At 32.2% G+C, this 72,089-nt stretch overlaps 2 protein-coding genes and 1 long non-coding RNA gene across 3 annotated transcripts; 2 read left to right on the top strand and 1 right to left on the bottom strand.

Moving 5' to 3' along the window:
- The first annotated feature begins 31,787 nt into the window (after nt 1-31,787).
- Nucleotides 31,788-34,277, top strand: LOC103579259 (uncharacterized). Its single transcript, XR_008404269.1, has 4 exons — nt 31,788-31,866; nt 32,309-32,466; nt 32,771-33,204; nt 34,134-34,277. It is a non-coding gene; the product is annotated as an uncharacterized LOC103579259 (long non-coding RNA).
- Nucleotides 34,278-50,101: 15,824 nt separating this feature from the next.
- On the bottom strand, nt 50,102-51,456 carry LOC128668517 (uncharacterized). The gene is made up of 2 exons (XM_053741666.1): nt 51,377-51,456; nt 50,102-51,197 (listed from the first exon to the last, which is right to left on the bottom strand). Exons 1-2 carry the CDS (start codon nt 51,454-51,456, stop codon nt 50,102-50,104), a joined length of 1,176 nt encoding a protein of 391 aa, XP_053597641.1.
- A 1,613-nt stretch (nt 51,457-53,069) lies between these two features.
- LOC106694000 (uncharacterized protein F54H12.2-like) lies at nt 53,070-53,594 on the top strand. The gene has a single exon (XM_014443813.1). The coding sequence runs from the start codon at nt 53,070-53,072 to the stop codon at nt 53,592-53,594; it is 525 nt and encodes a 174-aa protein (XP_014299299.1).
- The last annotated feature ends 18,495 nt before the right edge of the window (nt 53,595-72,089 follow it).

Raw genomic sequence — 72,089 nt, 5'->3', positions numbered from 1 at the left:
CTAACGGCCTGGTATCAATAATAGTTAATACAATTATCGCTTGGTTCCACAAAGAATCCAAGTCTGAAATTAATTAATTACCTGACTGATGAAGAGCGTCTTGGTTGTTCGGTGTCTTGTCCGGTTGTGTCTCAACCTGGATTGTCTCTTCACTTATAATTGTACACCCACTCCACCGAATTCGGCAACTTCCGGAAACTTAGCTACCCCTACTTACCTAAGTGGGACTGACAGACAAGCCCCTACGATTTCCGCGCGGGACGACAATCGCACTCTACCCCGGATAACCCTGGGGCAGTAATATATTATATCGACCGCGCACATGATAGAAAATCATGGCAACTGAGCGCGGAAAATTCAAAATTCCCTGTTACAAGAGGTCCGTGGCCTAAGTCGTTGGTAAATTAAATAAGAAAATTTAAGTAATTAAAAAAATTATAATTAATTAAGTAAAAGACGTAAATAAAATAAGAATAATTATCGCGGTGATAAAAGTACCTGAAGTAACGCGTTGTTAAATTACTGAGTGAAGGTTGTGATATTAAAATAAGTGTTAAGCAATGAATGAAAAGAAATAATGATCAATGAAGAGATAAAAGAAAAATCAATTAATAAATTAATTAATAATTATATAATTCTCTAAATTAATTAAATTATTAATTGCGGGAAAATAAATTAAAATTAAGTGTGTGTAAAATAAGTCCAGGGAACAGAGTGAGTGTGTGAGTGAAATAGATAAGGATTTTAGTGGCTAATTTAGTAATTAAGTATCGCGAAGGTTAAACGATTTTTAATCAGAGTGTGTGTGAGTGTGTGGAAATGCCAAAGGTAGTTGGCTAATTTAGAAATTAAGTATCGCGAAGGTTAAGCGATTTTTAACTATTGTGTCTTGGGAATGTGTGAAAGTGCCAAAGGTAGTTGGCCAATTTTAATAAAGTTTTTATTGCGGGTTAATAAAATAAGGTTTTAATAAAGGTTATAAGGTTATAAGGTTAATTAGGGTTTAAGGTTTAAAAGGTTTAATGTTATAAAGGTTCTGAGGTTAATTAAGGTTTAATGTTATAAGGTTTATAAAAGTTATAAAATATAAGGTTTATAAAAGGTCATAAGTGAAGTTAAATTATAAAGGTCAATTAGGTCATTGGAAAATAAAAGGTTTAATTTGTGAATTGGAGAAGTAAATTATTCATAAGTTATCCTTCCTCATCCTTCTCTTACAATTAAATAAAATTACACCGACCCTGAAGATTTAAGATCCGGTTCTGGGAGGCCGTTATCACTTCCAGTGGCGCCCTTAAAAGGTAATTTAAGGATGACCAGAGTAACAGCATAGCCCTGTTATATTTGGCGCCGAACTTTTGAAAAACCCCGTAATTAATTGTAAGAGAGGTTGAGGAGTTAATTTATAAATTAAAATCGTGAAAAAATAAATTCAAAGTAGTGTGTCGTGGAAAAAGAGAATTAAAAATAGTGTGGCGTGGCATTGGGACAAAATTCATGAAATTTATTTTGGAAAGAGAAAAAAATGAGTTTAAAGTTAAAATTTGAAGACTTTGAATTTTGTGATAAATAATTTGGTAGAAAAAGTAATTGATAAAATTCGGTAGTAAAATTATTGAAATTAAAATTTACAAAATACTGAAAATATTAAGACTGAAATAATTGTGATATAAATAATTTTAATAATCTAGAGTGATAATAATTAAAATATTACTTGAAATAATTAGTAAACCGATTTCGATAATTATTCTATAAATTAATCAAGTCATAAAATTTACTTATAGTTTTTAGTATAAAATAATTAAAACAAAATTACAAGTAAAATAATTATCGACTTAAAATAATACCGGACGTGTCACGATTCTATATTTAGAATAATCCTCAAACTCGAAAACAAAAAGATCAAAATTATTTGGACATAAAACCGTAAATAAACGATTAAGTTTCTGTCTAGAATAAAACTTAAAATAAATCCGCCAGTAATTTGTTTTGTGTTAAATTAGTAATAAATAAAATATTTATACAAGTGAAATTATAAATGGTGATTATGTTCAACCAAGAAGAAGATTCGGAAATGGCTGGAGGACGCAGGTTGTCTGCAGGTAGGGGAATTAACCGCTCGACAATCACGTCAAATCCTGGTGCATCAGTAAGATTAACCACAGTCACAACAGTCACTACATGTACCAGAACAAAGCCAACAATTACAACTACAACTAGTACGGTTACAAATTCATTGCCATGAAATTCACTGACATTGGATCCACCACCGCCATATCCAATACTTACAAACACACCGCTAGGAAATCACGGGACGATCGGAGCCGCAGATGGATGGAATTTTCCACCCAGAACGCAGGTGGGTGATCCCCATAGGCAGGTACTCGAACAAGAGAGAATAGTTGATAATCAAATGGATTTTGCTGGAAGTCTCAATCATCTTCAGGACAATATTTCATCAGATATGAGACGTATATTTAATCGTATGGACAACAGCACACAGCAAATACGTCGAATGTCAAATAATCAACGTAATATAAATGAAGAAAATGCTGTAACGATTAATCAACTGTCCCAAATGATGAGAGAGCATATAGACCAACAACGGGAAATTAACAACAGACTAAATTCACGTGATAATTCATGGCGATCAAATTCACCAGTGGATTGGAGAGCAGCTGAGTTCCAGCTTAGTGGTGCAAACATTTCCCCGATGGGTCAACGTTTGGCGAGGGGGGAGTGCCCAGCTGCTTATAGACCTCAGAGCTTGGGCCCCCAACAACACCAGCATCAGCCACAAGCTCAGCAAAATAATCATCGTGATCCATCAGTGGCAGATCGTATCAATTATCTGCAAGATCAATTACGTCAACTACAAATGGGACAACAAGGCCAGATTCCAGTGCCAAATAACGACCAGGGAGGTCGAGCAGGGAGTCAACCCCAGGTAGACGGTCAATTCCACGACCTACCGGGAATACCCGCTCAGAATCCAGTCTTCCAACAAAACCAAGGCAGGAATTTCGATGACAGAAGGTGGAAGGATATTTTGCAGAGTCTGAAAATGGGAAATTTACATTTTCCTCAGGAGAACATGACTGTAAATGATTTTCTGTATGCTGCTGAAGCCAGAGCACACCGAGAAGGATGGTCCGAGTGGGATTTGCTCAAGGCGATAAGTTATATACTCCAAGGAGCTGCAGCTCGGTGGTTTGACGCAAACTATCTTCGCTGGGAAAATTACATGCAATTTCAGACGGAATTTAGAAAAGCTTTCGGCAGCTCAGCCACAGACTATCAGATTATTATGGAAATCATTAAGATGCGGATGAAACCTGGGGATAACGTGACTGAGTTCGTATTAAAAATTCAGCAGAAATATCAGTCAATGCAGATACCTCCACCAGTATCGGAACAAGTCGCCTCTATCCGTAATCATCTGACAGATGAGTTACGTACTCTGGTATTCGCCAGATCAGTTTATACGTATGAAGACCTATTAAATGCATTACATGAAGCTACTAGGTGCATAGAGGAGGCACAACAACCGACTGCTGTCGTGAATAAAACTATAAAATTCCAAGATAAAACAAGATTTAATTTGATACGATCTCCATCTGATGAGGCAGTCTATGAGGAAGACGAATTGGAACCTTCGAGATGTAATCTGATGGTTGCACTACCACCAGCAACTTACAATAACAGATATGGCGTGCAAATGAGGAATAATACTAATTATTATCGACCTCAAAATTACCAATACAACAACAGACAACAACAAGTTAGACCTCGTCTGATTCAGGAGCCAGGAAGGTTATCCGGCTTCAATCAGAATCCAGTAGTTCCTCCAAGATACAACAGACCGTGTTTCAACTGTGGAGTTCCAGGTCACGTTTTCGAGGTATGTCAAAACCCCAGACAGGAAGTCTGTAATATTTGTTTTGAAGTTGGTCATACCCGCAATAATTGTAACTTAGCGGTATATAGTAATGACAATAGACCAAATGCTTCAACTTCACCTGACAATCCACCTCCAGTACGTCAGGAGAACAATAACGTACCTGAAGACAATCGAAAAAACGATTAATACCTGGACCGAACTTCCCGTCGGCTCAGGATAATTCTGAAGTAACTGAAGGGTTAAATAAATCAAAACCAGACAATAAAAATAACCGGCAAGGGGTTTTGCAGGTAGTTTCACCGCACTATTCTCAACCAGGTAGTGTATCTCAACTCGATAGCCGGAATGAGATGTCGCAGGTAGGTTCGCCGCGATATTCCATTCCAGGTAGTGACTTACAATTGGCTACCATGTCCGTGAACACAATATACGTAGAAGATATAATTTCATTAACTCAAGCAGACCTGTCAAGTAATTCTACAGAAAGTATTAATCAATTAATTCAATTTTCAGAAGATCCAAATTGCATCGTTGAAGATCTTAATCAAGCAGACGAAAATATTAATCTTAATTCAATTACATCTACAGAAGAACCAGATGATGATGAACCTGAAACCCTGTGGGAGGATGAATTTCAACCTGGATTGGAACCGGTTGATCTTGATTTCAATATATCGTCACCGCGTCCTCTGGAACTAGGTAGTTCTTTTAACCAGTCTCCAGACTCGCAGGTAGCAGATACATTCACAACATCTACATCTCGAGAAGCTTTAATTCCTGGAATTCTTTAAAATAAATCATTGTAAGCGGCTCAAAAATATCGTCTAGCTGAAAGAAAAATTTTTATTCCTGGTTCAGGTCCGAAGCCACCAGAATATACAGCAAGAATACCAGTATCACTTTGGATTTTTGGTATAAAACTCAATGGTATCCTGGACACTGGCAGTGAGAGATCCTACATCAATGCAAAAGTATATGAAGACATCAAGGAGTACGCGTCAGGTGAATTAAGACCTGATGATACACAAAAGCGAGGTGTTTTACTGGCTAATCATACTTTGTGTAAAAGCCTTGGCGGTGCTCCGTTTATGATACAGATAGGATCGGTCGCTGGTGAACAATACTTAAGTGTACTTGAAGATCTTGGACATTCTGTGGTCCTGGGAATGGATTTTGCAATACAATTTGGAGTCATTATAAACAGCAAAGAGAAAACTTGGCAGTTCAGTGGTCATCCTGAAATACATCAATTTGAACTTATATCGTGTAAAAAAAATTCGTCGAGGTGCTTATCAATGACAGCTGATGAAGAATCAGACTTCAAAAATTTCATTAAAACTGAAATGGAAAGATTTGAAGCTATGCCGAATCAAGGACTAACTAACATCATCGAGCACGAAATTGTCTTGAAACCTGACGCTAGACCAGTCAGGATTAAACCATATAGACGCAGTCCTGTGATCAACGAGGAATTAAATCGGCAAATCGACGAGTTACTTGAAAAGAAATTTATAAGACCAAGCTACAGTGTTTGGTCGTGTTCACCGGTCATGGTAGCTAAACCCAACAACACCTGGAGATTTTGTGTAGACTATCGGCCTATTAATCGAGTGACAATACCACCAGCTCACCCGTTACCTAATATGTTACGCATATTGAGCGCATTACACGGTGCAGTTTATATAAGTACTATGGATTTAAAAGAAGCTTTCCATCAAATCCGCATGGCAATTGCGTCGATTCCTCTCACCGCTTTTTCTGTGAAAGGACGAGGCCAATTCGAGTGGTTACGGATGCCGTATGGACTAGTAGGTGCTCCAAGTACTTTTCAAAAAGCTATGAATGACTTGAAAGAAAGATTCCATAAAATTCTAGTTGACCGAGAATTATCGACGAAATGGGCCGAACGATTCTTTGCATATTTAGATGGCTGGATAGTCACACACTATATACCTGACTCAAAAATACCTCGTCGTCGTAGTCATTTAGCCAATAAGAATTCTAATTAAGACTAAAATTGATCTCGACCAGACGAGGACATAAACCTATGAGAGTTGTATCGTCCGAGAATAGAATCCTATTTTCTATTTTGTTTAAGAATCGTTGGAATCATTCATCCTAAATTGTTGTTCCTGTATCCTTGGACGACGAGCATCTGCAATTTCCAGCCCAGGCGACAGTTTGGCAGGGGGGAGTGTAACGGGGTAAATTCGAATTTACCGCGTTCAAATAAGTCCAAAATAAAAGCCATTATGTGTACTGTCGGTCATGTGACATTACCACTCAGGGTATTCTGGGTAGGTAGCGACTATTCGTCCGGAAGTGGAAATTTCAATTGCTCGATCGTCAACCCCACTTAGTAGGAGAGAAAAGACAACCAAAGTCAAGAAGGGAGCGAGCAATTATAAACTGGGACCGAAACGAGAATCGGACATTAGTGACCGGAACGTCCAGACCGAACGGACCTTGTCCAGTCGAGGAAAAGTTCAACAGCTGAGGAGACGCTACGATAGGACTCCATTATAACCGCCGATATTTAGACGCTGCGAGTTTATATTAGGTAAAATTATTTAATTGAGAGCTTGTGTTTTACTGTGGAACCGAGCGATAAATTATTCAAATCTTTTATCAGATACCAGGCGGTTAGCCGGTATCTATTATAAATATTACTGATTGCGTCTGATTAAGCAGGTTGAAGGAGAGAACGGGTAGAGGAGAGTTTAGAGATAGAGAAAGAGGAGAGACAAGGGACAAATACTGGAACGAGACGGAAAATTTACAATCACCAGATCAAACCAGGACGAGACCAAGACAAACACAACGACGAGAAAGGAACCAAAGAGTTAAATTGTTGTAAAGGTATTTATTTAAAATTTTTCCAGACAGGAAGCCGGAAAATTTTAATTAATACATCGTCGTACGTCTGGTAGCGTCGAGTCTTGGCGTTCAAAAATTTATTACTCGTAATTCGAATAATTAAATACATAAAGCGAAAATTAATAATTTTAACCCGGAATTAACTATGTAAAATAATTAATTAATAAACTCCAGGCAGGTAGCCGGAGCCATTACGTTAGTAAAATATTTCCAGGCAGGTAACCGGAATTGTTCTAGAAGTTTCCAGGTAGGTCGAGTGACTCGCACACCAGAACTGTTAAATTTAATAAAAATAATAAAATAATTAAAATCAAATAAAAAAAAATTGTCTCGAAAAAGCTAAGAGAGGTCCGTGGCCTAAGTCGTTGGTAAATTAAATAAGAAAATTTAAGTAATTAAAGAAATTATAATTAATTAAGTAAAAGGCGTAAATAAAATAAGAATAATTATCGCGATGATAAAAGTACCTGAAGTAACGCGTTGTTAAATTACTGAGTGAAGGTTGTGATATTAAAATAAGTGTTGAGCAATGAATGAAAAGAAATAATGATCAATGAAGAGATAAAAGAAAAATCAATTAATAAATTAATGATTATTTAAATTAATGATTATTAATAAATTAATAAAAATTTTGTCTGAAAAATAATTATTAATAATAAATTTATTAATAATAAAGATAAAGAAATATGAAATGAAATAATGGAATATTTATAAAAAAATAATAATTATTAATAAACAAGTTAATAATAATTAAAATGAAATAAATTATAAAATGTTTAAATAATAAAATGAATTTATTGCATTAAAGAAAAAATAAGAAGAATCAATAAATATTGATTTGTGAATTCGACTCCAATGCTTTATGCGTATGTTGCTAACTGCATTGGAAGTCATGAAATATATATATATATATATATATTGTGACGTTATTTTTCGTATGGGGGTCAAATCAAAGTGAACGTCACAAACACCAACTGATTTTTACTGTATTTACGAGCATGGTAACTCAAGACTTAGAATTTAGCGTACAGGTATTAACGATTTTGATACAGATTTTTGATTTAAGTTATAGTTTAAGAATTAAATATGGAGTAACGTTTAGCTACAGTTATGGGTTTTGTTAAGAAAAATTATAGCAAAGACTTAGAATCAGAATGATGGGAATTTAGTATGGAATATTGTTTGAGATTTAAAGTTTGAGATAATGATAAAGTTTGAGTTTTAGTTTACAGTTTTGGAATTTTGAGTATGTGGAGAAGTCAGTGTTACCGTGGAGCGGGACTTGAATTAGTCACCCGGTATCATCTGATGATAGAACCTAGTTCTATCCCTATGAGACTTCTTGGTAGATTGCAGAGGTCTAGCTGAAATGCTAGCGCTCCAGTATAAAAGGAATCTGATGGATGCAGATTGGGATCAGTTTTAAGTTTTGGTTTGGCAGGCCTCAACAGTAATATTGTGACCGTTGCTGTTGTGGAAGCCGTTTGGTCATTTTTAATTGCTTTTGTCTGACAGGCCTCAGAGAACAAGTCATGACCACTTGTACCGCTGAGGAAGTCATAGGTCACTTAGTTTTAAGTTTACGATCCCAGCTGAAGTCTGTTCCAGGAGAGCAACTACCAAGGATATCCATACTCAAAGTCAGGTTTAGTGAGTACGTTTGGTGAGGTATAAGCCTCCAGTTATCGATATGGTAGAGTTTGGGAATTGATTTATGGATTTAGAATATAGAGGTCAGTTATAAATAATGATAAGATTTAGTTTCGGATTTTTGGATTGAAAAAAAAGGAGTCGAAGGGAGACCTTCGAAGAGTACGGACGTGAGCATTCAGCTCTGGTCGCTCGAAGCGAGCAGACGTGTCCAGAAACGGCGTTACAGTTCATGGCATTGCGGAAAGCTACAGATTAAGAGTATTGTTACAGAAGTATTATTTTAAACAGTGTAAGACGTTACTCGATATTTCATTCATCCGTAATCAGGTATGAAGTAATTATTATAATTATCAATAATTAATTGAGTTCGAGTCAGAGTCTTGAGATATGATGCTACTGTTTTAATTAAAGAAAATATTTAAGAACTGAGAGAATTATGGGGATATTGTTACAGTTTAGAGTCATGTTCACGATTTATTGTTAATATTATTTTATAAAATAATTATACGAAATATGTTTAATTATTAAACCAATTGCCGTCTAATTGACGTCAATACTAGACACATGTACGTTAGTTTTACTAGTTTTGTGGAAGAGAATGTTCTAGAATATCGTTTTTTTATAATTTATTGTTCTAGGTTACTGAATATTAGTTAATTGTGGATTAGCTCTAGTAATTAATTAATTTATTTTTAATGTATCGATAAATATCCTTTAGATGCCAATTTACCTGTTTGTCAGTATTAATTTCATTATTATTAGATTCAGTGTTTTGTTATAAAGAAGAATTGTTCGTACGAAGCTACAGTATTTTGTTAATTGTTAAATGGAGACTTTAGATTATTTGTTGTTTAATAAAAAAATTGCAAATTCACTGATAATCTACATGAATTTGGAATGATGTAACCCGGACCACTCCCTCTCTCCATAAACCTACACACTGAGCGACACCATGGCATACCGTAACTCTGTTTTTAGTTTTCCAGTCTCTGTTTTTGTTTTGCTTATAAGTTCTGAGCATTTTGTTAAGCTTTAGTTTTTATTTAGTTGCGTGGTTTTGGTGATAATTCCACAGATCAAAAATTATCCGGTTTTTATTTATGCGTGGTTTTGAGATAGTTCCACAGATCAAAAATTTTATCTAATTCTTAAGATTTACTGGTTTGGTGATTTCAGTGATAAAAATTACCTGGCGCCCTGATAGTATTGAGACTGGAGGCTAAGGATAGAGAACGAAGTTTGTAGCGCGGAATTAATAATTTAATTTTTGTCGTTATAATATATATATACACAGAAAAAAAAGTTATCTTGAGTCAAGAAAATATTTTTGAAGACAAACGTTTTCGGGAACCAAGTCAAGATTTTCTTGAGCCAAGAGAATTTGTCTTGGTTAAAAAAAATTCGTCTTGGTCGGAGAAGATTTCTACTTTATCTGAGAAAGTTTAGGTTTCCAAAAAAATTGTCTTGAATCAAGATTATTTACCTTCAGTTGAGAATTTTTTTTGTTCTGTGTATATATATATATATTATAACGACAAAAATTAAATTATTAATTCCGCGCTACAAACTTCGTTCTCTATCCTTAGCCTCCAGTCTCAATATTATCAGGGCGCCAGGTAATTTTTATCACTGGAATCACCAAACCAGTAAATCTTAAGAATTAGATAAAATTTTTGATCTGTGGAACTATCTCAAAACCATGCATAAATAAAAACCGGATAATTTTTGATCTGTGGAATTATCACCAAAACCACGCAACTAAATAAAAACTAAAGCTTAACAAAATGCTCAGAACTTATAAGCAAAACAAAAACAGAGACTGGAAAACTAAAAACAGAGTTACGGTATGCCATGGTGTCGCTCAGTGTGTAGGTTTATGGAGAGAGGGAGTGGTCCGGGTTACATCATTCCAAATTCATGTAGATTATCAGTGAATTTGCAATTTTTTTATTAAACAACAAATAATCTAAAGTCTCCATTTAACAATTAACAAAATACTGTAGCTTCGTACGAACAATTCTTCTTTATAACAAAACACTGAATCTAATAATAATGAAATTAATACTGACAAACAGGTAAATTGGCATCTAAAGGATATTTATCGATACATTAAAAATAAATTAATTAATTACTAGAGCTAATCCACAATTAACTAATATTCAGTAACCTAGAACAATAAATTATAAAAAAACGATATTCTAGAACATTCTCTTCCACAAAACTAGTAAAACTAACGTACATGTGTCTAGTATTGACGTCAATTAGACGGCAATTGGTTTAATAATTAAACATATTTCGTATAATTATTTTATAAAATAATATTAACAATAAATCGTGAACATGACTCTAAACTGTAACAATATCCCCATAATTCTCTCAGTTCTTAAATATTTTCTTTAATTAAAACAGTAGTTATAGTTATTTATAGTTTATAGTCATAGTTTATATTTATTTATATAGTTTATAGTTATTTATACATATATATATATATATGTATAAATAATATAAAAATAATATAAAAAAATTTTATAAAAAAAATATTGATTTAATTATAGCCAATAAAATAATTGGTATAATTAAATAATTATTGGAAGGGATGTTACTACCTGGTAACAGCTCTTCTGGAAATCAAAAAAACGATTTCAGTTTTCTAAGTGAGCTCATTCGTCATTGACGAAATTTTAATTATTTAAAGGCAAGGTCCTTAATTTTATTGAATCATTGTAATATGATTTAAATATTTATAAACTAAATTATAAAAATATAATTCAGAATATTTTTAAATAATTATTGAATTATTAAAAGTAATAAATCATTTTAATAAAAAAATAATTTTGATAAATATTCCATCAATTATCAAGTTCAAGTTGAATTATTTAAATATAATTGATTCAACAAATAAAATTTAAGATTGATAAAATTCTATCAATTATCAAGAGTTAAGAAGGAAGAATAACACATAAAAAAAAATCAAATAAATAATTATTGATAACAATAATAATCATCAAATAAATCAAGGTAACAATTTAATTGGATATTTAATTAAATATCAAATTTAAATAATCAATGATTGATTTCAAATAAATTAAATAACAAGTGAAATCGAGAGTTAAACCATTTTATAAAAGTGTAAAATTTTAAATTGCATTTAATTGTCTAATGTAAACTAAATTTTGTTTTGTAATAATTTTCAAATAATTGTTTTAATGTAAATAAATTTCGAAGTTGTTTTAATTTTGCTTTTATTATTTTACTTAATTAATTAAATTTTATTTTACTTAATTTTCATTATTTTAATTTATCTCTTAGACAACAAAACATTTTTATTTTTATTTTCTTTTAATTTCAAACAAACAGTCATCCTTATAGGTCCGTCCCACTTATTTCGCTGGGCGAAAACTAAACAGGAGCGCTACTCTTAATATGTGTTATTTTGACGTAACATATATTAAAAATTTTTGGGGGCTCAGCCGGGATTCATAAGGATGCTGTTCATTTTAAGTTAAAATAATAAATTTAACATCAATAATGATCAAAGTAATTAATTTATAAAAAGAAAAGAAAATATTTAAAAAACAAAATAAATTAAATTTAAAATCTATTTGAATTAAATAAATAATTGAAATGACTTCATTCAAAGAAAAAATGATTCTCTATGTTCGATAGAATAGTTACTCGGAAATTTGCAAAAGAAAATAATATAGATATCAATCTGGATCCTCCGAAAGAAAATCCAGGTTCATCCACTGAAAAGCAAAGAAATCCTTATCGACCTAGTGGAAGACGTTTTCTTAAAGATACCTCGATTCCACTTAGTTATTCAAATTTTGTTCAAAATAATAATTTACATAGTACTAACCAACTAACTAATGAAAGTATTGAAGAAAATCCTAATCAAAATAATTCTGAATCTAATCGTTATTCTAATATTGAAAATGTTACTGAACCACTTGAAAAATTAACCTTAAATCTAATGGAAAATGACGAAGTAAATATACATAATAACACAACAAATAATTCTGCACAATATTCTGCAGCTGATTCTACAAATAATAATCGACACAATGCACCGTTAAATGATGAGCAAGTTTTAAATAACGATAATAATAACGATAATAACAACAATAATAATAACGATAATAATAACAATAACAATAATAATCAAATCAATAACGAACAACCAGTAAGAATGGCTCTTTCAGCAAATAAATTTATTTCCTTACGTGACGCGTTAGAATTTGTACCCGAATATGACGGTGAAAATATGACACTTACAGAATTTATATGCGCTTGTAATGAAGCTTTTGGTTCTTTACCAAGAGATGCTCAACCTAATTTGGTTAAATTATTGCGAAAAAAATTAAGAGGTGATTTAAGGAAATCTATAAACTGTGCAACAATAAATACAAAACAAGAATTTTATGACTTTTTAAGGGGAAAAGCAGCCCCAAATAAAACAGAAATGCAATTATTGGGTGAATTAGGTCGCGTTTTTCAAAAAGACAGGGAATCTGTTCTAAAATATTCTAATCGAATTTGTGATATTGCAACACAATTAGTTGAAGTACACAAAAGAACACATACACAAGCAAAAAATAATGCTTATGCAATGCACCCTCGCGGTTTTGGAAATACCAAAATAATACCGGAATTGTACGGTATAAATACCGCATTAATATGGTATTACTCGAGTTATTTTTGCCAGTTTTTTTGCCGTATTATTGCCAAAAATTTACGAAATAAATTCAGAATATTTACGGCAATAAATCAGAAAAAATACGGTATTTCCACAGCATTAAAACCGTAATTATACAGCATATTTATAGTATATTTTCGGCATTTCTGCAGTATCTAACCGTTCTAACCAGAAAAAAATTTATATATAATCGTATAAAATTTTATGTAGTTATATCTAATTTTATATAATTATATATAACCTTATAAAGTTATATGCAACAACTGTCATGAAAAAAAAAAAAAAAAAAAAAAAACCCGTCTACTCGTGGACTCGATCCCGAGACTTAATTATTCAAATTCTGATCTGGTAGCCATTATGCCAAATCACTTACTTGAAAGATGTTACTAATTGTATTCAGATGGATACAAACGAACTTTAAAAAATTGAAAACATCAATTTTCACAGATAGTTATTTTCACTTACATTTTTTTGTTTGAATAAAAATTGTGTGAACCAATAAAATAAAATAAAAAATATTACATTTTGCACATTTTCGATGATGTTAAATGCAGAAGCGAACAAAAAATAAAATCTTTTTTTTTACAATTTTCTATTTCATCAGCGTAAATCTGGCAAAATTGCAGGATACTGACAGTATTATTATCACAAAAACAACGATTCCATTATTGTAACATTATCGTATAATAGTTTTTATACAGCATTTTTTTGGTAAAAGTTCGGTACTTTCATAGTAATATTACTGTAGTAATCTGGTAACTCTACAGCATAAGTACAGAAAATATATGGCATAACTACAGGAAAAAAACTGGCCAATATAACCATATTAATACCAAATTATAACGGTAAATTTACGGCATGTGCATAAATGCCGAAAATATACGGCATTTTTACGGCATTCTCAAAACCGCGAGGGCAAGTAGAACAAAGAGTATTAGAAAGTTTTTTAAATGGTCTTAATCCTGAAATTGAAAATAAAATTCGAAATTTAAATAATAATTTTCAAGGGACACTCGATGAAGCTATTAAAATTGAGCAAAAAATTAAATCAAGAAAGGAATTGAGTAAATTTGTAATTATAAAACGAAAGGGCAATGAAAAACCCGTGTTTCTTTGCGATGAAGTTAAACGCGAACACAATAATTCTTAAAAACCACATTAATCTAATTACCAACAAAAACAAGATTTTCACATTCAAAATAAACAATTTGACAATAATAAAAATTTTAACCAACAATTAAATTTAAGATAAACTGTTATTTGTCAATTTTGCGATAAACCAGGTCATACTGCTGATAAATGTTTTAGATTATTAAATTCTAGAGAAAGATGTCAAATTTTTAATAGATCTGGCCACAATGCTAAAGTTTGTAGATTCAAACACGAATTTTTAAATGAAAATTCTAAAAATTTTAATAAATGTTGTGGTAGTTATGAACATTCAAGTAATAATTGTCCTAAACAAATTATTAGTTGTGATTATTGTAAAAAAATGGGTCACAGAATTAGAGATTGTTGGAAGAAAATAAATTATGAAGAAAAACAAATAAAAGAAAATCATCCTTCAACCTCTAATTTACATTTTGGTATTTTCAATAGAATTCCAATCAAAACTATTTCTGATAAAAAAGAAACTCGCGTTGAACAAATTAATTTAAATAAAAATAATAAAAGTCCAACAATTTTATTAGGACATAGCGTAAATCCTAATGTTGGACAAATTTCTGTAATGTTAGACACAGGTAGTGGTCTTAATATTTTGAAAGAAATTTTTTGTCCAAAAGAGGCAATTTTAGATAAAACTAAAACTATTAAATTACTTGGAATTAACGAAATTCCAGTCGAAGCATTAGGAGAAGTTGAATTAGATTTTCTTGATTTAGAAATTTAATTTTTAATAGTTCCTGACGATTTTCCAATCGAGCAATCAGGAATACTGGGTTCGGATTTTTTTGACGAAGCGAAAGTACAAATTTGCTATAAAGATCGCGTTATAAAAATGAATAATAAACAATATTTTTTCTATGATACTGATGAATATATAAATCTATCATTTAATTGTGAAAAATTAGTGCAAAATAATAAAATAAATTTTCAAGATAAAATTTATCCTGTCACTACTGAAAAAAATCTAAAAGAGGAAAATGAAATAAAGAAGGAAGAAATAAAAGAAGACAAAAGTGAAACGAAGAAAGAAAAAAATAAAATGAAGAAAGAAGAAATGAAAAAAGAAGGAAATGAAATGAAGAAAGGAAAAAATGAAATGAACAAAGGAAAAATAGAAACTGATGAAGAAACAGATGAAGAAATAATAATGAAAATTGAAAAAGAAGACGAATCTGATTTTGATGAAGATATGCATCAAATAATGGCTATGGGATTTCAAAATTTTAATATTTATGGAAGTGATACCGACTACGATTCAGACGATGAAGCGGAAGACGAAACCGAAGAAGATATTAAAATAAAGATAAAAATAAATGAAGAAACTACTAAAGTTTTTAACAAAAATAAAAAAGATAATAATCAAACTGAAAATGAGAAAAATTTAAAAGTAAAATCTGAGAATATCAACACAATCAAAGAAAAAAATAATCAAGAAAATAATTCAAAGGAAAATTTCAATTACAATATTGAGAATAAAGATTACAATTTACATGAGTCGATCAATAAATTTAATAAAGAAATTATATATGCCCAGCGAGTATTAGTTATCAACAATGCCCATGAGAACGAAGGAAAGAATCAAGAGGATGTCACAGGACACTTTTCACTTGATATTGATGCAATAAATAAAAGTAAATCACGTTTCGAAAAAATAAAAGAGGTGTTAAATATTAAACATTTAAATAAAATTGAGAAAGAATCTCTTAACGATTTAATAAAAGATAATACTGAAAGGTTTCACCTTCCAGGTGAATATTTACCTGCAACAGATAGAGTTGAACACGAAATTTTAACTACAGATCAAAGACCTGTTAATATTAAGAATTATAGAATTCCTTATGTTTTAAAGGAGGAAATCAATCGACAAATTAAAGAGTTATTGGAAAATAATATTATTATGGAATCAAGGTCACCATACAACAGCCCAGTCTGGATAGTTCCAAAGAAACCGGACTCTGAAGGAAGGAAACAATGGAGAATGGTAATTGATTATCGAGCGTTAAATGAGAAGACGATTAAAAATGCATATCCACTGCCAAATATCACTGATATTATTGATAGTTTGGGTGGAGTTGAATATTGTTCTGTACTAGATATATCATCGGGTTTTCATCAAATTAAGATGAAGGGAAAAGATCGACATAAAACTGCTTTTTCGATTATTTTAGGTCATTTTGAATTTTTAAGATTGGTTTTCGGCCTAGCAAACGATCCAGCAACATTTCAAGCATTGATGGAGGATATTTTTTCGAGATTAATTGGTGTTATACTATATATTTTTATGGATGATATAATTTTATTTTCAAGCACTTTATAGGAACACATCGAAATATTAAAAATTGTTTTCCAGAGATTAAAAGAAGCAAGTTTAAAATTAAAACCAGATAAATGCAAGTTTCTCAAACGAGAAGTTTGTTATTCAGGTCATTTAATTAGCAAAAATTCTATCAGACCTGATCCAAGTAAAATTGAAGCTGCAAAGAAATATCCAGTTCCTACTACTTAGAAAAAAGTTCGTCAATTTTTGGGTTTTACTAATTATTATAGAAGATTTATTAAAGATTTTGCAAAAATAGCTAAGCCATTGACAAAATTACTTCAAAAAAATGTCAAGTTTTTATGGAATCAAGAAACTCAAGAAGCTTTTGAAATATTAAGAAATAAATTATGTAAACCACCTGTACTAAATACACCTGACTTTACAATGCCATTTATTATTACTACTGATGCATCAGGTTATGCAATTGGAGTAGTTTTATCACAAGGACAAATCGGGGAAGACACTGCATGTGCATACACTTCAAGAGTATTGAGTAACGCTGAAATAAGATATGAAACATATGAAGAAGAAGCATTGGCTATTGTTTTTGGTGTGAAAACATTTAGAACATATGTTTATGGTAAAGAATTTATTCTCGTTACAGATCATAAACCATTAGTTTGGTTTCAAAAAGCAAAAGATGTGAATACGAGAGTTTTAAAATGGAGATTCAAATTAGGAGAATACAGTTTTAAAGTTATTTACAAACCAGGTAAAACAAATTATGTTGCGGATGCTTTATCAAGAAATCCAATCAAAACAGAAGAATTTGAAAAAATCAAAGTAACAACAACAGCTGCAGCAAAGAAACAAGAATTAAATACAAGATCACAATCAACAACCAAAACCACTCACGCAATTAATCAAAATAAAAATTTAATAAAAAACAAACAAGAAATACAAAAGAAAGTAAGTGATAAAACCAACGATTCAACCGACGAAGAAATTGAAAATCAACCAAAAGCTATTAAACGCAAGAAAAAAGTGAAACAAATTCAAAAAAGAAAAGAAACAAAAAATCAAGATTTAAATCAAGAAAATGTGAGTAGTTCTTTGAGTTCAGACGAAAATATTGAAAATATAATAAACGAACAAAACAATAATAAAAAAGATTCATCAGATTATAGCGATTCAGATATTAAAGAAAATTTAGAAACGGGAAATATTCATAATATAGTTGATATTAAAGATTATTTTCATTTCAGAAAAGATAATTTAGCTTATTTTATCAGCACCAATGGTGAACCATGCGATAATGGCGCAATTGAATTGAAAGAATTGAATAAATTACCGACATTTAAAAATTTAGAGCTAGGAAAAGTAGTTGAAAAGAAAATTAAAAATAAATATTATTTTGCTTTACCTATTCGTGAAAAAGAAAAAGAATCAATTGCAATTTTAATTGAAAGTAGAAAAGCAATTTTTGAAAATTTAAAAGAAACTTTAGAAAAATTTAAATTAAAAACAGTAAGTTTCGCAAAAAGTGAAAATATAGAAAATTTACCGTGGAATAATATCATCACAGAATTAAAAAATGTTTTTGACGGAACTGATATTAAAATTATGATTTGTTTAGGCACAATTATTTATGTTCCTAATGAAAAAAGAGATGAAATTTTTTATGAAATGCATAAATCACCAATTGGGGGTCATAAAGGGGTTACTAAAACTTATCAAAGAATTAAAAAAGACTATTATTGGGAAAATTTGAAAAATGATATTCAACGTAGAATTCAACAATGTTTAGATTGTCAATAAAAAAATTAGTTCGTGTAAAACATAGAGAACATAAAAGGGGGAATGAATATATTTTAACTATTCAAGATTTATTTTATAAATTTTGTATTGCAGAAGCATTACCTAACACTTTAGCTACAACAATTTCAACTGCTTTTGTTAAAAGATTTATTTGTTATTTTGGTCCGCCAAAAATTATTCTAACAGACCAAGGTCGTAACTTTTCAAGTGCTATTTTAAAATACGTAGTAAAACGATTCGGTATTGAAAAAAACTTAAAACTACAGCTTATCATCCACAATCTAACGGTTCATTAGAACGATCGCATCACATTAAACGAATACCTTAAACATTACTCATCCATTGATGAAGAGTGGGACGAATGGATCGAGTTAGCAACATTTTCATACAATACAAGTTATCATGAAGCAATAAAAAACACACCTTATGCTATTGTCTTTGGACAACAGTCTAGATTACCTTCAAGCGAACCAATAAGAGAATGTGAACAATTACCTACAATGCAAGGATATTTAATTGATTTCATCACAAGATTACATGGGATAAGATTATTAGCTTATCAAAATTTAGTTAACGTTAAATACAAATCTAAAAAATATTATGATAAACATTGTAATCCACAAAATTTAAAAGTAGGTCAATATGTATTTTTACAAAGTGGACCGAATCCAGGTAAAACAAAAGATCATTACTCCGGACCACACAAAATTCGTGAAATTTTGGGTAAAGGAAATGTTAAAATTCAAACAGAAAAAAGAATTCAAATAGTTCACATGAATCGATTGAGATATTCATTCATAAATCCAGAAATTACACCAATTAAAAAAACACGAAAACAAAAGAAAGATAGCGATGAAGAAAATTCTAATTAATTTATATTTTATTTTATTATGGCCATCATCAGTGAATGGAATAATTGGGTATGATTGCGGAAGATTTTCATCAAATTCAACTACAATTTCAATTAAAGAGGTGGGAGATTGTGATATTCATCCTAAAGAAATAAATAACAACAGAACCATTTATTCAATTATTACAATTAAAAGAACATTCTTTGACAAAAGTTATTCAATGTCAAATCGAAGTAGATCGAAATATTTATTATTGCGGGGCTTATACTAAGATAAAGTTAACATAACTATAATTTATATTGTAGTAAATAATTTATTCTTAGTCCAATGAGCAATAAGATTATAGTGATGTTAATAATGTACACTTAGTTCTTCAGATCATTTATAATTGTAGGAATAAGTATTTGTGTCTAGATGTATACACTAGAAAATCGAACTTTCTGAGAATACTGATTTGACTTATTGTAACTAAACATTCATAGTTACCATTTCCATGATTTAGTACTGCAAGAAATAAAATAATTTAGCGATCTGTACTGCAGATTTTGGTTCATTGTTACTGGATTTTTTTTTATTTACTAGCTAATATTTACGTGACAAATTCATAAATTTTTATTTCTTCCACATTGAACGTACGTGATGTTTTTTTATTATAACAAAAATAATTTTAGGAAACATTAATGTCTTAATGTAATTTAGTATATACTATATTACAATAAAAAATGATTCTTGTTACTCTGTCGGATAACAGAGAAGTATTTATGCCAGGATCGTTCTCAAGCTTGGAATGTAATACTTCTGAAATAAGTTTCTTACCAGGGACACTATACAAAAGGTGGGCGCGATCTGGTGGCGAGCACCAAACTACTCTCGCTGCTGTTGCTTTGTTCTGGTGACTTTTATCTCTTAGTTTAAGCAACTTTTTTTGTTTTGGTTGCAGCATAAAAAATTCTTGCGTTAAATAATAGTACTCATTGCGATAAATTTTATATTCTTCAAACAAAAAAGTGCAGATTGTTACAAAAACTCATATATCTTGTTTCAAAAAATATCTAATATTAAGAAATAAAAACTTTTATAACAAGTAAAAATTCTTCGCTTTAAGCATAAGAATATGTTAACTTGAGAAAAAATATTTGAATTAAAAATAAAAATTTCAAGATAATTATTTTTTTAAGGCAAGAAAATTTTGATTTCCCCAATCGATTTTTAAAAAAATTAAGGATTCAAATTATCTGTTTTTTCTGTGTATTTATAATTCTCAAAAACAGCAGATAATTGAAAAATATATGTAGGATTAATATTAATAGCTGGAATTATTTTATAATATGAAAATCGTAAAACTGCTTCGATTCAAACATCTTGTCTGATTATTTTGCTATAAAGGGTTTCTCTTTAACTCATAAGGTTATTTATTTGAACGTTATGAAAACTTATAAGCACGGCTTTCAAATTTGAGTTTCTCTACACACACTGTTAAAAAGAAACCTGTGAGTCAACTTGGTTTGAGTTGAGCCAAAATACGCCACGACTTCAAGTACGGCGAAACACGCTACGACTTTGGCTCAAAAGCCACACGTATTTGGAGGGAATTATCTAAGCAACAAAAAATTTTTACGCGCCATTTTGGTATAAAAAAAATTTTTTTTTCACTTTTTTAATCGACCTCCACATGTTTAACGATTCGGAACTGATAAGCAAAAAAAAAATGTTTGATACGCTTCTTTGGCTTATGTTTTACAATACGCACTTTTGGGATTAGGAATGCAATTTAGAGGCAGGGAAACTAAATATTAATGGTATTTATAACGATATTCTCTTTTGAATTTTTTTTAAATTTGATTACTAGTCAGCAAAAATATTCTATAATTATTAAATTAACTAGAAATCGACTGTTTAAAGAACTAACATGAAATAGTACGGTTGATACTTTTGTCAGTAGTAAAAGGAACTAAATAAATGATATTGTATGAGACGACAACTAAATTCTTAGTTGTGTCAACTATTAAAATTATTTCTACCAACTATCACACAGTCACTAAGCTAACGTAGTTACTGTATCTATTTTATGTTAATTGAGCCAACGATAAAGATTATATTGTGTTCACTACTAAGCCTTGTTTTAAAAAATTGCAGTTTTGTAGTGACCATAATAGGGCAAAAATGGTTTCTTAAATTTAATTAATGTAACCATTTTTCCGTGCTGATTCACACTAGTACATAGTTCCAGTAACAATAAAAATTGGTTAGGGAGACTATATTTTTATATCTGTCGCTGCATAGTTCAGGTTACTAAGCACTTTTCTCTCAGTGTAGTAACCTATGTTCGCCCGATGATAGTTCGCCATGGATTGCCATAATATTTGTCAATACTAGGCCGATGATAATTTATCATGGCTGGGCCAATTATAGATTGCGATGGCTGGACCCAAGTAAGGTTCCAGCCGTTACCTGTTGAACGGCCTATCATAGTTGCCATTACAGTAACTGTGCCAGGCTTGTAAGTTTGGCACCCAATCATGGCCCGATAGTTGGCCATTCATAAAACCCTACACGGGTGTGCGTCAGATCAAACAAATTCACTAATTTTAAAAGCATGTTTACAAATAAAATGTCTTATCACTCTAGAGTTATTTAGAAAAAAAAAATGGTCACTACGTAATTTTAACAAGAAAATAAAACTTAATATAATAAAAAAAAGAATAATAAGTTCAGCATCTGAACTGGACGTAACACAACCATATCTGCATAATTCAGATAATACACGGTACAAATTTCGCGGGGTAGATATTTATTATAGAAGGTCATATATTAGAATTGCAACCCCATCACTTCGATCATTAACCCATTCCATTTCTGTCACAGAATCACCAACTTGAATAAGCAATTATTCATTACATCCAATAGTTTCGAGTATATCATTTAATTCAATGTCTTTTTTATAAGAAGTCTTTACATTAACGTTGCATTCCTCTTTCTGGGTCAAACGATGATTTAACCGTAATTGACTACGAAGAGACATTGTATGATTTACGTTTACTCGATTTTTTGAACTATTGGATGATATTTTGTGTTTCTGATGTTTAGCTTCATTCCGTAAACAAGAATTTTGTGAAATGACAGCAACTTTTTCAAAGATTCTCAAGTAATGTATGAGAAAATGATGTTTTAGTATGATTATACCCGGAATTTACTCGACGCGTCTTAGTGCATATGCACCCGAATGCCGTGAGGGACGCCGAATATATTCAACTTATTATAACAATAACTCAGGTTCAATTATTTATCAATTATTTATCGCGATCAACCCTACTGAAGGACCAGCGATAGCCGATGCAACAAATGATACAATTGACTTACCGGCGTTGATAACAATTTACTTCTGGAACTATTTAACCATAGACAATACTCAAACTATACTTTTGACTTAATATAATAAGATACTAATTATACAAATTAAACAAACTTTAACTCTGTAATTATTTCATTAAGGCTACTGGGCCAGAACAATTTACTCAAAAATAATCACGGACAATAACACGCCCTATCTTTACAAAATTCCGGTCCCCTCTGATTATTTTTCGTTCATTTTTCCGAGGGAGGGGTATCACTCCCATGTTATCCCCTCTCATGACCTTAGACCCGAAATTTTCAATTAAAATAAAATATTCAAAATCATTAAACGACCTAAGTTATGTTATAATAATAAATTAAACAATATTTCCTATTTATCAACACAAACATAATAATTATTTCAGTGCACCACGTGGCTGGAGAAAAATATTGAATTTTATCCCCACTATATCGACTTACTCTCACTTCGGTCGATATTTTCATGTATGCTCTACACACACGCGTGGTATTGACTGAAATGAAAATATCGATTGAGTATATAAATTCAAAATAATTATCAAAACATATATATAAACATAATAACCAATAATATCAATAAATTCATATTTAAATCATACTAAAATAATTTATCAAAATAATATAAATATTTAAATAATAATAATTTATAATAAATAAATGCGCTTGATTTGAGCTAGAAGGTGTTGTTAAATTCACGGCGAGATGGAAAAGCGCGCGCAGCGATTCACGTTTGAATCGCTACGTGACAAGTATAGTTAGATTACGTTGTCTATTAAGTGAATTGTACATCGTTATCGGAATCATTATTTATCGTTTTGGTAGCCATTCAAGTCCTCTCAAAATAATAATAAAAATATAGTTAAATATTATTTTTTTGTAATTTAGAGTTTACATGCAGTTTTTAAACATACTCGAGTATTCGGGGTAAAATGGAATACTTTAAATGTTTAAAAATAATGCTAGAAAAATATTCAATTTTACACCGAAAAAAAAACTCTTGTCGAAAAACACTATTTTGGTAGTTAGGAAGGGGATCCTCCGGTTAGGAATTAATTTTTTTTTTAATAATGATAATTATTAGAGGTATGCTTGATTTGTAGTAGTGAAGTATACAACGTTATGTTAGGGGAATAGAATGTTTTTGAAAGATTTTTCAAAAATTATATTTTCTAAAAAAGCCATTGCCTCGGAATATAAATTTTTTTTCTAAAAAAATATTTTTCATCACTTTTTGAATGAGGTCCGTTATGCCCCGCAAAAATATTTTGTTTTTAATTATTCTTCGAGAACATTTGAAAAAAACATTTTTTTTTTATAAAATTTTGGGGGTACCTTGATTTGCTTGCCCTTTTCCGTTTACCCCCCCCCCCCTGTACATATATATGGGTCATTCTACCAAATAAAGTTATTTTTACGGGGTGACCCTCGTTGGTTTGATTTAAACTTTGTGGAGTCTTTCTATATATTTTGAAAAAAATTCTTTGAAAATTTGAGCCTTTAATATGCAGTAGTTTCAAAGTTATGAATTTTTGAATTTTTTAAAAATGTTTTTTTTTAACTTTTTCATTAATTTTTTTAAAGGAAAAAATTTTTTAAAATAATGAGCACAGAACAGTTTTTTGTAGGAAAAATTTTCAGCTTTCCAACAAAAATATCCATTTTTTATTTTAAGTTACAGAAGACTCTTTAAAATTCGTTTAAAGGAGAAAAAACGATTTTTCTGACCGTGCGGTGTTTGATACATCTAATTTGCTATTTTTTTCTGAAAGCTGAGACTTTTTTTCACAAAACATGTAATTTTCACGATGTGCATATTTTTTGTTTGAACAAAATCAATAATTATTTAAATACAAGTCAATGATTTTATAGTTTTATCAAACTATAATAGTTTATTGTGTGGCAAGAGATGAAACAAAATGATATCAGACGAGAATAAAGTAGGCTGCCCGAGCCGTAGACAAAAGCCTAAAAAACTGCAATCTGAAGTTGTGTTTCATCTCGTGTTACACACTATTTTTCTCATGATTACCTGAATTGAAAATTAGTTTCAGTGGCAGCAGCCAGTTAGAATTAAATTAATTTAAGATCGATGGTGTGATTAACCATAAGTCTACGCGTAGCTTATGATTTGCAATTTCTAATTAAACAGAAACCATAAATAATATTTATTATTTATTCAAATTTCCATAAAAATTGATGACAAAGCTAGAACTGTCATTAAGGCAGATAATATCAATAGCCTGAAATCATTTTTGAACAAAGCGCAAGAATCAAAGTTCAAAACACTAATTCCTAAGCTTGAAGATTTGATGCTGGTATCATGAAAAATAGTTTTAGAATTTTTATCGTCAGAGCTTTACTGCAGATACATACCAGAAAACATATTCTCACACCGCAAGATTTATGCATCCGGGCTATTCAAAATTTTACCACCGTTGATTTCACTTTTATAACCACGCCTTATCAAAAGAAACAATTTAAAACGATTGGAAAAAAATTTTCAATACTTTCTAATGCTTTTAAATACTTTGAATACTTTTTAATCACCCTTTTTATGGGCTTTTAACATTACAAATCGGTTCGAATCGTTCCTTCTAATCAAGGAATAATAACTTTTTATAGAAAATAAATGTTTTAGACGTACGTTACTTAGGGTCAAATACGGTGAAGAAACACAAGCAGTACACCCTTTCTCACCTAATGTTGATACCCTAGGATATACTTGTGTTAAAAATGTATCAAGTTAAGATTTAAAGTTTTTTAATCATAGAAAGTTTATATTTCATTTAATTTTGTCCAAACAAAAAATATGCACATCGTGAAAATTACCAATTTCGTGAGAAACAGTCTCAGCTTTCAGAAAAAAATATCAAATTAGATGTATCAAGCGCCGTACAGTCATAAAAATCGTTTTTCCTATTTAAACAAATTTTAAAGGGTCTTCTGTAACTTAAAATAAAAAATGGATATTTTCTTTGGAAAGCTGAGAATTTTTCCTACGAAAAACTGTTATGTGCTCTTTTTTTTAAAATAATTTTTTCCTTAAAAAAAATTAATGAAAAAGTTAAAAACAAACATTTTTTTAAAATTCAAAAAATCATAACTTTAAAACTGCTGCATATTGAAGGCTCAAATTTTTAGAGAATTTTTTTTAGCTATATAAAAAGACTCCACAAAGTTTAAATCAAATCGACGAGGATCGCCCCGTAAAAATAACTTTATTTGGTGAAATGACCCATATACATATACACTAGTCCCAAAAATTAAGGGATCGAAAAAAAATTCAAAATTTATGGGTAATTTTCAACGTGCTGTAACTCGGTAAAAAATAGTCGTAAAAAAAAAAAAGGAATTGTAGCCTCAAGTTTTTAGTTTTCAAATCTGGCCCTTGAATTTATTTATCAAGCACGGTTCCGGAGTAATCTTAAGCAAACCAACGGAAAAAAAATTTTCAAAATTTTTGCTCGTCTTTCAACATTTCTATGGGCTTCAATAAATTTTTTTGGATAATCTGACCTTATGACTCTTTTAGGAAATTCTATGCTCTTCAATTTGGCGGTCTCAAAAAGTCTCTACGACGAGTTATCATTGATCCAAGCATAAAAGTCCATTGTGGCTTTGATAATCAATAAATCCGGACGTATTGGCCGTACAAAGAATGAAAGTGGGGTTTTAAAAACTAGAAAACATTCTCTATAAGACAAAATTAGTCGCTTTTAATAAAAAAAAATTTTTTGAAGCGATAATGTTTATTAAAAAACAGGTCAAAATTCACATATTTAAGGATATTCGAAAATCTTACTATAACTTTGGATATAACGGATGAACAAAGGATATCGTCATTTTTTTTTTCAACCTCAAAATGTTCTGAAAAAACCCTGAAAATTTTAAAGCGCTGCGATTTTTCTTTCTGGTGTCCCGAACCTTCAAATTTATCGATTTTGTCAAAAATCTTCATAATTAGTAGTTTTTCGGTTTTTAGCCATTTTTTCGATTTCAAAATGTTTTTTTTACTAGTAATCTTAAATTTTTTGAGCATAAAAATTAGTTATCGGTTGTGTGTAAGAAGCGTAAATTTGACCGTGCAATCTCCACGTGGTACGCTTTGGGAAACGCTAATGCGTAGGGTGTAATACCGTACGATGGACGGTGTGGCCCTTATGGTCTCGTTTTAATCAAGCTAATACATGTACGCCTGATGATCTAAGTTTATTGCTAAGCAACGTAGCACAAAGCGCCGGTACTATCACAACAGACGACCAGTTAGTCGTTACAGTTTCTACTGTAGATGGTGTTGAAGGCACAGTTTGAAAAATTTTAACGCATCAGTTTATTTACAAAAAATCTATAATACCTATTAATAATAATGATAGTTTATGTTTACCGCGGTCATTAGTAGTTGGTCTGGCCTATGTTGAAAGAAGTCAAATACATACAGGTAAATTACATCAAAAATGGAAATCCATCACTGATAATAGATGTAACCTACAAAAAATGCAAGCGTTGTCTTTGGTCCATAAAGCGGGTGTTAAAATTTCTAATAGGGGGTGTGGTATGGAACATGTATTTACTTTTAAAAAATATTTTGAGCGTATGGGTGTAGCGATTGTGATTTATGAATTTTGAACTCGCCCGGGAAAAAATGATCAGGCCTGACCATGCCTGTTCATGTATGATCAGGCCTGAAATTAGACCTTATCATGCCTGTTCATGTATGATCAGGTCTGAAATTAGACATTATCAGGCCTGATCATATCTGTCCATGCCTGTTCATGTCTGAGGCGTTTAATACACTCAGGCCTGTTCATGGCTGTTCATGTCTGTTCATGTCTGAAGCGTTAAATGCGTTCAGGTCTGATCATGCCTGTCCATGCCTGTTCATGTCTGTTCATGCCTGCTCAGGCCTGTTCATGTCTGAAGCGTTAAATACGCTCATGTCTGTTCATGCCTGCTCAGGCCTGTTCATGTCTGAAGCGTTAAATACGCTCAGGTCTGTTCATGCCTGTTCATGTCTGTGCAGGCCTGATCATGTATGTTCACGTCTGAAGCGGTAAATGCGCTCATGCCTGTTCAGGCCTGATCATGTATATTAATGTCTGAAGCGTTAAATACGCTCAGACCTGTTCATGTCTATAGAAAAGTTTATTAAATTCACTCTATGGTAGGTTTTTAAATAAAATAATTTTATTTAATGAATAATTAAATATACCGTTTATTGATAATTTACAAACTTATCGATCGAAATTAATGTACATTCACTATGAACATTTAAAAATTTTTTCTCAGCATATTTGGTCGTTTACATAGATGATTTTCCACTACAATTAGATGAAACATACTCTCTATCTGATTACAATCAATTAATAATGACGAATTATTTTTGGTAAAATGAATAATATGTTGAACTTGCACCTGTTTCTTTGAATGAACAAAATACTTAGTATTGTTTATGATATATTCATCAACTATAAAATATATTAATCCATCTTCAGTTTGAAAGAAAAGTTTTATCGAACCATAGGCTGTAACACTATTTTTCAAGCTTATTTGTACGGTATGGCTATTAGTTTTGATCGTCTTATAAATTTCAGAAGTATACTTTTCATTAAAGATTTCCGCTTGTGCATGAACTTTGAAATTTTCCATTTCAAAATCATGATTTCTTATCAATCGATTATCATTAGCCGTAAGTTTTACATCATTTATATTTTTACCAATTACTCGATGATTTATTATGTCAACTGAAGACTTAGAGCTTGTTTCAATAATTTTACTTTTGAGAAATTGTAATGCTTGAACTTCTTTCAAATGATTGGTTATTTCTTGTCCAAGATGTTTTGTGCCATGAACGCAGTTAGCGATGTATCCATTAAAACTTTCGAAGGAAAAAGCTGCTGTGCCCCATAAAGGTCACCAGCGTTTAACACACAAAACAAGATGTGAAAGCTGGTGGACATTATATGTTAATTCTCGATCTGTATATAAAGTCTCAACTTCTTCTATGAATAATGAAAATAAATATTGTGCTCCATTCAAGTCTTCTGCTGTTATGGTTTTTTGAAGTAAAATAAAAAGACCTTTAACTAAGAGCATCCAATGGTCGATATATTGAACAGGTAATCTATTAAATAGTGCAGGAAGAGAATAAAACAGAACCCAATTATAAAATTCAGAAGCTTTATAATGTTTAAATGACGACAATTTACGTGGCATTCTTCCAAAAAAGTATGGTGGCCGAATATTTAATATAAAATCATCAATTTCCTCGATTACTTCTTTTTTTAATTTCCATGGGTTTTTCTTCCCAAGCCATAAACCTGTAAATTGTCGAACAACTCCTAGCAAAACAGAATGCATATATTCGGCAATAAAGTATGTTCCTGTGTCAATCAAAGGCAGTTTTGAAACGATAGAATTCCCTTTAATACCTTTTGATGTTTTTTTGTTATCACTATTCATAACTTTAAGTATCTGATGTTTTATCCTTCTTCTAGTTCTTAGTTTAGCTTCCTCAAATTTTTAAATACGTACTCTTTTCTTTCCTGCAACAGCAAGACATTTTTTCGATTTTATCTCACATATATTGCATCCATAACGCCCATTGAAGTTTAAAATATTCTGCAGTTGAGCCCTTGCTGGCGCATCAGCTATTATCAAAGGAACTACAATTCGTGAAACTATTTTTCCACCCGTCTTCGGATGGGTCCACAGAATACCATCATTAAAACATTTTTTGAATTTTGTGACAAATGGTTCAAGAAATGTGTTCATCACTGGTTTACAGTCTTTATCATACCAAAGGCCTACAGTCGTAAGATATAACTCTCGGAGGTATTCTGGAAGTTCAGCTATAAAAAACATTATTGGCCAGCAATGACTTGTACTACTTTTAACTAAAGACAGGCCATCTGTGTTTAACACTAATGTTAAATCATATTTTTGACGATTCACCCTAGAATTAACTCTTATATATTCGGATCCATTGGTAATATCAGTAATGTTCCCATCGTGTCTCGGTTGCACTTGAATCAATTTTTCAGCTAGGTTTCGATGCTTAAACATGTATTTGATTTGATCGTGAATATCAATTTCGAAAAAAAAGCTACATCTTTTTTTAACGCACGACAAGAAGAGCAATTCTTAATATCTGTGTTAAAGCCATTGTAACATAAGCATTTTTTACAGAAAAAATGTTTAATAACAGTTAATGGTGGTGCCAATTGATGAATATAGCTAAATAATTGAAACACAGTTTTTGGCAATTGATTATCTTCTGGTAGTAGATTTTGTAGCAATTTTAATACATCGTTCAAGCAAGCTTTAGTTAATTTATGTCGAATATACAATTCCAGAACCATTAACACACTTTCACCCGTTGTTCTTGTACTATTTTCATAGAGAGATTGAATTATTGAAGATTGTTCTTGATTTAATTCGCTATCATGTTGATCGTCTTTAATATTTTCTTCACGGTTAACATCGAAATCATCATTGTTGTCATTAATATCATTATCAGTATCATTAGTATCTTGATCACTATTATTTACATTAGAAAGATCATCAATATCATCATCTGAACTGCTATCACTAATAGAAATATCAGTATCATCACCATCTGAAGTCGAATCATCATCTCTTTTTTCTGCTATAGTGTCCGCAATTAAAATACTTGTTCTTGAAGTGCAACAATCATTCAAACTTGAATTATCAGATATCATATTTTTTCCCATCTTTTCAATGTTCTTGCCGGTATCTGTAATGAAAATAAAAAACAAAGATAGTTGCAATGAAGTAAAGTACTAATTTTTAGAATGTCGGGAATTTTTATTTATAATATTGGATTGGAACATTCAAGTTTTTTAATTATAATCATAGTATATTAATTGTATAAATTTTTTTTTTTTCATTTTAAGCTACAACACCAAAATTATTGTTTTCATGATAATAATTAGGAAATAGATTTATATAAATATATATGAGTACATACAGGAACTGTGTGATCTTCTTTCCATAACTTATATTTTTTTGATTGAGGTAATGATGAATTGTCATCATTTTCTCGCAATTCTCTATTCGTGTTTGACATTTCTAAACCAACCTTGAATAAATAAATTTTATTCAATTACCAGATTGAAATTATGATTATATGAATTTAAAAGACATAAAAAATATCTTCTTAATTGTAAATAAATAAATTAATAATGCCAAAAATTAAAATTAAAAAAAAATGAACCTACAGATTAATTTTCCAAATCTACATTTTTTTATTTTCAACTTATTTATATTTTATCAATTGTTTTTTTAATTATAATAATCATTTTATGTGTATTAGATTCAGTCATATAAAATTTATGCAAATAAGCATATTCTATTAATAAATATACATAAGATATATGATACTAAAGTTAGCTGACGTCTAATAATTTTTGGATTTTATTTCAAAACAATGAATTATGAAAAAAACTATTTTGAAAAATTGCACCTACAGTTTTTTAAATGTTCTACATGTGCATATTTTTAGTTTTTTCTTTTTTTAAATTAAATTGGAGAAAATAAAATTCAAAAATTGTTAATTGTCTGCTAACTTCAGGATCATATAAGATATTATAATATATAAATATACATAAAGAATAACCGTTAATTATATTTCTAATGGATAGAAAGACTTTATATTCTTACCTTCAAGTTTGATATTTTTATTTTATAAAAATAAATTTTTAAATTTTATCTTTAATTCATATTTTTTAATTATTATAATTAACTTGTTAATAATAATTTAACAGAACTTTTCAAAATAAAAATGTGACTTGCATGTGTTTATATCCATTGTACATGTAGTGTGTTTACATACATATATACACATGTAGGTGTGCAGACAATATACTACATCTCAGTAGTCAAGTAAAGATGGCTACCCTCATGTATATGCAAAACACACTAGTATAAATCGTCACGAGATACATTTCTTCCAACAACGGACGCTACACGACAATAAATAGTAATTCTACGGGCGTCTTTTACTATTATTTTTTTGTACGCGCGTTTATTTTGCAATTAAAGAAAATCAACAGTACTGTTATAAAACGTTTTATAAATTATTTGTTTGTAACGATGTTCTTGGTTCAAAGTGACGGTGATAATCGTGCTTACATTGTTGATTACGATAACATTGAAAATGAAGGGAAGCCGGAACACGAAATACTGAAGAACGACATTGTAAAATTTACAATCAATAAAAAACAATATGACGGAAAAGTAATCGAGTATTCAAGTAAGATATTTAATAAATTTTTTGTATTGCCTTATAGCTACTATCATTTGATTGGAATATCAAGGATATAATCAATCATAACCTTAATAATCATTCATAGATAATTTAATTGGCCAACATCTGAAAATTTTTATTTTTTTTTTAATAACTAATTATTTATAAATAATAATTTAAATTAATTACTTAATTAATTTTTTAATAAATAAATTACTACTCATGAAATGTTTTACAAAATTACATTACGGTAATTTTTTTAAATTTCTTTATGTAGAAGTTTTAAAAATATTTTTTTTTCCATAAAGTTATTTATTAAGATATTTTTAAAAATTGTTAGATGGCTAATTTCAATAATTAAAAAAAATTCTTATTTTTTTTTTTAATTGAAATTAAAGTAAAATAATATATTCTTATGCATACGAAAATAAATATTTAATGTTTATAGGTAATTCTCAATATTTGAAAACCCAAAGTAGCAAATTTAATAAGATGGTTGATGAAAATCGAAAAAAGCCCTTGGTTGAGATTACAACTAAACGAAAGCCAATTCCTATAAGGAGTTGGTCTCCAAGTGATTCGCCTCCATTAAAAGAAACAAAAAAAGTAAGTTAACTTTGTTGTAAAAAAATATTTAATTGTATTCTCAGTATGAACATTAATTTGAAAGCAAAACTGAAGGAATGCACGGTTACAAAAAATTAAAAAAACAAGTAGCAAAACTTTTTGAAATAATTTTTTCTAGATTCATTGTTGCTAAAAAAAGTATAAAAATTATCAAATTTCGACTAATTTTTGCGTCATAATATTTATAATATATTTAATTGATTTTCTGATGTATAACCAATTTTTTAATCTCTAAAAAAAAATAATTAGTGATTATTTAAAAATTATTTATATTTTTATATAGCAATTAAAAAGTACTGAAAATAAAAAATTCAAGAAATTAAATGAAAGTACGGAGTCAAGTGCATCTTCAAACATATCTAGTGAGAACATCAGTGATAATGAACTTATTCATAAAAACAATAAAAAAAGTCATCAGGCGAAATAGAAAATATTAGTCCATCGAAAAATGACTTAAAAAAGCAGATAGAATTGCTAAATGCTCAAAAGAAAGAGTCATTAATAGCAGAAAACAGTAATATTTGTACATTGACTCTTCAAGACCAAAATAATAAGTCATCGAGCAAGGAAATACCTTCAGATAAAAATGTTAATCAAGATGTATCAACAGACAAAAAATCTGATCGGGAAGAAGTAAAAAATAAAAATGATTTCGATAATCTTAACGAGCGTGAAAATGTTGAGCAATTATTCTCTCCTAATCATGATGACGGAAAAGTACGTAATATACTATTCTACATGAGTATGAAATTAGAAGACAAGAAAATTATTCAATTATGAATTAAAAATTAAATATTACATTAAAAAAAACGGTCTGTCAGTTGACCCTGTGGGCCAGACTCAAAACTTCCCGCTGTTTTCGAGCTCGTTGAGCTCGAAAACATTATTGTAAATACATTTTCGAGCTCGATAATACTTTTGTATGCCATTGTCTTAAAAAACACCATTTATTAGCATTTCTTTCTCCCACGATATCTCGCGAACGAATTAACCGATTTTGATGGTTGAGGAGGCATTCGACGCGGCTTATAGAGTTTTAGAGCTGATTAGATTTTGGAATCAATCCATCGAGCAAATTAAAAGTTATCCAAATAAAACATTTTCGAAAAAATTTTATTTTTGAAATATCTCTGAACGCACCCTACCGATTAAGTTCAAATTTTCACGGTCTCAAGACATTAACAAGCCGCGTCTAATGACACCTCAACGATCAAAATCGGTTTATCCATTCAAGAGTTACGAATATTTACACACATACGTACGTACGTACGTACGTACATACATACATACACTCGGACATCATCGTGAAATTAGTCAGGATAGCTTCCTAGGGCCTCGAAACGTCGACATCTGATGGAAATTCGATTTTCGTAAATCGGACCGAAACCAATAACTTCCCGAATTTTTGAAAATTTACAATTTTATTAGCGGGAAGTTAAAATAACCTACACTGATTTTTTAAATTTCTACATAGGCGTTTTTAATTTTTTTAATTTTTTTATACTTAATTCGTTGTTATTTAACTTTTAAAACTTAACTTATATCTTCTAGATTCATAATCAATGATCTATTACACTGAATATTAAAAAATAAGCATACTCATAATAAATAATAACCATTAATTTAAAAATAATTTCATCTTATAGATGAAATACATTGGAAATGATGTATACTGCAGAGAAGTAATCTATAATTCAGCATTGGGAGCTTCGCATAAGGCAACGCACTTGGCAAGAAGGTTACTAGAAGGTGTGTTTAAACACGAAGCTTTGATGGGTTGTACTTTAACAGGGCAGGCCCCACGAGGTGCAAATAAAAAATTAGTGGTTAAGCCATTAGATCAGCGTGCGAAAGATGCAATTGTTGGTGAGTGTTCCTTTTTATTTATTAATTTCATTAATTACATCTTTATAGTTGATTTACTTTTTTTTCAGACTTTTCAATGCGTAGAGCCATTGAAAAAAAAATGGCCAAGTCAAAACCGAAGTGCTATATTTAAAGAAATGAGCCAAAAATTAACGGAATATAAACGTGACCACAATAAGAAAAATCCAACACTTAACAAAAATGATAATTAAATAACAATAGTTATTACCTCTATTTACTTCTATATATTAACTTAAATACTTAAGTTAATCTAAAAAAAAATTAACCAAAGGTTAAAACAATATTATAGTTAATATTTAATAACTTTTAATAATAATTAGGTAATATTAACAATAATAAATGAACATTAATATACGCGTAATTAAATAAATATTTAAAAGTTTGTAGTTCTAAAATAAATGAATCAAAGGTTAACCAAATGTTACAGATAATATTTAATATTTTTCTTAAAAGATTAGTGATAATAATAACAATTAACAAACATTAATATATTTGTAATTGGATAACTATTAATAAGTCTCAAGCTCGTAAATAAATAAACCTAAGGTTAACTAAAATTTTATGTAATATTCGGATTTTAATTTTTATAATCACTAATTTCCATTATAGGATATATATACTATAATTAAATATTCAAATATTTATATTTACAACTTTTAATACAGGTGAAAGTAAGAAGTATCTATTGTTTCAGATCCAGGAAGAATAATTAAATTCGATTCGTTTGTACATGAGCCTTCAAACCTGATCATGCATGAACGGGCATGAGCCTTCAGACCTGATCATGCATTAGCAGGCATGATCTTTCAGACCTGATCATGCATAAACAGGCATGAGTATTCAGATCTGATCAGACATGAAAAATGATCAGGTCTGACCAGGCATGATCATTTTTCATGTCTGATCAGGCCTGAAGACTCATGCCTGCTCATGTCCGATCAGGCCTGAACATTTTTTCCCGGGTCTAGGTAAAGGTAATAAACCTATATTTGATGGGCGTGAAACTATTCAATTAACTTTTGGCTGTATAAAGTATGTTATAAATATATTATACTACGAAGGTTCACAATATTTTCAACCAATTGTAAATTTAACAGAGGCTATAGACAGTAAAATGTTTTGTAATTTATGTAATGTAGGTTATTCAAGGGGTGTAGAACATAGATGTTCTAAAAGATTCCCCACTGTAAACAAATGCCTGTTTGTAATTATACACGTAAGTACGTTTGTACATTATGCAATAGGCGGTTTTCAAATAGCAAATGTTTTGAAAAACATTTTGTTAAGGGTTCTGGTAATTTACAAGGGAAAAATAAAGATGCCAGCGTCTGTGAAATAATGAAAATCTGTAGTGTATGCTGTCGGCTAGTACGTTTAGGCGGTAAAAATCTTCATGATTGTATTTTGTAATGTAATACTAAGAGATCTATTAATCACTATTGTTATATGGCGCCGCTAATGGTAAAAAAGTTACCAAAAGTTATATTTTTATTTTATGATTTTGAGACACAGCAGCATACACCCATTAAAGGTTCTAGTGATAAATATCTTCACATTCCTAATTTATGCGTTGTACAAAAAACATGTTCTTATTGTGGTGATGATAAGGACGTATCAGATATTTGTAATTTTTGTGGGCAACGCGAATTTCTTTTCAATGAAAATCCGGTTGGAGAACTTATTAAGTTATCATTACAAACTTATAAGGGTCTTACAAAAGTAATTTGTATTGCACACAATGCTGGTAGTTTCGATGGTCAGTTTATTTTACGATGCATGCTAGAACGTAACAAAACGCGTTTACCTAAATTAATTCTAAACGGCACTAAAATGTTTGTGATGACTCTGGGAAACACTATATTTTTAGATAGTTTAAATTATTTGCTTTTTTAATACACCTGAAAATGTAAATTATATAGGCCCTATGCCTGATATAAAATATTATGCCCCGAATACAATGCTTAAAGGTGATCGTGATTGTTTCCTGACATGGTTTAATGAAAAAATACAAGCAAATTATATTTTCAATTTTCAACACGAGTTCAAATTGTATTGCCAAACAGATGTTACTGTTTTACTTAGAGCTTGTATGTCATTTCGTGAATTGTTTATAAAATGCGGTAATGTTTGCCCGTTTGCTGAATGCACCACAATAACATCAACAGTTTCAAAAATATTTAGACGAAATTTTCCTAAGCCTGATACGATAGCTATTTAACCACCTAATGAGAGTTATAGATATAGGTCAACACAGTCTATTAAAGCTATTTCATGGCTGATATTAAAAGAATACGAACTGGGCTGTCAAATTATCAACGCCACGCGTTGTAAAGAATATCGTTTAGAATCGAGTATAGCTGTTGACGGTTATTATGTAGATAGTAAAACTAATAAACGTGTTGTCTTACAATTTCACGGTTGTTTTTGGCATGGCTGTTTACCGTGCTATCGTGTGAATCGTGATAAAGAATTAGGTAAAGGAGATACTATGGATGAGCGATACGAGCGTACTTTAGCAACTTCCGAAAAAATACGAAGGCTAAGTAATAAATTAATAGAAATATAGGTGTGTGAATATGATAAACTTTTGTTAAGAGATTCGGAAAAAGCTAGATTTTTACGATCACATCCTTTGCTTGATAAACAACCTTTGAATCCTGGTGACGCTTTTTTTGGGGGCCGAACTGAAAATTTGATATAGTTATACGATGTTGAAGAAGCGGAAAAAATAAAATATGTTGATGTTTGCTCATTTTACCCATATATTTGTAAAACGGGTAAATTCCCCATTGGTCACCCCAAAATTTTTACAGGTGATGAGTGCTCACAACTAGTTAAAGAGAATAATGATCTAACCAATATCGAAGGTCTTGTAAAATGTACAATTTTGGCTCCACGCAACCTTTATCATCCCGTTTTACCATGTAAGCTTCATAATAGGCTTATCTTTGCATTATGCCACACATGTGCCTTATGTTTAAATCAATATGATTGCGAACACGATGAGGATAGTATTAGAGCCTTTACAGGGACATGGGTAGCTGATGAAATACGTAAAGCAATAAGTAAAGGCTATGTTATCATTAAAGTACATGAAATATGGCAGTATAAAATAGCACAATATAATCCGGAAAAAGGTGCAGAAGAGGGCTTATTTACAGATGACATAAACATGTTTTTGAAAATTAAAACGGAGTCAAGCGGATATCCTAAAGACTGTATCACTGAGAAAGAAAAAGATGCTTATATTACTGAATATGAAAAAGCCGAAGGTATAAAGCTAGACAAAGAAAAAATTACAAAAAACGAGTCAGATTGAAATCACGGGTTTTCTACCGGTAAATGATAAAACAATATATATAAATTATATAAATTCCTCTGATAGTATAACAGCTTCACCTACAACGAATGTTGTTATAGCAGTGTATACAACAGCCCAAGCCCGTCTAAAGTTATATAGTTATTTAGAAAACTTGAGTGATCGTGTATTATATTGTGATACAGACTCTTGTATTTACATTTCTAGAGATACTCAATATGAACCGCCAACCCGTAAATTCATAGGTGATTTAACTAACGAATTAGAATCTTATGGACCAGGTAGTTATGTATTATCATTCGTAATAGGTAGTCCTAAATTTTATGCCTACATCGTCCGCAAACCAGACGGCAGTACTAGTGAAGTGTGCAAAGTTAAAGAAATAACATTAAATTTTGAAAACAGTCAAAAAATCAACTATAAGACAATCAGATCTTTTATATTAGGTGATAATAATGAACCTATTATAATTATGTATGACTCTATAAGACGCACACTTTTTCATGATGTAGTAACGCGTAAAGAATCAAAGACAACAAAGCTTCAATATAAAAAATGTAGACTTACTAATGAACATAGGTCTTTACCATTCGGTTATTCAAAATTATAAACAATACGATAAAATATTTATAAAAAATATCAGCCATGATTGAAATTTGATATATTATTTCTATATTATGTATTATGTATGCATATGTATATGTGTATGAAATTGTATTAAAGTCTTTGTATATTTTATAAATAAATAAATTTATGGCATCAGCAGTAAAATGTTTTATAATTTACTATGTATTAGTAATTATGATTCATACTATATAAGTTTTTAGCACAGAAAATGTTTTACTTAGTTGTGTTTCATGGTTAGGCGTTCTTCAGTATTTATAAAGGCAATAGTAAGCCTTGTGTTACCTTTATAAAGTAATGGATATTGTTAACGATGTTCAAGGACGATTTGATAATTATGACAACTTTTGTGTAAAAGAAATTAGTGTGGTTAGCATCGATATAATAATACAGGACCACTGTAAAACAAAATCGCCTTTTCCGTATAATAAACTAACAATACCGATTAAAAGGAAAAATGATTTTATCGCACGTAATGTACACGGCATAAAATGGTATAACGGTGGTACTATTTTTTCGAAAACAGTGTGTATTTTAACTGCTTACTCTGAAAAAGCGCGGTTTATTTACGTACGTGGACAAATTAAAGCAAAGTATCTTGAGAAAATATTAAAAAGAGAAATAATAAATTTAAAAGAGGATGCGGATGAATGTTCAAAGTTTAATATTTTAAAGAAAAATATCGAAACACAGTGTTTTTTACACCATTTTCTAAAGTAGAGCTGTACAGCTAAAGATTGGAACTGCTCTTTAAACCAAGCTATAAGTTTACGTGATTGGATTATTGAAGAGCGGTCAAAACCGTTCATATAAATTTTTAAATAATACGATACTTAAAAATTTTACGAACACAACTACTCTGGTATAAGCTGGCTAATGGACCCTCGCTGGAAATATCCGTGAACTTCAATTATTTGTGGCCCCACTGGCTGTAGTAAAACAGTTTTCGGAAAAAAATTTATACAATACTTACAACAAATGAGTGATACTAAATTTTCAAGAATAATATTTTACTATGCTGAGTGGCAACCCACATATTTAGAATACCCTAACTTTGAAAAAATTGAATTTTGTGAAGGTTTTCCCAATAATAACGATTATAGTTTTGATAATAACGCCAAATTAATTATTATTGATGATTTGATGCGTGAAGCCGGAAATAATACGGTCGTTGATCTTTTTACGAAAGGCCGTCATCATAAAAATATTAGTGTAATATTTATTACGCAAAATATATTCCATTGAGGGCGTGGTCAGAGAGATATCTCATTAAATTCAAACTATTTAGTGATTTTTAAAAATCCTAAAGACCGATCACAAATACAGCATTTAGCGCGACAAGTATGTCCAGAAAATCTTCTTTTTTTACAAGAAATATATTATGATGCTACAGTTAAGCCACATAGTTATCTTTTTTTGGATTTAAAACAAGCAACACCTGAAAATTTTCGTTTTCATACGTGCATTTTTCCTGACGATAAATATCAGATTGCATATGTTCCTAAAAAATCTAAATAAGTAATAATTTCTATAATGGCTTAAATTACGTTGTATAGCAATATTAGTTATCGTTCAGAAGCGATAAGAATGCAAAGCTATGCGCGATGGCCTATGCAGTTAGTATCGCCAGAAAAACTAGCAAATGCTGGTTTTTATTATACGGGTAAAGGTGACCGTGTTAAATGTTTTGAGTGTGGCCTAGTAATAGGTGATTAGCTTGAAGCAGACAATCCTGTGAGTGACAGTAGGTGCTGGCAATCAAATTGTCGCTTTATTCGCAACGTGGTGTGCAGTAAAGTACCAAAAAGTGTAGATCTCAGTACAGTGTCAACCGTAGAACAAACAACATATCGTCCACGTTACGGTGACGAGTTTAGATCCAACGCCATACCGGATTCAACCGGTTAAAATAACATACACCGTGATATTACAAATAATAGTAGAATCGTAATGGCAAAGAAGCCACCTCTCGGGAAAAAAACATTAGTTTTATTACAAGCTACATGCTCTACGACTAAAGAACAGAGACAAGCTGTACTGCGTAAGGCTGATACTGCATTAATAAGGTGTATTTGCGAGTGTGCTTTGAACATCTGACCAGGTAGTGTTGATTTGAAACAACAAAATAAACAAAAATTAAAACGCCACGCACAAGTTTTCAGAAATTAGCTTCACCTAACAGTAGCCTACAACAGAAAAAGAAAATAATTGTTCAAAAAGACGGATTTTTACCGCTTTTTTTAGCACCTATCCTTGGCACATTATTATCCACCTTTATATCTAATTAAAATGGAGTATGCCCGTAAAATGGTACTGGTTCCTGAAAAAACAGTTCTTACAGACGATGCTGTAACAAGAGTGGTTTAAAATTTAGCAGATGTGACTACATCGCAAAAACAGAGTATACAAACTTCAGGTACAACTCTATCGAGGTTAGATAGTGAAATGTACCGTATATTATATTCTGAAACATATCCTGACGATCGCGCAAAGTGGTCTGCTTATTCACAAGTGTTAGAAAAGTATTTAAGACTAATAGATGCTGACAAATTTGAACCTATTAATGAAAACACTTCATATCATCATCATAGTAAATGGCCCGTTGTTGAAAAAACTATCGATAAGGATTTTCTAGCTATTAATAGTACAATTATTGAAAGCGTATCATCTATATTTCAAAATAAAGCAAAATTATTGTTAAAGAAGTTACAAAAGTTACCTGATGATGTTATATCATCGGATTCTAATGGCTTAGTAACTATCAATAATGAACAAATAATAGGATCGAATATTATATATTGATCTTATAAATCAGGCTCTGCGTCACAGAAAAAATAGCAACGCTATTGGTCAACGTCAATTTTCCAGGATCCTACCTGCAGCGCATGTACCTCGTAAATACATAGGAAATCATAATTTATTTCATTCCCGTGATATATCTGCATCAATACCAAGGAATTCATTAAGACAGACATCTAATAGTAATAAAATTAGCGAAGAAAGTAGCACCAGCATTGAAGATAATATCAACAACACAATATTAAATAAAACGCAGTTACGTATAAACACGTCATCTGATTACACACCAAGCTCGGATAATCAGTACAGTGAAGGTATTTCAGAATGCAGAAAAATAAAATGGGTGAAGCTTAAATATTTAAAAAATTAGAAAAAACTTACTATAATCCTGCCCATTTTGCCGGTTTTATTGGTAGTGTTAATTCTTTAAAACACAGCATTTAATCAGATCCTACAACGGACTTATTTGAGAAAAGGAGTGTTCAAAAATGGTTGGAAAAACAAGAAACCTACAATGCACACCGCATGAACAGACACAGATTTGACAGAAGATGTTATAATGTATCAAGAATTGATGATTTATGGGAGGCTGATTTAATTGACGTTCGCAATATTTCATCATATAATAATAATATTGGCTATTTATGAGTTGTTATCGATGTGTTGAGTAAGTTCGTTTGGGTAGAACCTGTAATTAATAAATCAAATATTAGTGTCACGCAAGCTTTTAAGAAAATTTTGAAACGGGCATGTTCACGTAAGCCACGATTATTGCAGACAGACAGAGGTAAAGAATTTTTGGGCAACTAATTTCAAGAACTTTCAAAGAAAGAGGATATAATATCTAGAACAATTAGAAACCCTGATGTTAAAGCGGCCATTGTTGAGCGTTCCAACAGAACTCTTAAAGAGAGACTATGGAGGTATTTCACACACGCGAATTCAAAGAGATACGTTGAAGTTCTACAAAAAATTGTCTATAGCTACAATCGCGCAAAACATAGTGGTATAAAAACGGCGCAATATGAAGTTAACAAAGAAAACGCTGATAATGCATTTCATAATTTACAAAGACGGTATGTCAAAAGAGCAGTAAGACAACCTAAATATAATACTGCTGAATTGCTACGCATCAGTTAAGCGAAAGCACCGTTCGTAAAAGGTTATGAAAGCGGCGGGTCAAAAGAAATTTTTAGGATTGCGTCTGTCTCTACATACAGGTATCCGGTAGTATATTTATTGAAAGATTTAAATAACGAGGCGATAAACGGTATTTTTTACACTAAAGAATTATCACGCGTCCGGTAAAAATGGCAAACGTGCGTGATAATTTTTACGTTGTTCTCCCTAGTAACAGTAGTATGGCATATTTTCCTGAAAACACGACTACAAGATTTGTTACACGGTTATCGCATACTATAACGCTACCAGGTGAATGGGAAGTTGGATTGATAGAAATTCAAATACCTATGACTTTTCTGCATATTACACAGGATAATGAAGATAGTTATTTGGGTATAACGAATTATATAAAACCGAGTGGTACAGAGGATAGTATCCCTGAAGAATTGCAATACGAAATAATTTTAGGCAACGTGCCTTACGGTGTGTATAAATATATTGAAGCTCTAGTAGAGACTATTCATAAACAAAAAGAGTTCTCTGATCATATCAAATCCGAATACGATTCAGCCAGCTATATTACAGCCTATAGAGCATGTACAGATGACGATGTATCACACACTCTAAAAATTAGTGAACAACTACAGGTTATTTTTGGATTCAACCCCCGAAAACTTTTCCAAAAATAATAGAGAAAAATATACCGTACAGAGCCACCAAACCTGTTGCTCTGAGCGCTGCACTACCAGGTACTATTTACGTATATTCGGACCTTTGTGAAAATTATATGACAGGTGACGTTTAGACGCCTTTGCTAAGACCAGTGCCTCTTCATATCGACCACTACAATTACGACTGCGTAAAAATCAGCAGTTTCTCACCACCCCCCCCCCCTATATACCTGTTTCACACACAGTTTACAACGATTGAAATTAATCTAATAGATGAATTTGGTAAACCTATACCATTCGAAAGCGGGACATCGTCAGGAACTTTACACTTCCGAAGAGTTACTTAACTGTAAAATGAGCGAATAAACTAGTTGGATCTGGTTTAGGCGAGGTGAATTAAACAATTAAAAATTACTCAGATTTTATCACAAAATAAATTATAGATTTATTTACACTTATTTACACTTAAAAATTATGAGAACTTATATTCAAGAGCGAATGTGACTAGATAATTTATATGCGATAGCGAATGCAAACTCAAAGATATTTTATTCACGTATAAAATTGACACGTGGTCAGTAGCGATTAAGTCAACAATAATTAATTAACAATTAATTATAGTTGAAAGAACAATTTATTTATTCTCAATAAATAGCAGCCTTGATATACTGTCTGAATATTGAGGATAATTCAGCGTAGCGGTTTAGTTTAATTTCACACAAGTTAATTACTGAAGCGGTTCAAGCACGAGGTTGCACGTAGCAAAGACACGTTGTAGAATGAATAGAGATGGTAGCGTTGTTGAGTCGTCGAGGAGCTTGGTGTCGACGTGGCAGCCTTGCTGCATATAACGAATTTTCCTATTGGCTTAAAAGCGCGCCAACAGGTAGCAGTTGATAGCGAGCTCTCTCATAGGCTGACCAATATAAAACGAATTTTGTGATTGGTCAGCTTGTAGCGGGTCTTCAGGACGTCATGACACGATCCTGAGTTAGAAATTGTATGTGCCGGGCCCAAATAGCGAGTGACCCGGCACTATTCTGACCTTCAGTCAGTAGCGAGCTCGGCAACTCCCGAACCGAGCGGAAATGCACGAAGCTTGATTCAAATTAATCAAGCTCGTGACTGAACATTCTCCCCAGCGCTGGTGACGGCGTCGACTGGATTGTCTTCTGGAGAGTGAACTGGCAATACACACAGCTTAGCGATTGGTCGTACAAGTTCCGTGGTAGCGGTCTCTAGCGTGACTACTCGAGTCAGTCCATCTCTGCATGGATGTAATGCAAGTACTCGAGCAAGCGGCCATTTTGATGGTGGGAATCTTTCATCAGTTAACAAGACTAATGAACCCACTTTGATGTTGTTTTGCGGATTATGCCATTTCGAAATAGATTGATGACGTTGTAGGTACTCTGATGACCATCTACTCCAAAATCTCTGGAACATTTGTTGTAGTTGTTGCCAGCGTGACAACATAGCTGAATTATTTTCCAGTAGCGAGGGCCCAGGTACAGTGATTAGCGGTTCACCGATGAGAAAATTTCCAGGAGTTAGAGCTGTTAAATCTGCAGGATTTTCAGATAGCGGAGCGATCAGTCTTGAATTTAACACAGCCTCAATCTGTGTTGAGACTGTAGCGAGTTGGTCGTAAGTCAATAGCGATTCACCAATAGTTCATATGAGATGGAACTTGATTGACTTTACGGCTGCTTCCCACTTGCCACCAAAGTGAGGAGCGCTCGGTGGGTTGAACTTCCAGTCAGTGCCATCCGTAGCGAGTAAATACTGAAGTTCTTTTAGCTGTCTCGATCCTGCTGCGAATTCTTTCTTAAGCGTGGCGTCTGCTCCTACAAAATTTGTACCACAGTCCGAGTATAGGATACTGCAGGCGCCTCTTCGACTAGTGAATCTTCTAAATGCTGCGACAAAAGCGTCAGTAGAGTAATCGGTGACAATTTCAATATGTATAGCGGACATAGCGAGACATACAAACACAGCGATCCATCCTTTATAGGTTTTGGCACCTCGACCTTGGAAAGTCTTCAGTGTTTCTGGCCCAGCGTAGTCTACTCCAGTGTGTAAGAATGCTTTAGATGGTCTTACACGAGCGGATGGCAATTGTTTCATTAATTGTTGTTCACGAACACCTCTATGTCTCGTGCACACGACGCAGCGAAGAATGTGTAATCTGACTGGAACTCGACCACCTTCTATCCAGACAGATTTCCGTAGATCAGCGAGAGTCAATTGAGTTCCCCCATGGAATGTTCTTTGATGCGAATGATCTATCAATAGCGTACTTAAGCGTGATGACCTTGATAGAATGGCTGGACTTTTCTGTTCATTATCCAGCAGCGAATTCTTCAAGCGACCGCCGACTCTGAGTACTCCGTTGTAGTCGACGTAGGGAATCAATTTAGCTAGGTGATGATTTCGATGTAGAAAATCACCATCTTTCAATAGCTTCAGCTATTGCGAAAACTACTGACTTTGAGTATACTTGATCAGCAAAGTCTTAGCGAGTCCCAGGTCAACTGTAGAGAGTGGTGTGTCCAGTGAGGACTGTGGCACTTTTTTAAATTTAGCGATGGCACGAAGACAGATTCCAAGAGTGCGAAGTAAAGGTGACAACTTAGAGAATTTTTCTAGTAGCGTGTATAGCGGGTGTGAATCTGCCTTGAAGATGGTAAAAACCAGACCTGGACGTTCTTCAAGATGTGATACCGTCTGCGTAGGGATATCAAAAGATGGCCAGTTATCTTTTGATTGACTGAGCCACTTTGGTCCCGTCCACCATAGCGAATGCTGTTCTAGTTTGGCTGCTGTTAAACCTCTTGAAGCGCAGTCAGCTGGGTTAAGTTTCCCAGGAACAAAATCCCAGTTGACACTTGGTAGTGATTCTTGAATCTTGGTAACTCTGTTGCGAATGTAGACTTTCCATCTAGCTAGGTTGTTTCGTATCCACGTTAAGGATACAGCGGAGTTTGTCCACATGAAAACTGGAACGTTTTCAAGTTTGTCACGATATTTTAATATCGCGGCAGTCTCGCATCAGGTCGGTGAGGCAACAGAGGGCAGCACACGCTGCTCACATGTCTCATCCGACACTGTATTATAATTATTGTTTGTTTACATGTAAGATTTTATTTAATTATTGTGCTAATAATACGTTATTGATTTCTTAGGTATAAAGTGTATTTTAATCAGGAGATTTAACTGATTAATTGAGCATATATTTGGATTTTGGAGCGCTGGGGGAAATAGTTGCGCATTTCATTTATGTGCTTATGATTATTTTGAATTGGTTGGCGCATGCGCGTCAACGCAGCAATTAGCATCAGTAAATTTATTTATTATAAATAAATCTCTTAGTTTAGTAAATAAATCATTGATTGATTTATCTTAAAATCATATTAATAATTAATTATGAAAGGGCAACTGGTCATTTTGCGTCGGGAACTTGATAAATTACACGGCCACAGTTATGTAGTACGTTGATGGTACTGTAAAGAAATAACATGCGACCGTTGTATATCTCCATTGGTCAAAGTGAGATATTCGACAAAATGGCGTCGGCCTAGGTGCCGGCGTGAGATTCACGTGCTGCCATGGTCAGACGTGGGATAGTCTCTGTAAGAGTAGCGTGTGTGCTCTGTTACATTAAACTAATTATAAATTTGTCGCCATTTGGTATTTTGTGTAGATAATATAAACCCATTGGCATTAGTTTAGCATTTTGATAACTCACATAAAGGAAAATACATTTACCGTATTAGCGTGCAACCAAGGGAGTTGAATAATACGTAACTGTAAGTACTTTTTGGCTAATACATTGGCGTGTAATTTGGGTTCCCGAGTTGGTGATCATTTGTATATAGCCTAAGCGTGAGAGAGAGATAGTAAATTCTGAGTATTAGTAACATCATAAGCATATGATGGAATGCGTGAATGTTATACTCAGTAAATATGAGTACAGTCAGTGAAATTATTCAGTAATATTTTACCAAATATTGAGTGTGGTAAATGTTTGGTTATTTTCATTATGATTTATTAATAATTTGAGTTATAAATTATTATTTATTTGAGTATTATTTATGAATTATTATTGATTTGATTTATGAATTATTATTAAGCTGAGTCATGAACTATTATTTACTTGAATATTGATTATGAATTATTATTAAATTGCGTATTAATATTAATAATTTGAGTTATTACTTATTGTTTAACTGGATATTGAGTGTAAATTATTACTAATTTGCGTATTGATTATTATTAATTTGAGTTATTAATTATTGTTAATTTGAATTATTATTATATGTAATTTGAGTTTGATTCATCAAGTCTTAGTCAATTATCACGTGAGAGTGATCAAGGTATAAATACCATTCATAAGTATTAAACCCAATAGGTGATATTTATTTTATTATTTGTGTCCAAAACAATATTATTTTGAAATACCGTAAATTCACCAGTGGAATTTATTGGGAATTCGTTACTGGAAGTATTTAGTTATTTTGTGCTTATGTTCATGTGCGAGTGAATTATTCACTATTTACAGATATATATATTTTTTTCAACACATTTAGTGCTTACGCAGTATTGTTATTAGTTGAATTTTATATGCGCATACTATTATTATTATTTTGTAAGTGATTTGCTATTATTTTTTTTTAACATTATTTATGTGAGTATGCGACATATATGACTAATTAATTTATTAAATGATTGAGAATTAAAACAAATGGTCATCAACCCGGTAATTATTTAATTTTATTATCTTAATTACTGCTATCTTTCTTGCTATCCTTATTCCTAAATCTGAAATCGCTATCCTGTTATTTATTTAGTTTCATTTTCATTTTCTCCGTTGTGTAATTTTGAGTTAATTTTGTTCGTGGGGCACACGAACTGGCGCCCAACTAGGTTTTCGAACCCAGCCTGAGCAGAGCAGCCAGTCCAGGGAGATTCAGGATATCTCCAAGTGGGACATTTGTTTTCTGGGTTTATTTTTATTTTTCAGTTTTCGACCAACGGAGAGCCATAACGGCTATTGAGCGCCAACCACACTCCGCCGTGGGACGCGTGAAATAGTAGAGAACGTCATAAGTTTAAAAACCTTCTTTACGTACAGTACCAGTTGAGCGAGTAAGGCAGCGGCATTGAGCTCCATTCTTGGTATAGTTATAGGCTTCAGTGGTGCAACTTGTGTTTTGGCACACACTAGCGAAATATTGGAGCTTCTAGTAGCGTCAGTAACTTTTAGATAAACTACAGCAGCCATAGCGAGTTGTGAAGCGTCAGAGAATCCATGTAATTCTATTGATACACCATTTTTCACATGATTTCAGCGAGGTATCTGAATCTTCGAGATCTGATGTAGTTTATCTCGAAACAAATTCCATTCTTGAAGAAGCGACGGTGATAGCGTAGCATCCCAGTCAAAGTTCTGCAGCCAGAGCTTCTGCATGAACATCTTGGCTCTAACGATGATCGGTGCCAAAAACCCCAGTGGGTCAAACAAGCGAGCAATGTCAGATAAAATTGTGCGTTTAGTTGTTAGTGATGCTTCTGGAAGCGAGTAGCTGAACTGGAATTTATCCTGTGTTGAATTCCAGGTTAGCCCGAGCACTTTTACTGTAGTATCCCCAAACTCTCTTGGTGTATCTTCTTGGGTTTCAACTGGAGCGACTTGAGAGAGTAATTCAGTTGAATTACTTGCCCACTTGGCAAGCGGAAAACATCCTGTAGCACACATATTTTTTGTGTCGAGAGCAACTTGGATTGCCTCAGCGAGTTCATCTGCACCTCCATAGATGTCATCAACGTAGCGTGTATTAGTTAGCGGTTCGACAGCCTTCGGAAATTTATTTCCGTCGTCTTCAGCGAGTTGTAAAAGTGCTCTTCCAGCGAGATATGGAGCCGATGTTGTTCCATAAGTAACAGTAGCGAGTGCAAATACTATTGGGATGTCATCTTCGTCAAACCAGAGTATGCACAGTAGATGATGATCTTCCTTGTCAACTACAATCTGACGAAACATTTTTGTTACGTCAGTAGCGAATAGATAGCGATGGCAGCGGATGCGAATAAGTACATCACTGATGTCAACTTGAATCTTTGGGCCCACATGAAGTATCTCGTTGACAGATACGGCAGATGTTGTTTTTCAGGACCCATTGAATACCACCCTGAGATTGGTGGTAGTGCTCTGCGGTTTCAAAACCCCATGATGAGGCAACAGGTAGCTGTTCGGTGGTAGATCCTTTAATTTCAGACGTTTCATGTGTCCCAAGTCTTCATACTCCTTCAGGAAGTCGAAGTACAACTTCTTGTGGACTGGATCAGCTTCCAATCGTTTGCGAAGACGTAGTAAAGCGTATTGTGCAGCTTTGAGCGAATCACCCAGTTGACTTGGCGAAGATTTAAGCGGCAAGCGAACGACATATCGACCATCAGACTGTCTGTAGTGTGTATTGACAAAGTGTTCACACTCTTCTTCTTTTTCAGTATAGCGTGTAGCGAATTCTGTCTGTAGCTCTTCTTGGTCCCAAAACTTGCTTAACAAGTCTTGTAGTTGATCATCAACAGTGACATGATGACCATAAGCGGTCAATTTTGATGTAGCGGTGTCCACAGATCCATATATGATCCAGCCAAGCGATGTTGACTGAGCGATTGGGTCATTGTCACTTCCTTTTCGTATTTTAGCGTTGATTATATGTGCAGCTGGTGCTGCACCCAGAATGATGTCAATAGGTCGTGATGTCAAGAAGTCTGGATCAGCGAGTTGTAGCCCAGTTATATGCGGCCATTCCTTCTTTTTAGTTAGCGTAAATGACGGTAAGTTTACAGTCAATAGAGCAAGCACATGAGCTTGGATGGTAATAGAAGCGTTGTTGTGTAGCGAATGCAGCGTCATCTTGCATGACCCAAGCGAATGCCCAGCTGACACATTACCAATTCCACGTAATGGTACAGCTGCTTTACTGAGTTGAATATCCAGCTTCTTGATTAGCGAATGCGTCACGAAGGATAACTCCGATCCTTGATCAATAAGTACACGGGCTGTACATGTACTTCCTGTTAGCGAATTCAACTTAACAATAGCGGTAGCGAGTAAAACATTGAGCGAATGAGCTGAAAGCAGACTAAGTTAGCGAATTCAAAACAAAAGTTACCAAAATTGGAACTATTTGTTACCTGGGTCAGCTACAGGAGCGTCCTGTGCTGGTTTAGCGGCAGCACCATCGTCAAGATGCGTTGACGTGTGATGTGGCTGATCACAATGGCGGCACTTCTGCTTAGTTCTGCAATCAGCGTAGCGGTGGCGTCCCAAGCAATTGAAACAGAGACGATAATGCTGGACGATCGTTCTTCTGTTCAGTGGCGACGCCTTCTGGTAACTGGGGCAAAAGAGAACAAAGTGCTTCTCCTTGCAGATTGGGCACATGCCCGGTTCACTCGTACGATCCCTGGGAGTGAAAGCAACGTAGCTAGCGGAACCAGTAGATGTAGATGGCGTTGATGAGGTAGCGGGTCGACTGTTCCCAAACTTCACTTGCTTGGTTGCGGCTGACTTAGCGTAATTCTTAGGTGATGGTGGTCTTTCACTAGCACTCTTAGGTGTAGAGGTTATGGTTGCGCCAATCTCTGAATTTTCCCACGCACGCACCTTTGCTTTTAGCATGTCGTGTAATTGTTGGTAGGTGGGAAACTCATTGGATAACCCAAGCGAAGCCATCCATTCCACTCTCAAATCTGAAGGCAAACAGCGAACAGTCAAGCGAATTAAAAAGAGGTCCAACTCACCAATTGGAATACCCAGTGCAGCGATAGCGTCCAGCGATTTTTTATTAGCGAGTAGCAGTGCATCCAGATCAGCAGCGGAGTGTGAAGTCACAGGTTGACGATCCAGCAAATCATCGATATGCATTTCGAGTAATCTGCGTGGATTTGTGTAGCGAGTATTCAGCAAATTCCAAGCAGGTTGGAAAGCGTCACCTGTGATCTGGAGATTAGCGAATAGTGCAGCGGCCTCACCTTTTACCTGCGTCTTCAGGTAATGCATTTTTTGCGACCCGGTCAGCGAATCTTCATTAATGACGAGAGACGTGAACAAGTCCTTGAACGAGTCCCACTCGTCATACGAACCTTGGAAGGTTGGCAGTTTGATTTGTGGCAAGTTAGCATTGTGCACTCCACCAAAGTAAGCGGTCTGATCATGATTAGCGGGCTGGGCTTCATGAGCAGGTTCTGGAGCGGGTCTAGCAGCGCTGAGTCTCACTCTAAGAGAGGTGTAAGCAACGTTAGCAGTTTCATAAGCATTACCTGTATGATATTCGTTGGTAATGATATCAGGTACATCTTCATATAGCCTCTCGTGAGTTGTATTGAAACGGTTCCACAATTCCGTCAGGATAGCGAGTTCTGCGTCAATGGCGGCGGCACCTTGGGTAGCGAGTACAGGTCAGTCAAGCGGTTGGACATATTGCGCATCGTGTCGATGCGTTGCATTTGAAGAGCGATTTGAGCTTCGGCGGCCATCTCGATTTGACGAGGCACAAAATGGAAGCTGTACGTGAAACCGACGCTTAGTTTTCGATCTTTTTTTTTTTAAAAAGTCTTTTTACACCGGTGTGTAGAATAGATCACCCTGGGCAGCACTTTAGCAGTGCTCAGCAATGCCCACGGCACTTAGCGATTTTCACGACACAAACTGACACTACACTTTTTCTCACAATTTTTTTTTTTTTAATAATTTTTAATTGTTTAAATTTTGCCAGATCCGGCTCGAAGGACCAAAATGTAAAATGAGCGAATAAACTAGTTGGATCTGGTTTAGGCGAGGTGAATTAAACAATTAAAAATTACTCAGATTTTATCACAAAATAAATTATAGATTTATTTACACTTATTTACACTTAAAAATTATGAGAACTTATATTCAAGAGCGAATGTGACTAGATAATTTATATGCGATAGCGAATGCAAACTCAAAGATATTTTATTCACGTATAAAATTGACACGTGGTCAGTAGCGATTAAGTCAACAATAATTAATTAACAATTTATTATAGTTGAAAGAACAATTTATTTATTCTCAATAAATAGCAGCCTTGATATACTGTCTGAATATTGAGGATAATTCAGCGTAGCGGTTTAGTTTAATTTCACACAAGTTAATTACTGAAGCGGTTCAAGCACGAGGTTGCACGTAGCAAAGACACGTTGTAGAATGAATAGAGATGGTAGCGTTGTTGAGTCGTCGAGGAGCTTGGTGTCGACGTGGCAGCCTTGCTGCATATAACGAATTTTCCTATTGGCTTAAAAGCGCGCCAACAGGTAGCAGTTGATAGCGAGCTCTCTCATAGGCTGACCAATATAAAACGAATTTTGTGATTGGTCAGCTTGTAGCGGGTCTTCAGGACGTCATGACACGATCCTGAGTTAGAAATTGTATGTGCCGGGCCCAAATAGCGAGTGACCCGGCACTATTCTGACCTTCAGTCAGTAGCGAGCTCGGCAACTCCCGAACCGAGCGGAAATGCACGAAGCTTGATTCAAATTAATCAAGCTCGTGACTGAACATTAACCTAAAATAATGACACATTACGAGCTGATGCAATACTGACGTGGTAGCCACGACTACGAAGGTATTCACCAGTTTTATATAGGTTCACCTTATCAAAGAGGCCATGGTATTGGTAGCTTTCTTGGCGGTCTGTTTAGGAAGGTGCTACCGTTTTTAAAAAGTGGTGCCAAAGCTGTGGAGAAAGAGGCTGCGCAGTTGGGTGTGAATATAGCTTATGATATATTTAACATGACGTACCTATTAAAAAATCTTTTCAAACACGTTTCCGTAAATCGGGTAATGACTTAAAACGCAAAGCTCAGCAAAAACTTGATAGTCTTATGACAGGGTCGGGGGTGTGCCGAGCCAGTCGCTAAATACTGGCAGTATAGGCGTGTTACCAAGTAAAAGAGGTCATGTAGTGAAAAAGAAACGTAATAAGAAAGGTTCTAAACCAAATTCGAAAAATAATAAAAAAAAAAAATCTCATAAAAAGACAGTATAGAAGAAAAAACGGAAAAACACAGTCAAGAATACTAAAGCAAAACAGCGTAGTGTATCTGACATATTTCAATAACAGTTTATAATGGCTTTTTTACATATACATTCATGGGAATGCGCAAAATCCGAGTTGGAGCTGTTTTCATTGCCAACTACACAATCAGCGATTGAAGGTTCCCAATGGGTGTATTACAAGCCAATTTCATCATTAACGGATAATTCACCAATTGAGTTTGCTGTTCAAGAACAAGGTGATGAATACATCGACCTCGCTCATACAATGCTCAGTGTCCGTGTAACTATAAAACTAAATTCGCCAACAACAGCAGCAGCAGCAGCAGCAGCAGTAGCAGCAACCACAACACCGCCAAAAGTCGGGTCTGTAAATAAATTATTGCATTCCATGTTCAATCAAGTCGATGTATTATTCAATCAAAAGCCTGTGTCAATACCTAACAATTTATATGCATACAGAGCGCATATAGCAACGTTATTAAACTACGATTATGATGCTAAAGAATCACACTTAACAACTGTGGGTTGCGCTGAAGATACACCTGGTAAATTCGATGATGCAGCCGATGCCAACGAGGGTCTCAAAAAACATTGAAGTTTTTCAATTTGTGGAAAAACTTTAGATATTATTGGCCATTTACACTGCGATGTTTATAACTAAAAAAGTTTTCTTATAAATGGTGTGGAAATGCGCTTACGCCTAACAAGATCTCGCGATTCGTTTTGTCTTATGGGTGGTGCTAATAGTCAAAACTTCACTCTCCATATTCAGGAAGCTAGCCTAGTTGTGAGAAGAGCTAAAATATCGCCCAGTTTTTTACTTGCCCACGCAAGATCACTAACTAAAACCACTGTAAAATATCCTATAACACATGTAGAGTTAAAAGCAGTTTCAATTCATACAGGCGTTCATGGTGAAACAATTGACAATGCAATACTGGGTCAAATACCTAAAAGAGTTATTCTGGGAATCGTAAATAATTAAGCCTTTAATGGTGATAAAAGTTTGAATCCTTTAAATTTTCAACATTTCAATATTAACTATTTATCACTTTATGTCGATGGGCGTCAAATACCTACAAAACCATTACAACCAGATTTTTCAGCCAGTGGTCTATATGTATTGTGACGTTACATTGCCGAGGAGATGGAGTTACAAGGGGAGTAGCGTGAGTCTGTGTGTTAGAGACAGATAAAGTTAGTACGTGTGTGGAGTTGAGTGTAGGGGATAGTGAGTAGAGAGTATGACGTACGTTTGTGGTGAAGTAAGTGTGTTGAGAGTATGAGTACGGCTTGTATGTTGTGAGGGAAGAATGGATGAAGATGCGTGAATGTGAGAGTGACTGGGAGTAGTACAGTGTAGACGTGAATGGAGTAGGAGACGAGAGAAGAGCAGTTGAGAACTAACCATGGTGTCCGAGAGTTGGATTTTGGAGTCGCTCGAGTCCGAGTCGACCCAGTAGTCGAGTTTGGAGTCTTGGAGCGAGTGGTTGTGAGTCGGAGATCCCCAAAGGTAGGCCTTGACCACACCCTTGGCTGATGTCGTTTGGAGCTTGTGGCTCTATTTGTTTTCTAGAGCCATTTGTCGTGATTTTGCCGTCTTGAGTTACCACATTAGTTATTATAATTTTGTTATTTATCTGGAATTGTGTTAAGTTTTGTGATTCGTCATCCACGAGAGGTTCCCGATGTCATACCCAGGTATTTATTTGTCTGATGGACCGAGAGTACTCGACCGTGAGCCGCTTGGGCCCTTCGCGTCGCTCTCGCGTCCTCCTTACGATATTTTATGTACTTTTCTTTCCTTTAATTTGTTTTATTTAATTTTAATTAATCGGCTTCTTCCGCGTGAAAAGAACCGCGACCCTCTCTCCACAACCTAGCATACTGAGCGCATCGGGACATGCCGCTACCTCCGTTCATTTCTCTCATCTCCGAAGGATTCAGATATTAGGTTTTAAGTTACGTGTACGTTCAGACCGTTTGCCGATACCGGGGAAATAAAAGTCGGCTGGCGCCCATCAGGATTTGGAGGAAATGAGAGGAGTGAACGGTGGGCGAAGTGTAACGTAGCCCGATCTGTGAATTTTGAGTTCGAGTTATTGAGTAAATTTATTGAATAAGAATTATGTGTAATTTTGTTAAGTCTAATCGAGTTATCTAAGTAAAAGATACGTTACAATATATATAGGAAGGGAAGGGTTTGTATGGTTTATAATTTAAACCAGAGATATTTTTTTCTCGAACTTTCATTTGGTTTATGAACTTATTGATGTAAAACAGAATACGGATTTCACAGCTAGACGAAATTATTTTATTGTTTTTTACCCTTCGTTTAAAACTTCTTATGAACAAAAGTAGCCTTCGAACGCTATTTTCCACACATACAGTCCAATAATCTTTTACAGCCTTCAATTTTTTCAGATTCAGTTTGTCACGTAACGAATCAAAATTATTTAATTGTGTGAAATAATTTTATTTTATAATTTAAAAATACAATCAATTGATTTTTATTAGTTGTAAGTTTTTGTTTATGATTTTGAAACAGTTGGGATGCATAATCCAGCGTGACATTATGCCCCAACATTTGTTTAACATATTATTTTTATTAAACTTGCCATCCGATTATGGATTCCATTTGATGTTTTGGAAAAATATTGCCCACCAGGTAGGGGAAAATCAATACCTTGACTATATAACCGGCATCAATCCCATAATTAAAAATAATTATTATTTAATTTATTAGATAAAATGAAAACATGCATATGATATAAATAAATAGTTCATACACTTAAATAATTATTCATGTATCATTTAGGTGTCGAAAAATTATTCTTAAAATTTATATTTTTAATTTAAAACTTGGCCCAGGGCTAGTAAAAATACTCATAATAGTAAATAAGGGCGACGATTGTGCCACGTGAGCGACGACCAACAGGTGGAGGATAGAGTAATTGAGGCAGAAAGATATGGGGTATCAAGAAGAACGGACGCTTGTCACTGTGGTCGTTGTTAATACGTTTGATATACGTTTTTTTCCCTTTGTGGATTAGTAATAATTAAAGTCAGTTGTGGATTTTTGTTCCTTTCGATAATTTACCTGGTGAAGTATCCAGTCTATTTTGGAATTTAACTAGTCGAAAATTATTCAAGAGTAAGTACTTTGGATAAACGTTGTCGATAGGCATATATATATATATATATATATATATATATATATATATATATATATATATATATATCTTTAGTGCACATACAGTACTTGAGCAAATTCCTCAAGTACTGACATCATCACTTGGGTAGAAACATTCCCAAATTATTCAAATTATTATTTACTTAGAATATCTGTAAGATATTATTTATTATTATTTATCTTTATTTTTTTACTTGAAATAACTAAGTGATTTTATTTTCTTGTTTTGATTTATTGATATACTCCAGCGATCAAAATTATTATTGAATCTTTATTATAAATTATTTCAAAGAGAGAAAAATTTATTATTTTGAGTGTAAGTGAGGAAAAATTCCGTATCTTTCTCTCTCTCACAAGTGCTGAGAGATAATACGAAATAAAAATATTGTTATTATTTATTAATTTGGGAAAATTTTAAATGATATAATTGTTTCTTTTATTTAATATTAAAAATCAATATTATTAATTAAATCAAATTATATTTATTTTTGGTATATTGAGCTTGAGTACTTTGTTTTAATACTGCGATTATTGTGTGATAAATTAACCCCCAGTGGTAAAAATACAACGATTGTATATTGTATTTCATCTTACTTTTCCTAATCTTATTTATTATTTGTATGTTATTATCTATTGTTTATTTACAATTTTTCCTTATTTATTTAATTTCTATTGTGTCGCTCGAGTGGTTATCCGCTTCGTCTCAAATCGCTTGCTCGCATTTTCCCTCGTAAATTCCCCTTGAATAATTTTTGTCCTTTTTGGATAAACGGTCTGTCGCCTGCGTGCACTAACCCAGTGTTACGTCCAAAGTAGCTGATACTGCGATATGGACAATAATTATTAATTAATTTTCGGCCCTAGTCTTTCGACCAATAGACCGGGATCACCCTGAGTTGTATTATCTGGGAGCTGTGGTGGGAGGAAAAAAAATTATTTATACAATTAAAATCACTATATATTCTACAATCAGACAACTTTTCAATTACGTAGATACAATAATTGGAAGTTAATTTATTCTTAGAAGGCTAATTAGGCGACACTGATTTTTCAACCCGAAAAAATGGTTATTAATTCGAAATTATAGCGGAGACGTAAGGTGGCGAGCCGCCCGCACTTATCCGTATAATTCGAATTTTACAAAAGAATTAATTCTTACTTTGAGACTTTTCCAGTAATTTTAACATAAAATATTTCTAATAATTGGTGTCACGAGAGATTTTCGGCTTGGAAGTCCGTTCGTACTATATGGTAACTTAAGTTTACAATACCTGGTGTCGCAGCAACTGGATAATTTCTATTGTAGTTGTAGTAGATTTCACTGCTTCTAACGTATTATTTTTGTTTAAAATTTATTTTCACCGTTAAATTTATTTTTATAAAAACATTAAATCAATAGAATATTCGTAGATTCTTGAACTAATACTGAACTAGTGTAATTTGAAACGTGTGTGTGTACACTCAATGAAAACTAAACTAGTGTGGAACTAATGTAAAAGTGTGAGGACACTTGTAAAAGGAACAACTAAACTAGTGCGGAACTAGTGCGAAAGTGTGAGGACACTTGTAGCTAATCGTCCTGTTAGACCCGGAACTAAAACTGAAGAGAGTATTTTTTTGTTCTGCGACACCTTTTATATTTTTCTAATTAGTCTATCTTGTGTATTGTTTGGGGGGAAGACTGTGTCCAATCGGAACACAATTTCCTTGGAGCTTTCCCTTTCCCTAAGGGCTTTTACCCAGGGAAGCGGTAAGGGCACGCCTCAATGTGGGCCTATGTGCGGGCGCATCCACACATACACTCACATGTACAATATTATATTTCTTATAATGGTTTAAATTTATCTATTACAATAATTGAATTTATTTATTATAATAATTTAAATTTATTTATTACAACAATTCAAATTTATTTATTAAGAAAACCTAAATTTTATTCATTATAATAGCTCAATTTATTATGAAAATTTAAGTTTTATTTATTAAAGAAAATTTAAATTTTATTTGTTATGATAAATTTGAATTTTATTTATTCTAAAAATTCAAATTGCATTTATTATAACAACTATGAAAATTCAAATTAAATCTTTATTATAAAAATTCAAATTTAACTTATTATAACAATTTGAAATCCTTATTATTAGAATACAAAGTTTATCTATTTAAATTTTATTTATTATAAAATTTATTTTCTTAATGACTATTTTGTCATCAAAAGTTTTTCCGTCTAGACATCTAAATTTTATTTTCCTAATGGCATAAATGTCTATTTGTTCTTTGATAAAACATTTCAACCGAAGTGTACTATTCCACGTACACCTTGCTGATAAAAATATTTTTAGATTTCTATGAAAATGTTTCAGCTGGCCTTTGGGCCTTTACAATTACCCGAGGGGTCATTAAAATTACATTTAGGTGTTTGCTCTAGCATTTCAAAAAAATGTCAAAGCAAACAAGTCTTAATCCCTTAAAAGCATTTTACATTCGTCATGTCTTATCACTAAATATTATCGAAACATTAAAATGATAATAAAAAAAAAAAAGTAAGATCTGGTCGTCGGCTCAATTTTAATAAATAAAACAGAAATTAAAAATAAGATACAACGTTCAGCATTTTAGCTGGACGTAACACCAGCCTGAGGGGCTGGTCCAGGCACGTCAACAATTAATTATTATTTATAATTTAACAATTATTTAAATTCATTATTCTATTATAATTTGATCTCAGTAGTTGTTATCATTTAATATTATTTTTCTCATCATTTATTCATCACGTGGGTAGCTACATACGATGTCGGACTGTTCCGCGTCTCCGTCGAGGAATTTTAGCACGGTATACGTTATAAGTTGAACATTGAGTCAGTCGAGTCTCTGAGCTCTTCCTGAGTATTTTTATGTACCAAGTGGTAAACGTTCAGGTTCTTATACCATCGATGATCTTGAATCAGCGTTTGATGCTGTTTGTGACTACGTGGAAAATAATGAGCAATGTCAACTTCAACTATGTGATTTAAAAGCAGTAATGTAAGATTATCAAGTGTCAAATAAGACATTATTCAGGAAGCTGAAAGAAAAATATAATAACGACGTTGATATTATTCAACAGGTTGGGAAACAACCTATTATTTCATACAAAATTAAATATTTTCATATCCTGTATTCGTTGGAATGAGTCAGTGAATATTAGCAGCTTAGAAAAAGACATAATTTTGCAAACAGCGGCAAAAATTGTTCAATCTGATATTAAATCCCAAAATTATGACATCGAATACTATCCATCCTCTGAAAAGTTTCTCGATAATATCATTAAAGTTATTCTTTAATCACTGACAAGTTTTTTGAATAATTTAATTCCAAAAACCGAAATAATCAGGAAAGTATAATCATGAAACGTGATAGCATAGCTCATGCGATAATATCCGGAGTACGATCGAGGTCTTTCATTTCAAGCCTTCAACTAGCTCTAGGAATATATATATTTATATAGAAAAAGTGGTTCGAAATTGATTATTGATATGCTTTCTAAGCTTGATTTATGTTCATCTTATTATGATATACAATTATACGAAGCATTAGTCATCACGAACCCACCGCATATTGAGCTAGATAATATTTTTGTGCAACATGTGTATGATAATACCGATCACAATGTCAAAACTTTAGATGGCCATGAACCCTTCCATTGACTAGGAGGAATTACCGTTTATACACCTGGTTATGGTGTATCTCATCTCGGTAAAGTAAAGAAACTTAAAAGAATGCCACCTGCTTCAGCATTGGCATCTGTTAATACCATTGATGTTGTTCCTCATATGACTGGTAATATAATCAACGGCTTGGAGGAAATAACGTTCGTGGACATTAAAAGTTAAAAGCTTGCTGATTCTCTGTCGTTACCATATTCGTACTCAACGTACTTGTGGGCTTACTCAGCTAAATGGACAGGTTCAAATAAATTGCCAAAGATCTCCAGTTGGAAGGGATTTATGGAAGTTCTTGCTAATGATCCATATTCATATGAGACTTCGAAAATTAAGTGCATGCCTTTTATTAATCAACCACCATCCAATATGACATTCCTCAACACTGCCCTGCATAATTCAAATAAGGAATGTAAACTATTGAAACAAAAGTTTTCTTTTGTTACATTCAACCAGCCTCTATATTTAAAAGCACGAGCCATCGTAGCAGCTTGCGAAGACAAGTCTTTAAAAAATGTTATCGTGCATTTAGGTGGCTTTCATTTGCTGATGTCTTATATGGGTTTTATCGGTTACGTGATGGATGGTAGTGCTTTAGAAGATTTCTGGGAAGTTGTTTATACTTCAGGATCAGTTAAACAAATGTTTACTGGTCATGCGTATGCGGGATCATTAAGAGTTCATATTCTGACATTTACTGCACTGAATATCATTGTATGTCAAAATGTAAATAGTGATAGTGTCAAAGAACATAACAAGTTCCTAGAACAGTTTTTTGAACAGTGGAATTCTGAACCTTCAAGCATAGGTGATTTCAATTATGAAGAAACTATTAAAAAAATGACAAATGACTTGCTTGTAAGTCTAAACGCTTTCAAAGATATGGGTCCAACGTCAAAACTATGGGTGCAGTATTTTGAATGCGTGACAGTAACCCTTCAATTTATTGAAGCCGAACGTTTAGGTGATTGGAAGTTGCATTTGCAAAGTATCCAAAAAATGTTGCCCATTTATTACGCAAGTGGTCATCACGCATATGCTAAATCAACTCAGATTTATCTCCAAGACATGGTCCAACTGGAATATGTTATGGATGATACAGAGTACTATAGATTTACTAAAGAAGGCTTTTTTACTATTCGAAGATCTGACAAAGCTTTCTGTGGAGTCTGGGCTGATATGACTATCGAGCAAACTTTAAATCGGTTTTTCGGAACCGACTCAAAGCATGGCCGTGGTGTAACTCCAAGTGTAGTTGCACGATATTTAGACTCAATACCATCGGTTTTTAATATTATGGAATCTTTCGAAGAATATATTGGTATCAGTTCTGCTACAAGTGAACAACATGTCGACCTGTCAGCGGGTCGAATAAAAAGAAATACAGTTGACCTTTCAAAATTTGTTTTTTGGCTTCGGGAACATGGCCCATTCAAGAAACGAGATTATTTGATCCCTTTATGTACTGGTGTAATTGGAGAAGTTGATATCAATTGCCATAATGTTAAAGAGTTAGGATACCAAGGAATGATGTCAATGGTCAACAAAAGAGCCAGTAAAGTTTCACTGTCATTTATCTACAGAGTAATATCATTAGCCAACGCAAAAACGGTTAATAAGTCTCCCCAATCTGGTGTATTCACAACCAATGCGGCATTATTATTTCAAAAATTAACCAGCGTATTTTAAAAAAATCCAGAATTAAAGTGTCAAGCATTTGACTACGAACTGTTATCAGATCCACTATCATTATTCAATAAAAATGAAGCCATGAGAAAAACCAAGAAGTCAGAATTATATGATTCAATACCATCACTTGATACTAGCTGCATAAATTTATCATCATTAACATTTGTAATTGATGACGGATTTTTGTTGCACAAAGTTATATGGCCGTACGGAAAAAATTATAGATATATTTGTGAGTTATACTTAACTTACGTACGAGCTCATTATCACCAGAATAGTTACAACATATTCGATGGTTATGACAATGAATATATTGGAGTAAAATCATATGAAAGAATTCGAAGGCAGCAAAAAAGTAGTGGTGCCGATATTGATTTTTCAGAAGATATGATTGTTCAAACTCGTCAAAGAAGTTTTCTGGCTAATATAATGAATAAACAATGATTCGTAGCGATGTTGGCTAATTATTCGTTGCGCGCTGGAATGAATGTGACAATAGCACTTGAAGATGCTGACTTTTCAATTGTGGAGACAGCAATTGATTTGAATACAGCGGATAAATCAGTTGCAGTTGTTGGTACAGACATCGATTTACTCGTACTACTAATCGGCTTAACTCCTATCGATCACAAAATATATTTTAAAAAGTGTAACAATGTCAGGACGCAAGATACGTGGTACACTACTAGAGATGACATTTCAATAAAACCATTCATTCTCTTTGCCCACACTTTTGCAGGATGTGATACGACTAATGCAATGCATGGTAAAAAGAAGAAAATGCTATTAAAATTATTGGAACAAAATTCAGAACTTCAGCACGAAATTTTGCCATACTACAACATAAACATCACAACTGAAGATTTATATTCAGTAGCTGAAAAAATTATTTTCAATTTATACGGTGCAAATGGTGACATATCTGGTTTAGAAGAGCTCAGATGCAAACGTTTCGACAACTCTGGATGTGTCGAAACGTCAGATATGAAATTAAGCCAGCTACCTCCAACCAAAGGTGCCCTAATTCAGCACATCAAGCGAGTTTTTTATCAAGTGCAATCATGGTTAGGCAATAAATTGCTACCAGAACAATGGGGGTGGAGGCAAAAAATAATGATGATGACACCTATAATGACAGAACCAGCTCCGCACTCATTACTATCTTTGGTAAGTAAATTTGTATTTTGTAGACGATCTTTTAGCATTGAAATATATATTCATGTCAGGTCATCGGTAACTCAAATAAAAAAATTTCATAATATATTTACAGATTGCTTGTGGTTGCAAAACCGATTGCAGTACATCTCGTTGCAGCTGCCGAAAAGCGGGCCTTCATTGTACTCAGCAGTGCAAGCATTGCAATGGAGAATGCTGCATAAATGCTAATACGAATAAAAAAAATCACGTAGATGCTATTAATGAAGTAGATGAGCTTGACGAAGATTGTGATATTGACGATTCGGTGGAAACATCACGGTATCAAACATATAATTCTCTCATCTGTCAGATAGTTCAGATGAAAATAATTTTGACATCACAGTTGAGGAATTAACATAGATATAATATATAATATGATAAATTATACATAATATACTAAATAATATTTTATTTTAATTAAAAAGACGGATCAATTTGATGTATTTTTACATACAAATTGCTAGAGCCATTTTTTTGTTTGAAAAATACTTAATTATCATGTAAAAAAATTATTTAATTGAGTTAAAAAAAAAATTAAAATTAATAAAATATAAAAAAAAAAATAAAAAAACAAAAAAAGTTTTAAAAATTAATTATTTTGTTTAATTATAAAAAATAAAGTTTTTTCCTCAATTCTAAAATAAAAACGCGAGCAGTAGAGATTTGGCCGTGCGAAAGTGAGAAATCCGAGCGTGCATAAAACAACATTTGGTGTAGGTTTTAGGCCCCGAAAATATTAATATATAAGTGGGAATAGTGTGGTCTATATTGCTGTCTCAATAGTAATACGCACGCGTAAGTTTTTTTTTTACAACGGTGTAGACGTATATTTATGTCCTTCTTACCAAAAGCATAGAGCAAGGGGGCTTTTACGTATGATTCTCTCCATTAAAACTTTCAGGTGCTCTGTTACCTTTACTACCTGTATACAATAAAACCAAGAGTACTTATAATTTTCTATATTTTTATCTCTACAACTTTTATATACCACTTTTCGCTGAAGTTTGTTTAATTCTTCGATAAAACGCTAATTAAAAATGTTTTTTATTTTTTTTTCACCAGTCTAATTGAAATTTTATCTTGATTTTTTGGCATATGTTTTGTAATCATGTTCCGAAGCTTACCTCAAAAAATCAAACCTGGCTGAACCTGGTTCCGTTTATCAGGTCTAATTGACTGGACTATATTTCATTGCTTCTAAATTGCCTTCGCTTGTCATTTTTACAATTGATTCTACTATTTTCCCAGTTAAATAGTCTATTGGTTAGTAAATCGTTATCTAAAGTTAAATTTTGATGAATTATTTAGATTCGTGCTTCTCTCTTATTTAAGGAAGTTTTTATTCACAGCAAATAATTTTTAAACAACTATTTTGTAATACAGAACCCCGTCAACCAATAGCTTAAGCATCTACGTAGATGTAGGTTCGGGTTTACGTCACAAAACGTTTGCAATTTTGTCTTAGTGTTTCTTAGTGCTTTACACAAATTGTGCAGTTTAATAGAGAATGAATTCTCTTGAAAAAGATAATACAGCAATTGAAATTTTTAAAGTAACAAATATCGGTGGTGATGGCACGTTTGTTGAAGAAAAAATAACGGCATGGAGTCTTCCGGAATACATTGAAAAATTTGCACGTAAGTCTTTCATATATTTTTAAAAATTATATTTATTCATTTAAAAATAGTTCGTAAGTAAATGCGAATCAATGATAATTTACCCTATGACATTTAAAAATCGGAATTCGTGACTTTTTTTTTCTTTTAATTAAGAAGTAAATATATAATTAGTGTGAAAATTAATACATGAATAACCGAATGGATGTATAAAATCCTTCTTAACGATTAATGATCTTTAATTAAAAACTTATATTTTTTGCTAATTATTTGTTTTCATATAATAATATTCATAATTTCCAATTAATAATTCAAATAATGTTCAATTTACTATAACTTTCTATTATTAATTACAACATTTTACGGTTCTTCATTATTTTTGATTCCTGCTTAAAAAATAATACAGTATCGAAATACTATTTAAACACTTCTGCTGATTTAAATTCCACTAATATACAGTTGTTAACCATTTATCATTATAAAGAGATATTGAAATTCATGTATTAACTGTTTTAGGTCAAAAAATAACTAAATATTTATTCCTGATTATGCCCGATAATGCTTTTGAATATATTTTCCAATGTTCAGAAGATTTTTATACATTTAATATAAACAGAGCGCAGTTGGTTAAAGAACAGTTTATGAGCATAATTTTTTTTTTATTATTTTAGTTTTAACTTATATATTTAGTTATTCGATGCGACATCATTTTGGGCAATCAATGTTTCAAGTATAGAATATTGTAATCATTAAAATACAGTAAAATAGTAGAATTGATTAATATTGTCAAGTTTTCAAGGTCAATCGAATTTTAATTTCTTTCGTAAATGAGTCAAATTGTTTTTTTAATTTTTTGTTCAGCATCGAAATATATTTTGTAGTTAGATTCAAGTTTCTAAAATACACTTCTTAATCTTGAATATAAAATATTTTTTTTAGAAGACAACGGAACTTCAACCCAACTCAATTTATGATCCTGAAACAGTAAGTTGTTACATATTTTCCATCTCAACAATGTCAGTATGAATAAAAAAATAATACTCTTAACAAAATTTTACGTTTTAGCAATTACGACGACTTTTTAAAAAAACAACTTTTTTTTCACCATCACAGAGATCTGGCAACTCTAGTCGTTGACCGCCTAATGAAGGATAAATGTTTGTAAGCTAATAAACTTTAAGAAACTAATAGTTTTTATGCGATATTTTCCTAACAAAAAAAATTGTTTTAAATAGCTAAGAACCTTAAATTGTGATAGAAATTAAAAATTTGGATATAATTTCAGGATCACTACAGGTCGGTTTGCTTTGTGGATGAATGAAATAAAAAGTGTTTGGCTAACTGAGCCGGCAAGTAGATGGCTTAAAACTTATATCATTTAAAAAAATGGAAAAAAAAGTGATAGGAGGAAAATTATGAAATAAATATACCAATAAATTGAAAAAAAATTAAAAACGTAGTGGAAGCTTTTAATCTCGAGACAATTGAGAGCACTGAACCTGAAATTGTAGATATATCCGGCGAACTTTTAATGAAGATAATTTCGAATGCGGAAATTCTTTAGGCTCTCTGCAACTATTTATAAAATTCCAGAATGCATGTTTCTTTTCCTTTTTTACTCCCGGAACTACAATCAAAATTAGAGCATATATTTCTATTTCAAAGTTCACATTCTAGCAATATAAATAATTATTCAACATACTATACTTATACAACCATGTAATATAAATAGTGACATAGATCTAATGGAGAAATTAATCATAAAACATGATAAATTATTTATTTAACTTTTTGATAAAAAATTAAAACCAAAGCATCACAACATGATCCATTATGCCCGAATAATGAGAATGGTTGTAACGGGGTAAATTCGAATTGACCGCGTTCAAATAAGTCCAAAATAAAATCCGTTATGTGTACTGTCGGTCATGTGACATTACCACCCAGGGTATTCCGGGTAGGTAGCGACTAGTCGTCCGGAAGTGGAGATTTCAATTGCTCGATCGTCAACCCCACTTAGTAGGAGAGAAAAGACAACCAAAGTCAAGAAGTGAGGGAGCAATTATAACGGGGACCGAAACGAGAATCGGGCATTAGTGACCGGAACGACCAGACCGAACGGACCTAGTCTAGTCGAGGAAAAGTTCAACAGCTGAGGAGACGCTACGATAGGACCCCATTATAACCGCCGATATTTAGACGCTGCGAGTTTATATTAGGTAAAATTATTTAATTGAGAGCTTGTGTTTTACTGTGGAACCGAGCGATAAATTATTCAAATCTTTTATCAGATACCAGGTGGTTAGTCGGTATCTATTATAAATATTACTGATTGCGTCTGATTAAGCAGGTTGAAGGAGAGAACGGGTAGAGGAGAGGTTAGAGATAGAGAAAGAGGAGAGACAAGGGACAAATACTGGAACGAGACAGAAAATTTACAATCACCAGACCAGACCAGGACGAGACCAAGACAAACACAACGACGAGAAAGGAACCAAAGAGTTAAATTGTTGTAAAGGTATTTATTTAAAATTTTTCCAGGCAGGAAGCCGGAAAATTTTAATTAATACATCGTCGTACGTCTGGTAGCGTCGCGTCTTAGCGTTCAAAAATTTATTACTCGTAATTCGAATAATTAAATTCATAAAACGCAAATTAATAATTTAAACCCGGAATCAAACTGTATAAAATAATTAATTAATAAACTCTAGGCAGGTTGCCGGTATTATTCTAGAAGTTTCCAGGTAGGTCGAGTAACTCACGCACCGGAACTGTCGAAACTAGTCACGAATAGCTAGTCGAGAATATTAATTAATTATAAGTAATTTAAATGATGAAACAAATAAAATAATTATAAATCGAATTAACAGAAAATTGTCTTGATAAAAGTTATAGAAAAGGTCAAGGTCACTGACATAACTGAATTAAGGAAAATTACGGAAAATAATTAGTTAAATAAAATAATCAATTAAGGAAACCAAGTAAATGAAATAATCGTGATGATAAAAGTACCTGAAAGAACGCGTGTAGGAAATGAAATAATTGTTATGGCGGGAATTCGAGTATGAGTAAAAATTAAGAAACGCGTCACTAAATTACTGAGTAAAAGTTGTGATATTATTGAAGTAAAAATAAGTGATAACAAAGTGATAAAAGGGAATAATGAGAATAAAGGAAGATTAAAATCAATTAATAAATTAATTAATAATTATATAATTTCCTAAATTAATTAATTTATTTATTGCGGGAAAATTATTGTAATTTCAGTGTGTGTAAAATAAGTCCAGGGGACAGAGTGAGTGTGTGAGTAAAATAAATAAGAATTTTAGTGGAAAATTTAGTAATTAAGTATCGCGAAGGTTAAGCGATTATTAACAATTGTGCGTGTGAGTGTGTGGAAATGCCAAAGGTAGTTGGCTAATTTCAGTGGAAAATTTAGTAATTAAGTATCGTGAAGGTTAAGCGATTTTTAACAATTGTGCGTGTGAGTGTGTGGAAGTGCCAAAGGTAGTTGGCCAATTTTAATCAAGAAATTATGGCGGGTTAATAAAATAAGGTTTTAATAAAGGTTTGTATAAGGTTTAAGGTTTATCTAAGGCATAAGGTTATAAGGTTTATAAAAAGTTATAAGGTTTGATAAAAGTTATAAGGTTTAATAAAAGTTCTAAGGTTTATAAAAATTTATAAGGTTTATAAAAGGTATAATATATAAGGTTATAAAAGGTTATAAGTGAATAAGTTTATAAAGGTCAAACAAAGGTTAAAAGGTAATTGGAAAATTAAAGGGTTTAAAGTGTCAATCAGAGAAGTAAATTATTCATAAGTTATCCTTCCTCATCCTTCTCTTACAATGAAATAAATTACACTGGCCCTGACGATCTAAGATCCGGTTCTGGGAGGCCGTTATCACTTCCAGTGGCGCCCTTAAAAAGGTAATTTGAGGACGACCAGAGTAACAGCATAGCCATGTTATATGGTAGGCCCTTTGGTACATTTATGGGTGAGGCGAATCGAAGCCAAACATAGGTTATTGAAACAAATTGCCCTTACATCGAATAATAGAATAAATTTGCCTTATACTATTAGTTTTAAACATCAACTTTCTATGGCTAAGATATTTTTAAATAGTGACAGCTGTAAGATAGCAATAAAATATGAAAAATTGCATTGCGACAATGAGCGTGAGATAGAAAAAATTATGTGTAGGACAGATTTGAGCGAGCTTGTTCAGAATAAGAATGTTACCATAAAAAATATTAAGTACGATTTTGATTTAGTAATTAAGCTTTCTGCAAATAATTTACCTGTTTATGGTCGCATTATAAATATTTTCAAAAAAAAAAAAAAATGCTGGTAATCAATTTGCATTTATTGTTAAAGTTTTAAAATGTGTAGAAAGAGATGAACACCTTTTCAGCTATCTATTAAAAGATGTACATGAAAATAAATTTATAATGTATGATTCTTTAAATTATCTTGAACCACAAAATGCAGTAGTTTGGCAAAATGGTTCTTTATATATTGCTTATGATAATTATATGTTTCAAGTCTAATTTGTATTGAGCATATTTTTTCGCCTAGCTACAATAAAAATAATAAAATTCTTTCATATCATAAGTAACAATTACAAACTTTTGCAACATAAATGTATTAATAGATAGAAAATCAATCTCAAAAAATGTAAACTGAGTTAATATACACCTAGCATAATAAAAAATTGATTATTATTTTTATACGCCTTTCCTCATCTCTCAAAAATTTTACTCAAAGAAATTTGAGTTGGAATATTTAAAAAACCTCAATTAAAGCATCAAATTACTGTGTTAAGATCAATGAAAGCTTCAAATTGATGGTCAACTCGGTAGTTGCTGTAACAATTCACATTCCTCTGAAGTATACGCATAAACATAAATTAAAGAAAATTTGGAATGGAACAAAAAAAATAATCAGAGAAGATTGGGGGGATGATTCAATAATGCGTTGATTAAATTTCAATAGTTTTATGTCGGATAATTTCCAGCTAAGATACAGTGCTCAACACAAATCGTCTATTTCAAAAGACGTTCTTGGAAAAAGTCCATCACCGACTTGTTTGTGGATATTTTTGCATGAAAAAATTACTTAATGTTGTTGAATCCATACTCAATAATGTTCAAAAAGTTTTAATAAATTTTCTCAATTCATACGCCTCAAAAAAATTTGTAAATACAACGTTCTTTTTCACGCTTTAACCTCTACCCCCGCCCCATAAAGTTTCATTTAAAACATTTAAATTGCTTCCACTCAGATTTTATTTTTTCAAAAGGATCGGGCATCACTTTAAACACTTTGTCGATTTAATATTTTACTAATTCCAAATTATCAGTTTTTGAGCCTACCATTGTTTCGATATTTTCTAATGAGGTAGTAAAAATTTTCTTTATTAACTCGGTGGTGAGAGAAATAATAAATTGAATTTTATTTCTCGGGGTATCATTCAAATTGAAAAGATTCGAAACGAATGACTCTGCATGTTCGGCAACATTATTTTGAAGCAACAATATTTGTTCATTTGATAGAATATTTTTAAAAAACTGTTTAGAATCCATGTTGAAATGGTTTTATGATTGACGTAAGATTTTCACTTGAAACAATATTTTTGACGTAATGTTTGATAGGATCGTTCTAGTTAAGCTGGTACTCGGTTGTAGTAATTAATTTTTTTAATTAAGCATTTTTTTTAAACACGATATTCTTTTATAAATTATTATTAATTATCAATATTCTTATCAGTTAATTACAATAAAAATTTGTATTAAAAGTTATTTAAAACTTCAAACGTTGACAATAATTAAATTATATTCAAGAGCTTATCTGTTTTATCTTATGACAAGTTATTCTAAGAAAATTACGGTTTTAAAATATCATAGATTGCAAAACTTGAAGGTGATAATTTGCTACTCTTAATCTCATTAAATTTCCATTGAGTGAAATTCCATAAACTTGCCACAAGATGTGGATATGTACAGTCAAGTACAAAAATATCTTAAAACATAGATCAACATCTTCAACGTATGAGTTGACAAAATACGTTGTTTCATCAATTATAACTTTCATAGATTGAATATCTATTAAACTTCTCTTGACAAAAATGGTGGGCTGTAAAGATTCTTTTGTTTTCTGCAGCCGGCTAGCTAATTTTTTATGTTCAACTTGAATCGTTTTGTTTATCTACGAATATCAAATAAGGAATAAATATTACACAATCGATCATATTTTTTATATTAATTATTAACTCGAACTTACTGGCACAACAATAGTGAATGTTTTGTCGGGTATTGACTGAGTTGACTGGTGTAGCTTCTTCTTTACTTGCTTCAGAATCTCCAGTATATTCTGGAGCATGGTTCAATTCATTTCTTTTCGGCCTCCCTTTTCACTCAATGGGAATGATGTATGGCAGTATATTCAAAATTACCATAGTATGGTGATCTTAACAAAAAATAAAAAGTCAAAATCATAATGTCAAATAGTTATAGTGTTACAGTTTTATAATAATGGTTAGATATAAACAATTATATAGGGACGTGAATCTCATTTGGGAACTACTGTTAAAAAACTTTCATTTTCACCTTTAATATTTTAAGCAGCATTTAGAAGTGAAATTAATATTGTTTTTACTAAGGGAAAACATTTAGCAAACAAATCACCATGACCCGGATATAATCGTTCAAAATCACTTTTAATCTGTAATTTGAAATACTTATAAATTACCTATTTATTGATTTTAATAATAAATTATTTTTTTTTTTTATAATACCAAATGTTTTTGGTCGTTTGATTGGAGATGCGGAAACTCTTGGCAATACAAAAAAGGTAACTGATTATTAGTTTTAAAATAGTCTTGCCAGGCTTCAAAGGTTTCAATCCATAATTTCAATAAATCATGAAGCTCAAGTGTTTTCCCAGCCTTTAATCTTTGAATCTTAACATTCATTTGATCCAAAGGAGAAAAAATAATTTATACTATGGTTTTACAATAAATAAATTATAATATATAAAAAAAAAGTGTAACATAATATTTCAACTAATTACCAGAAAAAACTGCATGAGGTTCATCTTTAACAAATCTTATTTATTATTCTTATTTATTATCTTTTCTAGCAAACAGTCTTCTCTCAGTCATCTTTTCGCATTGTTACAACTAACCCATAGTCTTCCTGAGGTCAATATTCTGTTATTCTTCGTATTCTGAGGTGGTATAAAATAAGTTTCAGTCGCTTCAGTCGGGAAATAATGTACATTCACATCCGCGTATTCTTTTAAATCATTTGTTGTTAAACTAGAATATACGATAAAGAAATGTTATTAAAATTCACTTCAAGTGAAAAATTAGTGATTATTAATGGTGCAGAAATTAGCAGAAATCAGGCAAATTTTTAGGAATTATTTTTAACAAGTAAATTACTATTAGAAATATAAAAAAAAATTTCACGAGTCAAAATTTTGAAAACCTATGAGTGTAAATTTTTCAAAAAAGAGTTTTTAGTAATAATTTATTTTTTAAATTGAACCAAATTATTCTTAAACGTCTGCAAATTTCAGGAATAATAAATATTATTACTTACACGAATTCCTTTAATTTGTCCTCTCCTTTTAAATATAAGGTAGCAAAAGATTTATTTATTTCGAGACTGAAGCGGCTCCTTCTGGAG

The sequence above is a fragment of the Microplitis demolitor genome, chromosome 9 (genome assembly GCF_026212275.2).
Source record: "Microplitis demolitor isolate Queensland-Clemson2020A chromosome 9, iyMicDemo2.1a, whole genome shotgun sequence".
Taxonomy (NCBI): domain Eukaryota; kingdom Metazoa; phylum Arthropoda; class Insecta; order Hymenoptera; family Braconidae; genus Microplitis; species Microplitis demolitor.
The sequence above is the reverse complement of the archived record's forward strand: the minus strand, read 5'-3'. Positions and strand labels throughout refer to the sequence as shown.

What these genes read in the sequence shown, in the direction of transcription:
- LOC128668517 (XM_053741666.1), bottom strand. Translation starts at nt 51,456, where the DNA reads ATGGCCGCCGAAGCTCAAATCGCTCTTCAAATGCAACGCATCGACACG. An exon ending in TCCAACCGCTTGACTGACCT is followed by an intron (nt 51,198 to 51,376) that starts GTACTCGCTACC and finishes CACCTCTCTTAG; the next exon opens with AGTGAGACTCAGCGCTGCTA.
- LOC106694000 (XM_014443813.1), top strand. Translation starts at nt 53,070, where the DNA reads ATGGCTTTTTTACATATACATTCATGGGAATGCGCAAAATCCGAGTTG.